We start from the raw sequence: 70,460 nt of genomic DNA on the forward strand, positions 1-70,460 counted from the left end.
AGGAGGAGGAGCGCGGCCCGGCCCGGGGCGGAGCTGGGGGCCAGCCGGGGCAGGGCGGAGGCGCGCGGGTTCCGCCCCGTGTGAGGGCCCGGCCGGAGACAGGCGGACGGGGCGGGCCCGGCCGGAGACAGGCGGACGGGGCGGGCCCGGCCGATCCCCTCCCCCGGGCGGGGTGCGCGAACCGCCCCTTAAGGCCGGCGGGGGCCGCCCCTCGGCGGACTGGCTTTAGTCCGGGGCTGACTTCGCCGCGTCTCCGGCCGCCAGGGCAGGCGCCACCCGGCCACGAGGGTCCCCGCCGAGCGCCGCCCCGCTCCGCGCCGAGAGCCGGCGCCCAGCCGGGCACCCCCCGCCCCGGCCGGCCGGCCGGCATGGAGCCGAGCTGGCTGCTGGGGGGCGCAGCCCTGCTGCTGCTCCTGCTGCTGCCCGCGCTCCTGGCGCTCAGCCCCGCCGCCCACTTCCAGCTCAAGATCGGCTTCTACTGCGTCCTGTGCGTGGCGGCCTCGGCGCTGGCCGTCCCGCTCTGCCTGCTGCGGCACGGCGGCCGCACCGTGCGCAACATGAGGCGAGTGCGGCGGGAGAGGGGCCCGAGCCCCGCCCCGAGCCGGCTTGGGAAGCCCCCCGCGCGGTCTCCGGTGGGGGGCGGGGGGGATAAACCTGCTGAGCGGCGGGGACCTTGGTTGTGCCCTGCGGGGTGCTGCTCACTCGTGTGCCCCCCTGGGGACCCTGCCCCGCTGACCTGCTCTGGGGGGAGCCCAGCGGTTTAAAGGGGGGGGCCTGTTTGCCAGCTGGGTGTGACCGGGCCCTCGCTGGGCCGCTTGTTGAAACTCCTCCCTGCCGCCTGGCCTGCTACCAGCCTGTCTGCTTGTCTGGCTTAGCAGCTGGTGAAAGGCTCCACACCCTCTCTGCACCCCAAAACTAGCCTTGTGTTGTAACCCTGGCGTTGTCCTCTTTCTAGACCGACTGTACTCGCCCTTCCTTCAGCGAGGTGCCCCATCCAGTAGTCAGGGTGCTGCAATCCTTTGCTGTCAGAGCAACAGCTGGGTCACGAATCCTGTCTTGTGACAGCTCGGAATGACTTGAGCAAGAGGCGGCTAATACAGGTGGCTTACAAGCCTTGGTAGCAGGCAACGCTTGGAGGAGGAAAAGCTAGGATGCTAATGCTTCCCCCCGCCCCCCAAAACAACACGCTTCCTTTAGAGGCTTACAACCAAAACACTGATGGCTTTTAACTCTGGTCGTTACCTACTGTCAGCTACTGAACTGTGGCCCGCTTACCACGGGTAGCTTGCCAAGGGATGTCAGGCCACAGGGTGCTGGCTCTCTTCCTTTCCAGCTATTAAACTGCATTAGAAGGTGCGGTGGCTAAAAATACATTAAATACTTTCCTAACCTTTGTTTGTCCCTGTAACCAATTGCTGTTGCAACCCCAAGGATGTTAAAGCTATTGCAAATTGGCAGGGAGGTGACCTGTGTGGTTATGAAGGAGAGGTCTCCATGAAGTTTCTATTAAGATGTGATCTGCCCGGTAAACATACTGGGAATCTTTCTTTATTATTCGAATGTCCTCGTTTCTGCTTCTTACATGTGTAGTAGTTTTGTTTTGAAGTGTGTGTGGATTTTCTGTAGGTTTAATGCACTCAGTTGCTAGTTGGAGAACATGTATTAGTTGGACAGAGGTTTTTTAAACACTGTACTCCTCAAGCCGTTTTAATCTGTTCAGTTTTTTATCCACCTCGTTGCCTAGAGTCAAACACAACAGCCTGAGTGGGGTGATCTGTTAGATTGAGTAACTCCTCACTTACTTACGCAATAGTGCACCTGATGATTGAAAGCACTAAAGGAGGGTGTGAAAGCTGGGAAGTCACTTAATGTATTTTTTTTCTCATTTACTCCAGTCTCTAAAGAAAGCTAGTGAGCTGTATTCAGGCCTAGGTAACCTGTGCCAGTTGGTGCCCTGACTTGTTTTGCCTCTGTTTAAAAATCTGTCTCAACCTGCATGTAGCTCAGATACTCCGCTTCCTTGTCCAGACCTGAAGAAGAGCTCTGTGTCGCTCAAAAGCTTGTACTTCATTGGACCAACTTCTGTTGGTGGAAAAGATAAGACTTCTGTTTGCATTGCTGCACCTGTGCTACACTTAGAGGTTATGTGGCTCTGATTCTGACAGTGTTCAGCCCTGCTTGGGGTGAGGATCTTTGGGAAAAGGCTTAGTCACAGGCTTTTGAGAACACTTGGGACTTTCACAGCTGTAGTATCTTGATCATGTTCACTCTGGCACTGCTGAAAGTGGTGTTGTATAGAGTCCAAGCTGAAGATGGCTGTAGAATTTCCTATCACTGTCCTGATTTACTAGAGAGAGAGAGAGAGAGAGATTCTCTGACTAAACAAGTATCTTGGTGGAACGGGGGGGAGAAGCAGGGAGGGCAACTGAAAAGAGACTCTCTGTTACCATTTCCTGTTACAGGCGCACATGTGCCCTGACCGCTTCCCAGAAATCTACAAATGTGAAATATCCATCGTGGTAGCAGGGAGCTAGGGTTCAGGTGTGATGGATTTAGAGCAGGGATAGTCAATTATTTTTATTTTTTCTCTGAACAAAAAATAAGTAAATATTTTTGAGGTCTGTTCAAAAGCATCTGGCTGTCCAGATTTAGTGCTAGTTTGCCTATTGACTAACCCTGATTTAGAGTGGCTGTGCGATAATGAATGAATACTGTATGTTGCCTGGGTTACTGAGATGCTTACATGATTGTATTGGTTTAGTTTAATGGAGGGCTGGGGTAGGGAGAAAATGTCTCAAGACAAGCCACTTCTCAGCAAACACTTGAGAATTAGAAGATGATGCCAGGACAGGAAAGGGCCTGGGAATACAGGCCACCAGAAGAATTTACAAACACTGTTGGTGATGGGGTGTATTTTGGCAAGCCAAACTGGGATGCAGGAACCTGCTAAGGTGTCTGTATTAGCTAGGCCTGCCTAGGTTACCACCAGGGGATCTTTAGGTAAGATAGACATGCTGGTAGACTTTTGAAATCTCAATGCTTTGTTCCTACTTAAAACCAAGTATTGTTTATATTGCAGAAGGCTGTTTTGTCACTGTAGAATCTATAAACTATTGGTCATACACCTTCAGAATCCAGCCAAACACAGTCAACTCTGCAGGATCAGAATGGCTGATCCTAGGTAAGGATACCTGGCCCCTAGGTAAGAGTGGGAGAATTGTGGCATTCCACCCCAGGAGAGGTAAGGGCAGGAGGCCTAAGGCATGAGAGGTGCACTCAGACCAGTAAGTGTTCAGAGGTGTGGCTAGTCCTGTAACTGACAGTACTGTATTGAACTGGAGCAGGGCCACAGAGCCTCTCCCTCAACAGGGAAATGCTGTTGTAGAAATTTCCCTACCGTTGCTAACCCCATGCTGACTTCACTGGGCTGTATTGGGAGCCTTGCTGTCAAAGGGCTGTTGGCTTTTTAAACAATCCTTGGGATACCTGCTCAGAGCAAGGTTAAATATTCTTATTCCCCAAATATGTCCATCTACAGTTATAGCTGTTGCTTTGGAAAGAAGTGTCTCTCTTTGCTCTTGTCTGTATGTTGGAGCATGGCGACCAGATTCTGCTTCTGTTATCTCTATGGCAGCTTCATGTGGCAGCTTCATTTTTACGTCAGCTGCCATAGTCATCTTTCCCTATGCCTCCCCACTCCTCATCAACTAGTTTAACCCATAATTGCTGCTGTTTCACTTTAGTGTGAGGGTGCTTCTGCATTGCGGTCATATGAGTTTAATTATAATCTTGTGAGCAACCAAAGGGGTTTTCAAAGAGCAAACACAGATCTATCCTGATGCTTACAACTGTCATTTTTGTCTGTTAACTCTCTAAAGTATGTAGCTGGAAGTGCTGTCTTCTGAATAAGGTGTGAAAACATGAGGCTGACGGGTAGGTGTCTAAGCTGACCCTCTTCTGAAGTATCAGAGGGGTAGCCATGTTAGTCTGGTTCTGTAAAAGCAGCAAAGAATCCTGTGGCACCTTATAGACTAACAAACGTTTTGCAGCATGAGCTTTCGTGGGTGAATACCCACTTCTTGCATCTGAAGAAGTGGGTATTCACCCACGAAAGCTCATGCTGCAAAACGTCTGTTAGTCTATAAGGTGCCACAGGATTCTTTGCTCCTCTTCTGAAGTGTAGGGATGTTAACCTTTTGGAGTCCTAGCCAAATTCCAGTAGGTACATGATGTAATCTGGGATGCAGCAGCAAGCTACTCTGTGTTGATCTTGCATATGAGCAAAATGAATTGATTCAGAATGGTCTTTTCCCTGCATGCTTCACATCTATATTTTAAATGCAAAGTTGTAGCTGTCAAAGCAGTACCCTGATAACCACTGTGTACCTTTTGACAGCAGTGGCCTGCCATGGCCAGAGATAGGAATAGTCCACCTAGTGTTCCCTTGAGCTGCACATAACAATCCCTGCATCTTTTGTGTGCACCTCTTAAGCCATTCATAGTGCACAACAACAGATACTGGTCTCACAAAACCCAGGAACCGCACTGCATGTTGTCTACTGGCACCTGACTTATCTATTGGCTGTTTACATATGCAGCTGTCTCTTACAGAACACTAGTCTAACAGGAACCAGTATTATTTTGCTAAAGAATATTTCTGCAAAAGTATATACAAAATACTTTAGCTGAGGATACAGAAGGGCTTGTAGGAACCTCCACAAAACTGAAAGACATTTCAATCTATTGAGAATATACAACTGTCCTTTCAAAGCAGGTTGAAAGTGTGCTTGATACAAAAGTACTTTTTATAAAAGCAAAAACTTCTTCTCCTGGGCTCTTGCTGTTAATCTTGCTACCGTGACCTCTCTTTAGATCTGGAGGAAGGAAGAAAAAACTAATTGTACTTCATTTGACTTCCAAGGCAGTGTTCTAGTGTTGTCAAAGCAACCGCTGTACTTGAAGGGAAAGTCACGCTACAATTAGATGTTTAAAAATTTCCTTGGGTCATTGACTGAGAACTCTGAATCTTTCACCACTCTCCCATGTGTATGTTTCTTGAGATCCTGGCTTCTGTGTGGCCTGTCCAGTCTTTTTGTTTTGTTGATCTGTCTCTCCGAAGTTCTGTTGCCTTGATAAACAGCCAAAAGGGTTCTGTAGCCGTAGGTAAAAAATATCAGCATGTTGGGGAAATGGTCTTTATGCTATCCTAGCATTTGTAGTTACAACACTTGGTCTGAAGACATCACTATTCAAGGGCTTTCCCTTCTCCAGCAAGCATTCTTTGGAGAGCTGACTGACTTAGACAGCAGTGCCAAACAAGGACGTCTGTCAGTATACTGCCCGCCACCCAAACATCTCAATTACTCTGGTCTCATTCCCCTTGCCTACATGTGTGAAGGGGAGGGGTGGGACAGGGAAGCAAAATTGCAGTGCAAGTTTGGTGGGAGGGTCAAGAGCCTGCACTTCTTCCGATCACTGGAGTGATGGGCTTGCCCCCCCCGGGTGAGGGATGGGTCTGAAGGATTTTTTCACCTGGGTGGGTGGGGAGTTGAGACCAGCGAGAATAGTGACTTGCAGAGCAGGAGTGCAGGCAAGAGAGTGAGCAGAGGACAGAAGTAGCACATGGGGAAACTGAAGACAAGAAGTAACTATTACGATATCCAAGTATTGTGCTTCCTCTAACTGTGTTTAGGATGGGGAATGCGGTGATTCAATGCATGTAAATGTATACAAATAAGCTGCCGTCCTCCACTTCCTGGGATATTGCCAGCATGGCCCTGTGTGCTGCAAAGGCTACACACAACGGACCTAACACAGTTCTGCGGTTACAAATGCCCCTGAGAAATGATCCAAGTAGAACTGTCTTTCATGGAGTTAAAAGCCCAGTGGAAGTGATTCCATTAAGATTTGGAGGGTTATAGAACTGTCTCTCTCTTGGTGTTAAACTACACAACGGTGCCCCTTTAACTGTAAATTATCCGGGGGTAGCTGTATTAGTCTGTATCCACAAATGACAAGGAGTCTGGTGGCACCTTAAAGACTAACAAATCTGCCCAAATAAATCTGTTAGCCTTTAAGGTGCCACCGGACTCCTTGTTTAACTGTAAATGTGTGTTACACAAGCAGCATGCTGGTGCAAGCAACTGCTGCACTAGCTGCCTAGTGGTGGTCCTACATCCTGGCAGGCGTATGATGACTTGCTTTGCAGTCTATGAACTCTGAATGTATTGTGCCATGTTTGCAGGATACTTCCCTCTGAGACGTGCCAATACCCTGGCCCTCTGATTGTGCATGATAGTAATTCTCATCATTGTGCTTTCTATAGATGTGGGGCGTGAAGGCATAGAGGCTCTCAGGACTGCGTAGGGTATGTCTGCACTGCAGTTAAAAACTTCAGCTGGCCCGGGCTCTGGGGCTGTTTAATTGTGGTTTGGGCCGTTGCCTAAGCTCTGGGACCCTCCCACCTCACAGGCTCCTAGAGCCTGGAAATCTGCACTGCAATTAAACAGGACGGCAGCCTGAACCCTGTGAGCCAGAGTCAGCTGGCCCATAATGGGCCAGCCCTGGGCACCCAAAAAGAGTTATTGTCAAGTGTGGGAGTGGAGCCTAGGAACTCGGACTCCTGCTGTCCGCCAGACAACACTGCCATCTTTGTCTAACTTGCATATGATGCCTTCTTTTAGTAGGGACCCCCTCTGCCATAATGCTACATCTAGAGGCAGGGCTGGTTCTGGGCTCCAATTATTGGGGGGGGGGGGGGGTAGGGGAGATAAGTGGGTATTTTGGGGCCCCTGGGTATCACTAGTTAAATAAACAACCTTCCAGGAGTCCTGGGGCCAGTTAGACCCCAGGGGTGGCAGGTAGTGCTGGGCCTGCCTAGAGGCAAACTGCCTCCTGAGGAAAGCTGGGGGCAGGGGACAACTCATGGCTTCAACTTGTTCTGGTTAGAACAAAGGTCAGGTTATTTTGAAGTCCAGCTCCACTGAGGCAGGATTGCACATGCTGAATGATGGACTTTCTGGCATAGCAGCTTCCTGGATTATATGTGAGCCAAGTCCCCTGCTGGGAGGGGGAGAGTATCCATGTTGTGTCTCCTGTTTGGTGCCGAATACGCTATTGCTGTAGATAAGGGGTTGCGCTGACCTGGCCTTTCTGGGAAAGGCAGGGGGCCAGGCTTTACAGCAGAGCTGGCAGTTAGCTTTTGGGGCTGGTGTTTTGAGCACAGCTGAACGTGTGTGTGTGTGTGTACACGTGAAATAGTTCTGTGCCCTGGAATTCCTGGAAGCAGTTAGTACCTAATTGAGCTCTGTGTTTAAGCCCTGATCCAGATGAACTGAAGAAGTGTGGTCTGTGCACTCACAGAAGATCTGGATTAAAATTTTGGATTATGGGACCCAAATGTTTGAGTTAATTCTGTACTCAGGTGCCAGTGATTCCCCAACTGCTGTCTTCAGGTAGCACCACTGAAGTCAGTGCAGTTTCTTCTCAGTCTCCACAGGTGGTAGGAAAGGTAGTGGGGTGGGTGTTTGTGTGTGTGCACGCGCATGCACACATGTATGGGAGGGTGGAGGGGTCACAGTATGGGGAGTAAGTGTGTAGATTTTGGCTTTTAACCTTTAGCACCAGTCTCCTGGCATGTCCCCCTGGCCCCAGGGGCGGCTCTAGCAATTTCGCTGCCCCAAGCATGGCGGCACGCCATGGGGGGGGCGCTCTGGCGGTCGCCGGTCCCGCGGCTCCGGTGGACCACCTGCGGAGGGTCCACCGGAGCCGCCTGGCGACCGGCAGAGCGCCCCCCGCGGCATGCTGCCCCAAGCACGTGCTTGGCGTGCTGGGGCCTGGAGCCAGCCCTGCCTGGCCCCGTTCTCTAGTCTCTGCACCTAGACTAATGGATTAAGGTTTAACCTGCACTGATGAAAGTTGACTAAATAAATGAATGATGTTTGCAGCTCAGAGATTGTACCAGGCCATAAAGCCTGCCATGGCTGAGATCCTTGCCCCTGCCGCTGATTCAGCTCCTGGCTCCATAATGCCAAACCCAACATGACCAAGAAGAGGTCACTATATGCCAGTGTGGGGCTCAGATGTCACTTGTTACACAGCCGATTGTGAAATCTCATTAAAGCTGCCAACATGTAGCCTGCCCCATGAAATGCATCCTGCATTGACGATATATTTTGGTGCACTGCAGTTAGCCACCCGCAGTTGGCCTGTGCCAGCTGACACGGGCGCATGGGGTTCAGGCTACGGGGCTGTTTTAATTGTGGCGTGGAAGGTCTGCACCAGAGCATCTGGTTTGGGCTGCAGCCAGAGCGCTGGGACCCTCCCACCCCACAGGGTCCTGGAGTCCGAGCAGCAGCATTTACGCTGCAATTAAACAGCCCCACAACCTGAGCTCTGTGAGCCCGAGTCCGATGGCACAGGCCAGCTGCGGGGGCTTTAACTGCCGTGTCGACATGCCCTTGGAAATACGTTCTTAGGTCTCTGATAACATGTTGGCTGATTAACTAGACTTAATGTTTTAGTTTCACAGTCAAGTATGATTGTTGAGGCCTGTGAAATCCAGTCTGGTGGTCAGGAAGCTTTCCCAGGTGAGTGCCTGTGACTTGTGCAGAATGTAAGCGTCTCTTTTTAAAGTAAGAACTTGGCCTCTGGCATGTAGTGTTGGAAAGAACCTTACAAACCTGAAGCGAGCACAGCTGATCCAGTGCAGTTTACACACACACATAGCAGAGGCCCTGGAGTGACATCCGGGATCTGGGGAAGCTGCAGCAGGTTGGCTGCTCTTGCTAACCCTTTGGGCAGCCATGAAAACTGTCAGGTCAGTTTAGTCCAGCTGCTACTCCATACAACTGAGCAGCGGCAGGGTCAGGAACTGGAGGAAGACACAGGATTTATCTATACTACAAAGCCTGGACCGTGTAGCTATGCTGGGTGACTAGGGGTCTCTGCCCACCTGAGGAGTAACCAGGGAGGTGAAGGAATGCTGTTTCCTCCTATCCCCTGCAGCCGTCGCTCAATAGCAGGAGGCTTATGACCTTTGTAATGCTGTCACCACACATACTGGAGGAGCTCCTAGCGGCAATGCCCCTCCTCTTGCCCAATGAGTGTAGCTGAATGAGTGCTCTGGCTCTGCTCCAGATCAGTACGTCACCCCTTGTGGTCTGAGCAGTTTTAGGACAACCCCCTCACATGTTGTGCAACCTGGACCTTTCTCTTACCACATCAAGCCACCCCCTCATTCTTTTCAGTATGTGCCCTTAGGTAATGTGTAACCAGCTCCTGCTGCTGCTTTCTGCAGAGCCCTGGTTTCCAGAGCAGTGACCTCTCCTCTGGTTTGGAGATGGAAGGGAGGTGGGGTTGGAAATTGGGTCATTCTCATGGCTAGGATACTGGTGATCCTTGTGCTGACTGCCTCATGTTGCCTCTCGTAACCTCACTACACAATCCTTTTGACTGTGTCTGGAGTGAGACAAATGGGTTGGACTAGATGATCTCTTGAGGTCCCTTCCAACCCTAAGAGTCTAAATGGGCTAAACCTCTGCCTCTGATTTCTGCAAAGAACTAGTGGGTGTGTGTTTGTGCACGCTCGGTCTGAGCAATTGCCAGTCTCCTGTTCGTTACTCTTAGTAGTAAAATGATCTGTCCAGAGGCAGACTTGAATGCAGCCTGGGTTGGTAATCACTGGAGGTTTCTGTTTGAGTAAATGGAGCACTATCTCATTCGGACACCCTGAGAACCAGAAAAAAGGAAACCTACTTTATTTGTAGTTTACCGGACCGGCACCGTTAGCTTCATCCTGGAGGCCAGTTGGTGTCCTGCAGGCCAGTCCATGGGCTGTGATTTGCTGTGGGTCGGTGTCCCTGGTGCAAACCACTCCTGCAGCTGGCAGGAAGTGGGGCGTTCTCCCAAGTCTTGGCATAGACACTGTGCAGGGTAGGCCACGGGCATCAGGACTGACCGGCCCTGCTGCGTTGGGATCAGTGCTATGCAGAGGTGCTCATGTTGCATTTCCTGAGCTGTGTCTGGTAGATCGAGGACTTGAGTCTCCTAGCACCAGTCCTGCCAGTATCGAACCACGTCTGGTGTTCTGCTGACCTGACTGGTCTGGGGAGTGAGTGCTGTCCTGTCAGGGACTCTTGCTGCCTTCCTCGGCATCTCTCTAGTAACCCCAAATCAATAGGATTTAGTAGTAATGCAGGAGGAAAAGTTGCCCTCTCCTGACCTTGCTTCTGTCTAGGAAAACAAGTAGCTGCTGAGTCGGGCTAGGCAGACGCTTCGATCAGCTTTAATAGAAAATCGTATTTTGACAAAACAAGAATCTTTGTGGAAAGCTGCTGCTTTTCTCACTCTCTCGTTTTTTGTTTTGTCAGAAACAGCTTTGCCTGAATCTGGTGTTTTGACCAGTTGGACTCTTCCTATGGGAAAACTTGAACGTGAAAAATTGTCAATTTTTTTTCACTTTCTGCAGGGGAAGAACCCATCCTGACCAGCTCTAGTGCTGGCACAGTGTCCCATGTAGTCTCCCTCGAGTTGTCTGCTTCCGGTGTCCCACTCAGCTGGTTGTAAAAGCCCCAGTCTGTCCAGTCCAAACCAAAACGACTTGCAGAGTTATCTGCGATCTAGTTGGACTCTGAATGAGACTGTACTTTCCTGAGGGTGCAGGGCCTGGGAGGAACAGAGTGGTCCCCTCTCAGAAGCCATGCTGTAATGAAGAGAATCCAGGTAGAGAGGGAGAAGTGCGTGGAGGGGTGTCCTAGCGGATAGAGGATGTGGACTTGGGAGAACTGGGTTCTGTTCCTGGCTCTGTCTCTGCTCTGCTGGGCCTGAGCCTCAGTTTCCATATCTGTAAAATAAGGATAACACTGACCTATATAACATGTTCTGAGGTCTGCAGATGAAAAGTGCCATATAAGAGCTAGGTGGAGGTGATAGGGAGGAGAGAACCCTAATGTGTAGCATGGACAAGGGTGCTTGTGACCATCTGCAGGCATGGCTTGTGTGGCTAAAACTCTGCTAGTAACCATGGCAACTCACCATGTCTGGCCCCTAACAGAGGTCTAGCTTGGGACATGGATGCATGGTCCTATGTTTTGTTTCCTAGTTTATAATCTGCTTTAGCCAGCCTTTCTGGGCATCCCGGAGCATGCTGCTCTGTGTGAATGCTCCATGGCTGTGTGAGCTAGAAGGCATTCAGCCAAGGTAGGCCAGGAGATGGGCGCGGCTGCACAAACAGTTGTGCTGGCAGAAGCTGCTGTATGGGTGCAAATGAAACTGCAACCTTTGCCCGGTCTGGCTACAGAATTGCTGCTTCGTGCCGATGGCAGCCAGCAGGCGCTTCGGAAATGGCGCTCTCTGTTGCCAGGGGTGCTTACTGGAGAGTGAAAATGCCCAACCCACGCAGTCTCAAGCCAGATGTGCAGGGGAGGTGGGGGGGGGGAACTTCAGTCTCTGCAAGGGGGGGAAGCAGTTGCTGCTGTCCATGGTGTGAGATGGTCTGGTTAGGGTGTTAGCTCCTGGTGCCCCCAAGCCGAGAGCCACAAGGCACCCCTCCCTCTCCTTCCCCTGCCAGCATTAGGGGAGCATGAAATAGGCTCATCCCAGGTTCCACACATGCTGTCACACCTTCATCTTCCTCTCTAGGTGGCAGTACCCCCACGCCCCACCTGAAACAGCCAGTATGCGCTGGCCAGCTGATCTCTGGGCTCCACACTCCAATTCTGAGCTCGGGGAACCCTGTCCCGCCTCTTTGGCTTCTAAGCACAGATCCAAACACACACTCTTAAGCGGCATACGCGTGACAGTGTGAGATTCTCCAGCACTTAAACACAGAAAACAAAATCAGCCCACGTTCAACACACACACATATCTCTCTCTCTCTCTCATTCCCTACATCTGCTGAGGGAGGCTGTTAGCTTCCAGCATGCTCCCAGCAGAGATGCTTGCTTCCTCTGTCTCTCTGATGGGGTGCCTACTGACTGCCCCATCCCCTGCCCCCCATAACTGTTATCATGCAGGAGGTGTAGGGCTGAGCATTGGAGCAGGGAAATGGGGGGGTTATCCACCACAGCAGGCTCTTTGCGTAGGTCCTAGCACTGTTTGTTTGGGCAGCTCATCTCTGTGGTAGCTGCTGAATGCCCCCAGCCCTGTGTCCTTCTGTTCGTCCCAGCCCCGTGGCATGCCAGGAAGAGGGATGGGAGGCTGGCAGTTGGAAGTTCTGGCTTTTACCTGCTAACCTTAATTTAAATGAAACTCTGGCGTGGCACTTAATTCCATAAGGGCTCTTTAAGCTCCACCCGGCTGTGTGGGTGGTAGGAGCAGCACTCTAATCTCTGCTCGCTGGCAGGGAGCTAGCGTGTGTCCTTGTACGGGGTGGGGTCTTGGTTCTTGAGTGTGCACGAGTCGCCTGTCTCTTCCCCATGGAACTCGCTCAGCAAACAGCCAAACTCTCACTTCCTTTACTAGAAACCAATCCACCTGTTTCCAGATTGAAACCAAGGGAGCCAATTTACAGCAGTGACTGCTCATGCTGTAGGGTGCTCAGCCCAGTCTCTTGTCACTGGGTGCTGAGCTCTCCTGGAAACATGACTCCCGCCCTAAAGTGCCCGCAGTCTAAAGCAATAGGCAAGACGGAGTGTGTTGGGGAAACCCAACGGTGGGGCTACCATGGCCCATCTCCAGCAGGTTCAGGAAACCACTTTTCTCTTGCCAGAACTTCTGAAGCAGCTCCGCCCAGTGCAGCAATGGGGTCTGCATGGCTGGACCCCTGTACCTGTGTGGGGAAGACAGTGGTGCTCCCTACAGATAGGGAGCTCTCCTTGGGGTCAGGAGCAGCACCAGGGTTTTTGGCACCCTAGGCGCAGGGCCGGCTCTACCCATTTCGCCGCTCATCCTGCGGCTCCGGTGGACCTGCCGCAGGCATCCCTGCAGAGGGTCTGCTGGTCCCGCGGCTCTGGTGGACCTGCCGCAGGCATCCCTGCAGATGCTCCACTGGAGCCGCGGGACCAGCGGACCCTCCGCAGGAACGCCTGTGGCAGGTCCACTGGAGCCGCCTGCCGCCCTCCCGGCAAAATGCCGCCCCCCCCCAAATCCTGGCACCCTAGGCGACTGCCTAGGTCGCCTAAATGGAAGCGCCGGCCCTGCGTGGGGTTCATTGCAGGATTGGACCCTTGCTTCTTTGTAAGGAATCGCTGGCCAAGAAGGATCCCAAGCTGCTCTATGGCTTCCCACAAAGCTCCTTGGAGTGAACATCTCTCCAAATCAGTTGCATTAGGCAGATATTTCAAACAGCATTACATAAGGGCTGATGCACCATGGCTAGTCATCATGCATGCTGGAAGGTGGCAGGTGGTGAATCTACTGAACAAGTTCCTTAATGGGCTGTTTCGCTAGAGAAAGCTTTCGCCCTGCAGATGGCAGCGTCTTACAATGATGGTACAGATAGAGGTGGAGAGAAATAAACAGATATGACTTTCAGGGTGAGCTCTACAAAATCCTGTCATTTGTGTGTTTGATCATTGAACTCCGTAGATAACTTGTTTGCCTTTCACTTACATGGGCCTTTCAGTGATGTAGCTTGGACTGAGAAAGTCAGAGCAATTTCCCAGACTAGGGAAGAATGTCTCACTTTTTTTGGAGTGCAGCAGGCCTGCGGCAGAGTGCTGGTGTCAGTGGGAGAGCAAAGGGTAGATTGACTGACTTGCCTTGGCACTAAAGTGTCCTATGAGGGGTTCACTGCTTCTCTGCACACCTCTGATGTGAGAGGGCAACTGTTCTGCAGTGCTGTGTGCTGTACTGCTGGGGGGGAGCCGCTCCAAGTACCTTTGCTTAAGACCTTGTGGGGGGAGGCTGTTGATGAGGGTGGGGTTATGTGACAACTGTTTGGAACAGGAATTGAAGGACATTACATGTTCCTGCCCCTCCTAATAAACTACAGGGCTAATTAGGCAGCTTCTAGCTCATGCAGGGACATCTCAGGACATGTGTGAGGGCAGGTAAATGAGGGAAGTATTGACACCTTTTTTGGTCCTTAGGCCTGTTCCTCTGGCTTAACAGATTCTTTCTGCTGCGTCTTCCACACGGTAATGCAGACACTATCAACTCCATGAGACCTGCTGGCCTCTGACTTCTCTTCTCTGCTCTATGCAGAATCATCGCAAATATGGTTAAGACCTTCAAGTATATTTATGGCCTGAGGTTTGAGGCGACAGGACTGGAGAACTTCCAGATCGAGGGGCCATGTGTCATCGTGTCAAACCATCAGAGCATCCTGGACATGATGGGTGAGTTGCTTGGGTTGGAAAAGAAGCTGTCCCGTCTGAAAGTGAACTGTTGGGTACACCTAGCTTTGCTGTTTGGGAAATCCTGTGCTTGTCCCAGATTTGGGGAGTCTTCAAGCCTTGTAGGCTCCAGGAGACTTGCCTGTATGTCACAAAGTGCGTCGGCCAGTTCTGCCTACAGGAATTGCCATGTACGGCGTTGAAAGCTACAGCAGTGTCTTGAGGGGAGAGATGCACAGTGTAATGGGGTATTGGGTGAGCAGGGAGGAGTATACTTGCGGTTCAGGCGCTCTCAACAGAGCAGAGGAAGAGCCTGGTACATAGCAATCTAGGTATTGCCAGACTGGATCAGACCCAAGGTCCACCTAGTCTAGTGTCTGGTCCATGACGGTGATCACTGCCAAATGCTTCAGAGGCAGATGTAAGAACAGCTGTGGGATAATCAAACACAGGCACACATTGTGCCAGGTGCTGTACAAACACAGCTAGGAAGGAAGAGATGATCCAAAGATGGTGATGTCGTAGCCCCATCTTACAGATGTGGGAGTAAGCAGGGTGGGTCTAAGGCAAAGTGAGGAGTGATGGCAGAGTCTTCTCCATCACAGCTCCTTGCTCCAGCCATTGACTCCTGCTGCCACCCTGTAAGTGCATGTATAAAAAATTACCTTTCTGGGCTGCAGCCCCTGTTAGAGAGGCAAAGGCTCCCCTAGCCGTGGCAAGCACATGAGTCCCTTCTGCCATGCTCCTGCTGCAGAACCAAGGAGGCCCCTGAGGCAGAGCGGTGGAACAGGTGGCTGTTTTACAGTGTCTCCTTCCCCTCCTGCCCACGCCCCAGTCTCATTCCATCCTCTTACGACTAAGTCTCTTCAGTGTCCAATACCTGAAAGCTGCTGAAAGACACGTGGTGGTTTGCGAGCCAGCGATGCCTCTGAATCAGCAAGGGATCATCTCTGCAAAGCTCCCTGGCTCCTGCTGCCTTTCCTGTACATGCAGCCTGTTGCACCTATTTGCTCCGGGTGCTTGTCTGCAAGCCTGGGTTGGGCCGCTTGTACGCTGCCGATCTGGTTTGTGGGTGGAGAGAAGGGTGTTCTTGTTGTCACATATCAGAGGGGGAGCCGTGTTAGTCTGGTTCTGTAGAAGCAGCAAAGAATCCTGTGGCACCTTATAGACTAACAGACGTTTTGCAGCATGAGCTTTCGTGGGTGAATACCCACTTCTTCGGATGCAAGCAGTGCATCTGAAGAAGTGGGTATTCACCCACGAAAGCTCATGCTGCAAAACGTCTGTTAGTCTATAAGGTGCCACAGGATTCTTTGCTGCTGCTTGTTGTCACAGCTTATTGTGGGTGAGATTCTTACACTCTCCCTTCGCCCCGGGCTTAGGGTTGATGGAAATCCTCCCAGATAACTGTGTTCAGATCGGCAAGAAGGAGCTGCTGTACACTGGCCCTGTGGGCCTGATAATGTACCTGGGTGGCGTCATCTTCATTAACAGGAAGAGTACGAGCAATGCCAAGACGGTGATGTCCGGGGTTGCCCAGACCATGTTGGATGAGAACGTGAGTACAGTACATGCCAATGGGTTCTGTGAGTGCTGGGCACTGCTTGCAACTGTTGGAATAGAGGGCTGCTTGTGCTGGAACATTATTCAGCTGCTGGATTAAGGATGGGGGAGGGTGGAATCCTATGAGAACTATTGTCTGACCTCTAGTACCTGGTGGCTAGTGTAGACTTCAAATGCCAGTCCTGGCTGTAGCTGTATCCCGCAGCAAAATCTTCTGAGGGGTTCCAAACAACTAGGAACAGAGACATGCAATCTATGATCTGCCCTAGCACTAGAGAGGTTATGTGGGTTAATTCTACAGCTAACTTCTGCTGTGCCAACAAATGGAATTCATGGTTTATCTCCCCGTCTTACAGGTGAAGGTGTGGATATACCCGGAGGGCACGAGGAACGGGAATGGTGACTTGTTACCATTCAAGAAAGGAGCTTTTCATCTCGCTGTACAGGCACAGGTAACGCTTGTTGGCTTCTTTCACGGGCCAAAGCACTAAACAGGCCTTCCAGTGAAAGGTCTACCTATGGTGACCAGATACTGGCAACGTGGGATTCTTTAGCAGTCCAAAATGTGAGCATGATAAATGGCACCCGGGCCCTTCAACATGAACACTGTCTTCAGAGCACCCAAGATAGTAAGCTGCAGAGAGAGGCAGCTTTCTCACCGGGCTCCCAGAAGTATGCAAGTCTCCTTGGAAAATGGCACCTGAAACTTTTCAGATAAATGGGCTTGAGGGGACATGGGTGGGGACCAGAGGGATTATAAAGGACTGCCCTCCTAGGTGCATGGGGAGGAGATGATGGCCAGCCAATACCATGGTGTAGATAGCATTCTTCTCCAGGACAACCCCCTGGAGATGATCAAATTCTGGCTAACTTGGCTCCTTCTACTACTGACTTGCATTATAGCTTCTAAAGTCATAATTCTGAGCCACTCATCTAGCCTGCAATAACATGGGTTAGAACCCACCTTTGTCAGTTAGATCCCTCCTTTAGCCAACTGAATCACTTCCTCAGTGTTGCCTGCACGACAGTGCATGGTGACCCGGTAGGTGCTGTGGTGTCTGTTGTTTAGCACAGTGCAGGTGGGGACTGATTGATTAGTGCCGTGTCTTGGAAGAAGCAAGATTAAAATGTGGTTCAATACATACAAATGCTGCACAACTTATACAGCCTGTGGTCTGGATAGTTTAATTTCCATCTCCGTAGTGGTAGGTTAGATGAGTTTAATAAAAACTGCAACATGGTATGTTCTACAACTGAAGATCAACTTGTCTGTCTTCTAAAGTAGCCATATTTTGTGACCATTGTTCTGTGACCATTTTTTCCTCTTTTAAAAGAGAGAGAATTGGGTAAAGGCAACTTAGTCGCCAGCGTACTGGAAGGGGATAATGCTTGCACTGGTGCAGTGGCCTGCTGAGCAGATACATGGGAGATTCTAGTTTCCCGGGCCACTAATTTAGAACTTTACTAAGTTCACTTGAAGTGGAATAGCCAGGATTTTCTCCTGGATTTCTTCAGGCTTAGGAAGTCCTACCAGACTCTGAAAACCAAACACTGCTGCATATCTCATGTCCATTCTATGTTTGTGGAGGGCATGATGTTTGTATGCAAACAAGCTTTAATATACCAGGAGCAGAAGGGACCATAACAAACAGTGAAGCAGAAAATATTAAGTTTGTAGCTCTTAACCTATTTCCTGTATACTTGTCTCACCCTCCTTGATCTCTGTCTGGAGCCTGTGATTTAAGAAGCCAATTCCAGCTAAAGGCCACAAATCAATGTATAAATTAGCCACCCAATAACAAGTAATTAAAGATGAATTTCTAGAGACTGGGCTAAGGACAACATCTGAAGTGGTGGCTGGCTTCATTTACATTCTCAGCAAGTCGCCAACAGTAGATCTTCCATATTATGCCAGATTAAAAATAGCTGCCTCTTCTCCATCTTTCTCTGTCAGAGGCATTGCCTTGCTCATAAATGTTTGCAAACAGTGATTCCTGTTCCTAAATGTGTAACCAGCACCTGCCCCCTCTTGTGTGCTTAGAGGCATTTGCAGTGAATGTTTGAGCTGCTTATCAGCCTAGGGAATTGCAGGATTAAACATGCTGAGGAGGATGGTGGCGTCAGGCTTTGACTTGGGAGAGTAACTGTGTGCTTAGAGCACTGGTCTGAGACCTCAGGCCAATTCCCAACACTGCTGCAAGCTCCCGCGACCTTAGGAAAGTCACTTGGGCCCCACTCCTCAAAGGTGTGCAGGTGCCTAATTTCCATTGATTTCAATGGGAGTTAAGCTCCTAATACCTGTTTGAAGATCTGGGCCTTAGTCTTTGACTCCATTTTACATATGGGAATGGAGAGAGTAACTTTCTTCTACCCTCTGTATTCGTTAATGAGCCTACAGTCCAAAGCCAGAGTTAGGACTTGTTCTGTATTTGTAGACAACCTAGCACAATGGGGGCCCAGTGTTGGCTGCTGCCATGCTACTGTAATACAGATTTAACTGCCCGGTGTTCTCTTTCCCCTCCGAGGTTCCGATTATTCCTGTGGTGTATTCCTCGTTCTCTTCGTTTTACAATCCAGCCAAGAAGCTATTTATATCAGGTACTGTACTGCTCTGAACCCTCTTGTTTATGGGCGGACTCCGTGTTTCTGGTCTCCCCGCAGAAGACCCCTGGGCCTTTGGTAGAAATATCTCTACACAAGTGGGGGCATAGGGAGAGATGTAAGCCCCCTACTGCACTAGATCGTGGGCTGAGGCCTGGTTCAGTTAACTCTCATCTGGCCCATACTGGCAGTAGATAATGGGCAAAAAAGGAATGCGTGAACAAAGCACCTGACACTATTGGGTCATGCACAGCAGGCAACGTCCTGTTCTGTCATAATCAGCAGATGTTTCCTGTGTTCCAGCCTGCTTCCTCAGCACATGCAGGCTAGGTCACTGGATTGGCTTTTTGGCTGACTCGTTATCTCAAGAGTATCAAAATGCACCTGGCCCTGTAAGAGAGAGCACCTGAAGGGCTCCTGCTGCCTCGTAAACACTCTTGGGAGGTGAGGCTGGAGTTTCTTTAATTGCTCACTCAGGAGCTTTTGGCTTCAAAGGAATGAATTGTAATTCTCTCCCCCAAAGGACTTCCTGAGTGTTGTCCTAGCTGGGTTCCGAGGCACCTGCTCTGCCTGATGGATGTACCCAGCCTTTGTGACGGTAAAGGGCACCCTGAGAACTGAGGAACTAGGAACTTCTGAAAGAAGTCACTATTGTTACTTTTCTTGAGTGGGTGCTTAGCAGCCCTGTTGAGTCCCCGAAATGCCATTGTACGCCACAGTGGTTCCTGCTGCTGCAGAAGAGGAGCTGGGGGTATGTGGCTTGCTTGTTGCAACAGCAGGGTCTCTTGGTTTAATTAACCGAAAATAAAATAAACTTGCTCCACACAGCAAAAAACACCTCCAGAGAACTGTACTGCTGGTCATCCATGTGGAGGGTTGCTGGCACTTCTTACTGTCTGGGGAAAACCAAACAAGACTGCATGGTTTCCACATGAATGTGTGCCCCCATGGGTGGGAGGGTTACGAGGTACATATCACCTAGCCAAATCAAAGATGTGATGACTTCAACTCTGAGAGCCAAGTGGCCTGGCCTCAAGTGAAGCACCTTGGCTTGATTGTGGCTTTCAATGACCGGGACCTGAGCAGATTATTAAATTACACACCCTCTGGCCTACTTAAAGGAGCAGAAGTAGTTGACTTGCAGAAGCAAAGCTTTAAAGATGAAGTCAAAATATCTTGTTTCAAACTATACTCTTATTGTGTACATATTAACTCACCCCTATGACCCCACCAAATACCTGCAAGGATCTAAAGGTTCTCAGAGAGTAAGATCTTATTTCAGGTGGTTCAATTCACTCCCTAAGAGAGAGACTTGGGTATTGCATGTAGAAATGCAAAACCCTGGGTGTCATGTGCCATGTATGTTGCATAACATTGACGTTCATGACACGTGTCCAAGGAAGTTGGCTCTGTTGAATGCTAATCGCTACTTGGTTGTGCACATGAGTTGGTTGTGCTGTCACAATCCTCTCTAGTGAATTCTTTGTTAGTAACAGCTACAAAAATTACCCGGCTTTCTAAAAATGTCACACTGGTGACCTTTTGCAATGGACTCTGCCACTAGCCTGGTGGGGACAGGGCAAGGAGTCGCAAGTTCTGCCAGAATAGCATTTCCTGCAATAGGAAGCCATAAATGCTTGAGGTCTGGGTGCCTGCTGCCAGGAACTCCTTGTACGCAGCCTTGTGACACAGATGGAAACGAGCTGTCCCCACTAATGGCCGTTACAGCGAATGTAATGGTGCATTTAGACTGGATCCTGGTAACTAGCACCTGCAAGCTCTGCTATGCTGTCTATGGCCATGTGTCCCGGGCTCCCGGGGTTGTGAAGGTGGGGATTATGACTGGTACTTTAGCCATTCTCCACCCTCCCTATGACTATCTAATGGCCAAATGCAGAAAACTTGAGTTTCTTCTCTTGTTCCTAGGTAAAATCCGGGTTGAGGTGCTCCAGCCAATTGAGACCAAGGGCCTGAAGGCCGAGGATGTCGCGGACCTCACGGAGCGATGCTACTGCACCATGAGGGAGACCTTTTTCAGATTATCTGGCATGACGAGTGAGGTGAACGGCTCAATGCAGGGCCCTCAACAATAGTATTCCCAAACAGCAAGGACTGAAAGGACCTATTTCCATTGCCAAAATATCCAAGGGGTTTCTCCTTCCTTTGCAGCAGGTTTGGGCAAATCCTAAGCCTCTGCTTAGGGTGACCTTAGTTGACACACCATTTGTTGGGCCAGTTCTACGGTTCGGTGAATCTCTTTTGTGGGTTATCTCCCATGGGGAAGTGTCTCCTGCACTCAGTTTATCAAACACCCTACAAGTGCTAGTGATGGGCTCTAGTCCTGATGGCCAGTGCAGTGACCATTCTGAACTCTTCTGCGAGCTCCTGCTACGCTCAGGTAGCTGGGACACTAGGTGTTGCAGAACACCATGTTAAGGTCCTGGCACTGAGCACTGCAAGCCTGGCACTTGCCACAGCCAATCCATTGGATGCCGAAGACCGTGTAAGGTACATCTTTGCAGCCTCCAAATGATTAAAACTCGCTTTCATCCTGTCCCTAGCTGTTGGCGCTTGAGGAGGCGAGGGTGGGATCAGTTCAGATGGCGCTCTTCATGCGGCTGTGCATTCCCAACGCTTACTGGCAGGGACTCATGCCCTAGTTGAAATCTTGCTCACAGCTGAAATTCAGCTTCTGAAGTCTCTGCCCAGCGCTCAGTTTCATTCTTCCCAGCCTCGAGTCTCACCTTAGACACAATTTGGTTTTTGCCAAATCAACCTGTTGGGGTTTGTTTTCTTTTTTTAAAGACACTAAGCACCTGTGATTCTGCTCAGAGACAAAGATGGGAGACCAACCACTCACCCCTTCCTGATGGAATGGCCAAGTCGTAGCACGTAGCAGGGAACTGAAATGTGCAGGACGCTCTTACCAGAAGTCCTGGGGCAAGCTTTGTACAGATGTCAGTCCCTTGCTCGCTCTTCAGACAGAGTGAGTTCCCCAGCAGTACTTCTAGCCATCTTGCAGCCTAAGGCTTTCTTTAGGTGGGCCTCTAAACATGCTTCCTTCGGGTTCTCTGGGCAGGACAGGTGGGCCTTATGGGGCCAGCTACTCTTGATGCTGTCCCTTAATGAAGTCAAGTTTCCGTGTCCACTGAGTGGACAAGCTCCATGTGGACTCATTTAGGGATGGTATAGGAGGGGTAAACGTGGAGACCTAAGACACCCAACCAAACCCGTGGTATAGTGTCTTGGTAGGTTTTTATCCAAACACTTAGCATCCCCATAGAGGTTTGCATTATGGCAGCCATCAGGCTCTCTCTAAACACAATCCCTGGGGTTTGTAAGTGATGCATTAACATGCCAAGAGCTAAACTAAAAGGATGAGACAAACCCCCAAAGAGAGAGGGACTCTTCTCTGCTCATCCCCATTGTTTTGCATTACAGCCAGCATCCCTGACTTAGTATATACTCTTGTACTCCACCTGATGGCTCGCTTTTAGGATAGAGCCAGGTATGACGGGCTGAGGGAAGGGTAGATGTGGCACTTCCTTGGTATTTGTTGCAATGCTTTCAGTGCTCAAATGTTTTGTTTAAAGTTGATTTTAATCTAGGTTTGGTACCTAGACTCTTTGCTGCTGCTCTTGCTTCCTAAGGGCTACAGTGTGCTGTTCGACACACTGCACATCGACCAAAAGACAGTGCCTGCCATACAAACATGTCTCAGAACGTTAGCCTTACTAGGACCATCAGTGTTAGGCGAAAGCCATGGTGCTGGAGATGTAAAACGTGCTGGATTGTGTTATGGCCCTGAATCAATGTTTCCTTCATTCTGAATTTGCCAGCTGGAAATAACAGCTAGAGGGATTCCTGGTAACTGAGTTTGACTGTCCTCACCCAGCAGTAGAAATGTAGAGCTCCTCAAAGGGTAACAGCAGAGACGTTTATGCTCCCTGGGGGAGCAGGCCTTGGCCATGAAAACTCCCAGGGATTTGCTTAGAGGCCTTGTGGGAATGTTGTCTCGAGCTGACAAAGGCAGTGCATCTCTTCATGTAAAGTAATCTTGTGCAATGCATCATCCCCAAGCCTCCTGCTTAGTGGGTGGCATTGGAGACGATGCTGTCTCAATCACAGAATTCCTGTTTTTTCTATAAAGGATACCAAATCAAATGCTTAAAAAGCACTAATGCAGAACTGGGAGAAACCAAATAGAGGATGCTGGGAGTAGGTAGCTCGACATGGTTCAGAGCTGCAACTAGAGCTGTGATTACAAATGAATATTCGAGCATCCATCTGGTGAAATCTGATTTCAGTACAGAACCAGTGGAAGACACAGCAATCCTCCTGCTCTTCAGTTCTGAAATCCAAAGCAGCACTTTCTTTTTTCCTTCCATAAGAATGGCAGACAAAGTGGCTATGTAATTGAGGCAAACATCCAAATTCTTGGGGAGATTTCATACCCTCCTGCCCCACAGCTCCAGTCTAGGGTGAGCAGTTGGGATGGTAGGGTGGTTGTAACGGGTGGATATTTTTCTTTGGCCAAAGATGACTCTGTATCAGATGTATAAATCTAAGTCTGTCTGTTTATGACTGAAGTGGGAAAAGAGATTGAGTGTGCACAAAGGCAGTTGTCTGCTGTTCTGTTTTTTAGTCGTTTAAACAATGTATGTTTGATCAAATGTACATTCTTATAAAGCAGTTATTTAAGTAGAAAGTCTTGTGTGGAGTTTATTAGAACCCAGGTTGGGTTGAACTTACTGCCTGGAGGAGCTTTCACTGTGGGTGGAGAGTGTACCCGATATTGTCCGTTTCCCCTTTGGTATTTGAGAATCTGTCGCTAGCTACATTTGCCCCATGAGCATGGTGAGGTAACGGGCGAAGAGAGCCTTGTCTGGACCAAATCTGTAGGCAGTTTCTGCTGCTCCCACTCTCAAATGCATCGCTATTTACTATATGGATACATGTTAGTTTGTGCACAATAAATGTCAAAGATTGCATGGCTGTAAGGATCACTGCAGAGATCCTGCCTGATTACCAATTTTGTAGAAAATCTTTAGTGTTCTCATAAGCAAGCACTGAAAGCTGGGGGGAGGTTGGCCAAGTGAGCTTCCTGCTGCTAATGAGCTGGACTGAATGACTCCTGTATAAGGGAGTAAACGGTGGCTTTTGTCCAAGCTTCTACAGTGAGGACTTGTTTACACAGTGTGGTGTGTAGAGCCCTACACCAATACAGATTTTGGATTCACATCCCATCGGCCAGCTGCACATGTCTGGATATAAAGTGGATCTCTACAGACTGGTGGGACTCCATGAACGTGCGATATGGTAACATCCTGTGTGCACACGGCTACAGTGTGTGAGCCTGAGGACTGCCTGGCATACAAGACTTTCAAACCCAGGTGTGGCTGAAGCTCGGGGTGAGGACAGCCTCGGCTCCTGTCCTCCCAACCCTAAGGTAAGTACCCTCGCCTCCCTGTAAAAACACTGGCAGGAGAGAGGAGCAGAAAAGCTTTGCTAGTCTTGAGTCGCTTCCTTTACCAGCCATTCCCTTCTGCTCCCCTATTTCCCCAGGGCAGAGGAACAGGCTGTAGGCACAGCTGGCAGCAGGCCCTCCACTAGGCGCGAGCAGAGCTGGTGCCTGCCCTAAAGGGTGCCATAACTTCAGGGCTTCTAGCGTCCATGTTCCCATGTATGGGTGGAGGGGCTGGACATGTTCCTTACACAGTTGTTTGTACCCTCAGCTTCCCGCTGGACCCTGTTGCCCCCTTCAGGCAGAGAAGAAGAGATGCTACGGCAACCCTTCCCCAGGGCTACCATGACTATTCCCCTTGCCATAGGCAAGACCAGGAGGTGGGGGGGAAATGCAGACATCTCTACCTGCAGCTTCCTACCTGGCGTGTGCATTTACATCCAGTTGCACCTTGGCTGCAAGCAAAAGGAAGCTGCTATCCTCCCCAGCCCGCCTCTGCTCCAGCAGGAAGTGTGGCCTTCAGCTCCCATGTCATGACATAGGGTAGAATAACGCCCCAAAACAACTGGATTTCACTAGGGCTCCTTCATGACTCCACATCTTGACCAACCAATGACAAGCCCATACCCGGGAGCGGTACAGGACATAACTTTAATACAAAAACTGCACCACCCTACACAGTGCTTGGCTAATAGACCTCAAGTCTCTGGCTGTTTACAGGTAGGAAAGCATTGTACCATAGACTCACTAGTTCTCTAGAAACATTAGGATCCTTCCTCTAGCAGCCTTAAGCTAACCATGCAAAGAGGCATGAGCACTGCAGGCTTTGCCCACAGCAACCTGGCAATGTGCATCTGTTCCTACTTTAAATACAGCTGTTCTGCCACTCCTAGTTCCAGTCTGAGCCAAGCCTGGCTTAACCGGCAAAACTAGCTGGTTATCTCGTCACATAGACAAGCAAGTGGGCCAGGCTTCAGGGTGTAAATGAAGCCAATTTTTAAGAAGCAAAGGGATTATCTCTCTCCTCTTCCCACCCCTTCTAGCATTTCAAATGGAGAATGTATACTAGTTCCCTCTGGGGACAGGCTTTAGTGACCAGATTTGACTTGGTCAATTTTGAATCTGTTTGAATTTCAGGCATGTGTAAAAAGGAGTTGGTGGGAAAAGCCTAGGAGCAGAATCCAGCCCTCCTGTTTCCTCCCTGCTCTAATAGTGAAGCAATGTGAGGTTAGGCAAAACTTTCCCCTGGGTGTTAGCAAGAGCAAAGTCTCGCTGTATAGTTCTCTAAGAACGTAGGCTTGTAAGCTAAACAAGCTGCTGCTTGCACAGCTCATCTCATGCTGCTGTACCACACGATTAATTGTTGGCCCAGGATTTCACCTCGCTTACAGTCAAACAAATTAAGCACCACATGGTTTTGCTTCTAACAAGTCTCTTGTATAGCACTGGCTGATGCTGTGCCAGCTGGCCAAGTGCTTGGAAGAAAGTGTTATAACCCTGAGCATCTCATACAACTTTGCCATCAGGGCAAAACCTAAGTCCAATTTAAAATCAGTCTCCAAGCAGCTTAATTCTTAGAAAAACACACTAGGGCCCTTCGTATCAAAATAAGCTCTTTATGGCTCCATCCCACGTCGTGCGGAAGGCATCGTGGCCTCTTTCGGCAGGCTGGGTCAAGGGGTGCTGAGATAGGAAATCCAGGGTTACCAATTCACTCTGCTCCCACCGTGAAGTGCTGCTCCTCTCGTTATTAGCGTTCATTCTTACATGAACCTGAAATCAGACCATTCCAGAGCTAGTGTTAGTCAGGGCCAGTCTTGGTGCCAGTGGTTTTTGTACTAGTATAACTGCCTGGGTGTGACTGGACTTTTATTTTTTAAATTGGCTGAGCTTGTGACCCTTTACATGCAATCTGAGGGTGTTTGGCTGTAAAAGGGGTAACTTTTGACCAGCACAGCTGATCAAGTCCCAGATTTCAGGGAAGATCCTAGGTATTTATGGGTAGAACCCTTACACAGTCAGTCTGGGAATGAATTTTAAACCCAAACTACTTATAACATCAAATGCGAAACTATTAAACCATAGCCCAAAAAAACCCCTCCAAACCACCTAAAACCCTCCAGCTTCAACTAACATTAAGGGCCTTGTAAAAAGCAACAGAGTCCTGCGGCACCTTATAGACTAACAGGTGTATTGGAGCATGAGCTTTCCTGGGTGAATCCCCACGTCATCAGACCCACGAAAGCTCATGCTCCTATACGTCTGTTAGTCTTTAAGGTGCCACAGGACACTCTGCTGCTTTTTACAGATCCAGACTAACGCAGGGTCATCAAGCTATGATAGGCCTGATTCTAAACCACGAACAGCTACATTTTTCTAGCTGTGGCTGCTGATTGCTCACCATGTAGACAGCCAAGTACCCCGTACATAGAGCAGTGCAGAAGCAAAACTGTGCCTGCAACTGAAGCCTTTAGACACCCCTTTTTTAAAAACTGGAGTCTGGCTGAGGATGGAGGGAAGGGAATTCCAGCTACCTTTCTAAGCCCTGTGCAGTGGCAGGATTTGCACTATCAATACTATTTAATTTAGTGTGACAGGTCTTAGTTCCCATCTTTAATTTTTCAACGTTCTTGTTTTAAAAGGGGGGGTGGGAATCCATCTGGCAGGATGTGGCCTGGCACAAATTAGTTAAAGTTGTGAACTTTAAGCAACATCATAAGGTAAGGTGGAAATATTCCAGTTCACAGCTCCACATTCCGGTATTGTACTGGTGATAAGGATGTGTCCTTAAAAGACAGTGAGCCTGTTTCAAAAAATGTCACTACAGAGCAGCCCCTGTAACGTTTCCCCTCCCACCACCACCACCCACACATATATGGTGGGTTTTTTTTAAAGCAAATAACGTAAAAAGTTTTACCCCTTTATAACAGGACCCAGCTGAAAATTGACTTTGTCTTGTAGGGCCTGTGTTCTTTCGCACATAAGCAACTATATTGGAACTAGGTAGACTGTAGGACGTTTAGAGGCAGGGTAGCTAATCAGGAATTAAGCTGTATTGTTGCTGCACACCAATTCCTGAGTGGACAAATGAGTGGGTTTCTCAGCAAGTTTGATCAAAAGCATTTAAAGGAAAACAAAAGGCTTTCAAATGCAAAAGTTGTAAGTGGCTGGCAAATTGCATACTAAAACAAAGCACTTCAAAATTGTAATGGAGAATAAAACCTCATACTATCCCAAGGAGCAGTGCTCCACTAACGGCTCTGTACTTTGAAACTAATGCAGCTGTGTGAAAACACAAACCTCTACAAGGCTGTATGCTGAAATTAACAGCAAACATTATGTTGATACTTATTTCACCAAGCTGGGTTAATTTCCATGACCCACACATTAGCTAGATAACTACAGCTGATGGGAACATCTTGGTGGGAAACTAAGCCCCATGCCTGGTCTTTATTCAGCTAGTTATACTTTTTTCAGAAGCGAAGGTTTTCATCAAATGCTTTGAACAAAAGTTGTGGTGCAATTTTGCCTTTTCTAAACAGCACTGATTTGCTGCACTGCAGGAAAAAAATGGCTTGTAGAATTCTAGGAGCAACTTTCCCCAATATTCCCTGTACTCATGATTTGGACTAGTTCTGTACTCACCAAACTCACGTGGACTGTTAACTTTTGTATTGAGTTTCACTAAGGATTGAGTTCTGACACTGCCCCCACAAACCCTAGACTCTGAGGCAGTTTCTGATGTAGCTGCTTATGGCCCTGAACAGCAGTGGCATGAAAAGGAGCTGAGATAATATGTATCCTCGCCACTGCCCAAAACTGTGATCTCCATGCAGCTGTTTATTATCTTTGGATGCTGCGTGAAGGGATCAGATTCAGCACAAACAGCTCTGAAATGAAACTCCGGCTGTTTGCGACCATCTTTTATTAATTACAAGCTGATGGTTTTGGAGTTGGCAGAGAAGTAGATTAACTGGGGTATAGACAAAACCGATCCAGTTGGTCTGCACGTGTGTGGTATGTCTGCCGTTCTACTGCTTAGATCTGCTTTACAAGAGGGAAGCAATCTGGCATTTGTACTTTAAATGGCCTGTTTTTTGTGCATTCTAATGGGTAAATCAGAGCACGTCACTGTTCCACCTGCTCCCCTCAAGTGAGGGACGTGGCTCTTTGAAGTGTAACCCTAACGCAGTGGTAGTACTGGGATTAGAATTAAGCAGCAGGACCGTGTCTGCCTTACAGAGCCGGTGTCTATGGCAGTGTCATTGTAATAGCAAATGGTGCAGGGGGAGAAGAGAACACACTGGTACAACGTCTAGCAATAACCAGAATCGAGGCCCTTCTCCTGGCTGAGCACTGCCCAACTACCCTCGTTACTTACATGTCTCCAGTCGCTCCTCCAGGAAGGAGATCTGCTCACTCAGGGACTCGATTCTATCCAGCTGCCGCAGGGAGTAGAACAGCTGGCTGATGGGGTCTGTGCTGACGTCATCTGCTGCCGATGGCATGAGGTTATGGAATGGAGCCAACAATAATTGGAGTTTCTTTTGAGAGAGGAGAGGAGCTGTTAGTTTCCATCCCTCTCTATTACACTATCAGACCACCCAGCGTGACCTGCCGCCAGCTGATACGGCCGGCTCAGCCATCTCCCAGGCTGGCAGAGCTGGTTAGGGGTAGTTGATTAGTGCTTACAGGGCTCCTGGGGGGGAGAATTGTCACAGCGTTTGCTGCAATCAGTGGCCAATGCAGAGGGCAATGCTGATGCCAGAAACCAAGACTAGATTAGGTGGCAAAATTAAAAATAGAGCAGGCGAAGGGCAAAAATTCCAGATGTGAACAGCTGTGCCATGAGTCACTGGAGCCAAATACTCTGACTCTGAATTAAAAGCACATCGAAAAAAGGCTGAAGTACAAGCGCCTGCATCTCTGTCTGCACTCGCTGGCGAGAGCTCACCTGCTCCAGCACTTCCACCCGGCTCCGGAGGCCTTGCATTTCTTCCTTCATTTCACTGGAGGCGCCTGCCATGAGCAAAACACCACAGGAATTAATAAAATTCCTTAATGTGAACTGTATCAGAGGGGTAGCCGGGTTAGTCTGGAGCTGTAAAAAGCGACAGAGTCCTGGGGCACCTTATAGGCTAACAGACGTATTGGAGCCTGAGCTTTCGTGGGTGACATGCATCTGACGAAGTGGATATTCACCCACAAAAGCTCAGGCTCCAATACGTCTGTTAGCCTATAAGGTGCCCCAGGACGCTGTCGCTTTTTAAAGTGAACTGTCATCCTCAAAACCGGGCTGTGACGGCGGACACCTCTCAGGTGCAAAAAAACCCAGGAGCCCCCTAACAGGGTGGAGTTGGCGGTGTGTACTGAGCCCCCGGGCGGATTTCCCAGCCAGCCTGGGAAAACCTGGCCAGGTGCCACTGCCAACCCTCGGGGGAGCAGCAGCCAAAGGGTTAACCCGGAGGTCTGCCTGACAGCGAGGGAATGAGCTGGCTGTTCTCTGCTACCCTACATGCCACACGCTGACATGCTTGTTGAGACCAGGGGTCTCCCTTAGCGGTTCATTGAGCAGCTGCAGGAATGAAAACAAGCGACAGCTCAGGCGTCCCCCCTATCAGTCTATGTACTAGCTAGAAATCCCTGCTGAGAGTTTACCAGCAGCCCCCCACTCCCTCAACTAATCCAGGAACTAGGGAAAGGGGCTTGCGCACTAATGACCAGCCAGGACACCAGTGGCTGATTGAAAACACACAGCTGCCCTCAGCTGAGCCACTGAGGAGCGCCAGTGACTGACCCCTGTGAGCTAATTAATCTGCCCTTATTCCAGTGGTCCCCAACCCTTTTGTGACCAGTAGCACATTCATGTTTTCAGAAGAGTGGGGTGGGCACCAACAATTTTTCAAGGCTTATTTTGTATTTGTACATGAAATAATACAAAAAAACCATATTTAATATTACATAATATAGGAATCCAGCGCGAAGAGAGAAGCCGGAGAAAAGCCCCAAGGACAGAGAACACCGGTGCCCGCAGCCCTGGAGTACTCTGTCCCCAGCCGGCGCGGGGCCCCAGATTCTCTCCCCTGCTGGGCACTAGGCGGGCCCCACACCGGCCGGGAACAGGGAACACCGCGCCCGCCGCCTGAGTTCTCTGTCCCCGGCAGGTCCCCTGCTGGGCACTAGGGGGGCGCACATAAATGCCCCGGCGGGCACCACGTTGGGGCCCACTGCCTTAGTCTGAAAGCCTTCTGCCCTGGGACGTGAAGAGCTCTGCACCATGTGTTCGCAGAGCCTCGGCTTTCGGGATTCTTACTTCTGGAAGGGCTTAGCTGTGGGGTGGGCTGCAAGGCAAGGTCTCAGTGCCTTCTGCATGCTTGGCCCCTCGACGCGCCTGAAAGTGGGTTTCTTGTACAGGGGACCGGGGGGAACCTACTCTCATCTTATGACTTCTCTGGGGTTGTGCAGTTGGGTTGTGCAAAGGGTTGGCCCTTTGATTATTATTTTTTTCCAGAGATTCACCAGTCTGGATCGTCCACCTGCTGAGGATCTGGCCTAAACCAGGCAACCAAGCTACTAATATAGTCAAGCAATGCCGGTTCTTACTGAAGAACGTGGTCTTTGCAGTGCAGCAAAGCACAAGGCATAGGAACACAGAAAGCTGGCCAAGCCCCAGCCTCTGACCCTAATCCTGATGGGCACATTACCCCACAAACTACAACCAGCCTTTGCTCTTCAGGCTGAGACCAGTTCACCTTTTCCCCTCACAGGGTAGCACAGCCTGGGTCCAAAATGTGTGTGTGTTTGGGGGTGGGAGGGGAATTACCTTTGTTCTGAACAGGAACGAGATGAATGTTTAGAATTATTGTCTGGCTGTAACTAAGCTAGCCCTGGAGTAACCTCCTGTGTTTCCACCAAAGGGTATTAAGAGATGGCTGTCAGCCACTGCCACTTTTCCTTGGAGATGCTCAGGTGCCAAAGAGATTTCAGAAGTGATTTGTTTTCATTCCTTGGCTTTGGCAGGATTTCAAAGGGCAGTTTGGGGTCTGCGCTCCACAGGGCCCCAGAGCTGCACTCCTCCAGCAAAGCAGGCATGGTCTGACACCCGGCACACAACAGTGGGCTGCAGCCAGGTGCCGTTAGCAAGGGGAGGCCTCATTACCCCGGCTAGCAATCGTCCTTGTGCAGGGCTCTGCTTTCACTTAATGAGCTCGCTGGAGCCTTCTCCCCGTCCGCAAAGCCCAAACAACTGGCCACTGATGGTCTGCTGAAGGGAGCAGGTGTTGCTAGGCTGGGCTGTGGTATATGCACGGTGTGTCCTACCCTTCCCTGGGCTTGGATGACAGCAACACCGGGGTTGGCTCCACCATGGAGGCGAACCGGCATAGCTCCACTGACTTCAGTGGGGCTGCATTGACCCACGCGAAGAGGAAAATGGCACCTGCACCCTGCCTAGAGCACCGCCCTCCGCGCTGCTGCTGTCCTCAGGCCCGGGCAGCTGGCGTAGCAAAGAATTTGCTCAAGAGGGCGGGACTCTGTCCCATTCAGCCCTCTGCCTCCTGCATGGCTCTAGAGAGAAACCGGGGCAGGGGGTGGAACTGTGCACCTCGTACCACGGCAGAGTCAGTGAGAAATAAGGCTACGGTGTTGTCACGGAGCTCACGGCAGCCACAGATTCCGTGACTTCTTCGGCTTCAGCACCCCTGCCCTGCAGCTGGGACCCGGCCCACGCGCTCCCCTGCCCCGGAGCTGGAACTGGGCGTGTGGGCCCCTGCCCCACGGCTTCCACCGGGGGCTGCAACTGGGGCCGTGTTCCCCGTCCTGCAGCTTCTACCAGGGACCAGGGCCGTGCGCCCCCCTCGCGGCTTCCCAGGGCCGTTACACCCCCCCTCCCGCCCCGTGGCTGTGCGCCTGTGGCTGGACGTGGGACTGTGTGCCCCTGCCCCCCCCCCCCCGGCTGCCACCAGCTCCAGAGCCAGGGCTGTGCGCCCCTCCCCCCACATGGCTACCCCCATGGCTGCCGCCGCTGGATCCAGGGCTGTGCGCCCCCCCCACACACACACAGGGCAGTGGGGCTTAGACTATCAGCCCCCCCCTCCCCATCCCCCAAGACTCCAGCTGCCATTCCTCCCCCTACCTAGCCCTGTCCCCTGGTTATTTTTAGTAAAGTCACAAACAGGTCACGGGCGCCCGTGCATTTTTGTTTACTGCCCGTGACCCATGCGTCACTTTTACTAAAAATAACCATGACAGACTCTTAGCCGTATTGCGAAACATGCTGCAACAGCCCAGGAGGAGATTGCAGGGATGGCCCCGACACGGGAAAGGGGCTTGGGGGAGGAGAAAGCAGAGGGGGCAGGCCGTGGGGATCACGTCCATGGCCGTACATGCCGGCGCAGCCCTTCCGCCCGCTGTCTGTCGCCAGGGCTGGCCGCAGCGCATTATTACTCACGGTACGAGTTTGAAGTGTCACAGCGCGTACCAAAAGTAATAATGGGCCGGCACCAGCGTCGCTGCCACGCCCGTCCTCGCGGCTCTGGAGTCACGCGCAGAGAAACGATGACGTTGGGCTCACCCAGTTGTCTCCCCGCTGGCCACTGTGTCTCCGGCCCGGCCAGTCGCTGGCTTCCAAAGCCCCTAACGTCCTGCCAGCTGGGGGGGGTCTGGCCCAGTAATCAGTTAAACCTCACAGCAACCCATTATCCCCATTTTACAGCCAAGCCACAGAGTCACACGTCAGAATGGAACCCAGGAATCCTGGCCCCCAGACCCCCTGCTCCAGCGCCTCGAGCCCCCTACTGCCTTGCACCCTTTGGGGCAGGCTCTGCAATTACCATTCAGCAACATGCCCCAGGACTAGCTCCAGCCCATGCTGTGCTACCTGAGCGGTTGAGGGCAGGGGAGGCCTCCGTCTCAGTGGGTGGGTCCGAAGCCTGGCATGACTTCCCATCGGCAGAGAGCCTTTGCCCAGCCCGACAGGCACAGCCGTAGCTCCCAGGCGTGTTGGCACAATGCTGGCTGCAGCCGTGGCTCGGGCCAGCGCATTCATCCACGTCTGAAAGCAGAGGGGTAAAGTCACAGGGGCTCGGGCCGGGGGCGGGCCATCAGGGAGCAGCCCTTGTGAAGCCAGGGTTAGCACAGAGCGCGGAAGATTGACACCACCAAGCCAGACATGGGCCCCCTCACCAAGAGCATATCTGGGACAGCTAGGACGGGAGAGCCGTCAGCCACCCCTTGTGGGACAGCTTAACGCAGGCCCCAAGCTGGAGAGACCTGTGCTGTGATGGCAGGCTGGATTAGAGAGAACCCCACAGCGTCTGGCCGTACCCAGCTGCCCGAGTAAAGAATCTCCTTTGCTGTCAATGCAGCCAGCTCGGGTCTTGCTTCTAGCAGGAGCTAAACTTCATGGCCGTGATTCGTCACTGTTACTCCTGTTTAGGGTACCAGACAGCAAGTGTGAAAAATCGGGATGGGGATGGGGGGGTAATAGGCGCCTATATAAAAAAAAAGACCCAAAAATCGGGACTGGCCCTATAAAATCGGGACATCTGGTCACCCTACTCCTGTTTTACGCCACTGATGCTACACCAGGTAAAACGGGAGGAGCCACGTGACGCATCAGGCCCAGGACGTCTAGAAAGGGCAAAAACAAAGCCCCTGATCTGAATGCTTCCTATTTCTGGGGCTGGAGCCAAACGCTCCCTGATTGGGTGAGCGCTATGCGGGGGGCGTGTGTGTGTGTGTGTGTGTGTGTGTGTGTGTGTGTGTGTGTGTGTGTGTGTGTGTGTGTGTGTGTGTGTGTGTGTGTGTGTGTGTGTGTGTGTGTGTGTGTGTGTGTGTGTGTGTGTGTGTGTGTAGCCACACGCACCAGCCCATCCCCGGTGAGGTGCTATCAGCCTTTCGAGTGTGTGTGTGTAAAGCCCAACCACCTCGCCTCGCACAGCGGGGTATTAACGCCACGCCCACAAAGTGACATGCACGACAGCCTCCTGTGCCTGAGTGAGTCTGTCCTAGGCACCAGGAAAACCTCTTCAGCCCTCTGAGCTGGGCCTGGGATCCAAGCTGTCACTACAGCCTGCCCGTGAGTCGTGCCTACGCCAGTGTTTCAACCCCACACACATGCACTGGGATCACAAATGCGCCAGCTCCTCAGCTGGTGGAAATCAGCGCTGCTTCACCGGCCTCCAGAGAGCTGATTTATACCCGTCGGCATCTGCCTCCAACCACGTACTGGACTTACTGGGCTCTGCGTTAGCCTGGGACAGGTTTTACACCATTCGAATCCATAGTTACTCCTGGAGAGCCCCAGAAAGGCTGCGACAGGCCTGAATGGCTGGGTTGGGCTGGGCAGACCTATGCATGCTCCCCAGGGGTGTAACATGAAGCCCCCAAAATGAGGCCGTTGGCTGGCTCTGGCCCACCACCTGCCTGCTGCTCGGTGGGAGCTGTGGGCATAAACAGCGCTCCCCACACCCCCACCCCTCCAGCCCTTGGCTGTCAGTGAGGAGGTCAGTGACCTGCCCCAAGCCACCCAGTGCCAGAGCCCAGCTCCGCGAGCCAGTCCCTCCCCGAGCGCTGCCCATGAACGACAATGCCCCGCCCCGGGAGGGCAGCCCTTGTTCCACAGGACGGGGCTCACCGACCAGCAAGCAGGGAGGCTCTTTTGCACAAGCACCTGCCCTGACCACTGGTGAAGGCACAAGGGCAAGGGCAGCACGAAGATGGCCCATTACACGCGTTGGGTGCAAAGCTGACGCCCTGCGGAGGCAGCGCCCACGTATCTCAGGGGCTGACCCAGAGCATGGAATGGAGGCACCACGCAGCTGGTCTCACGGGTTGGGTAAACGCGCTGGGTCCCTGTAAAGACTCGCTGACAGCTAACAGAGCATGGAGTTACTCGCTCAGCCCACGGGCCTGGCACTCTGCCGGTGCACGGCTCACGTTCACGCCCTGCTGAGAACCAACAGAGGAAACCATTCGGCCTGGGTGCGCTTCATGGTGCCACTGGCCTATCCAGGAGATTGTTGTCAGCTACTGCACATCATCTTCTTCAGGTCACCTGCTTTATCCCGCCATCCCCCACCCCGCTCCCATCGCCCCGGCAAAGGGAAGCCCAGGGGAGACACTGAAATACAAAACGGGAACCAGAGCTGTTACCTGTCTGGCAGGATTTCCCCATCCATCCTGGGGGGCAGGTGCATCTGTCTGGGGCTGAACAGCTCCCGCCGTTTTGACAAGGCAACCTGCAAATGGCTGTAAAGCAATAACACACGGTCACAATGTTTTCGAGGCAAAAGTCTGGGCCTCCCGCCACACGCAGACGCGCACGTGCTCCCACCATTGCAGATTCCTGTTGTCGGGGAGATTTTTATTACACATGCAGGCGCCTTCTGAGCGCCTGTCCAGGCCTTTGTGCCAAGCACAGCTACAGAATGTTCCTGGCCGCCAGCAGAATTCGGGCGAACGTTAAAGGGGAGCGAAAACGTGGGGCCGGAGCCTCAGCTGGTGTCAATGCCCATAGCTCCATTAATGTCAGCGTAGCGCGGCCCCTTGCCACCAGCCGAGGACCCCACCCCGGGAATGCAACAGCCTCCATGACTCAGCTCTGTGTTACGCTCAGCATGTGGCACTCCCAGTGAGGCTGACGGGCGCTCTGCGTGAGACAAGCGGTAGAATACCCCCCAGTGACTCACAGAGGGCAAAGGCTGTGAACGCCTCGCTCCCATGGGCCAGCAACGAGACGACGTGTGCAAACAGCTGATCCCAGTGGAAGTAAGAGGTTCACAATCTGGCCCAGAGTTCATCAGAGATCCCTGAGCAGATCAGAAAGGAGGATTCGGCACCAGAAACTCAGCATTTTCAAGTATCAGAGGGGTAGCCGTGTTAGTCTGGTTCTGTAAAAGCAGCAAAGAATCCTGTGGCACCTTATAGACTAACATACGTTTTGCAGCATGAGCTTTCGTGGGTGAATACGAAAGCATCCGAAGAAGTGGGTATTCACCCACGAAAGCTCAGGATTCTTTGCTGCCTCAGCATTTTCATACAGCCTTCTAGTAACTCTGGGAGCTCATCAAATGAAGCAACAGATCTAGGATGGTGTCTTGAATGGCCCTGAGCTGATGCCTGGAAAGCCTCTCCACTGGTGTTCGCTAGCGCAATAAACACTTTCATTTGTAACTTAACCCATTTCAGTCCTGGAAAGAGGAAGACGTCCTCAGAGTCTGTGTAGGGCGTAGGAGGGGTGTAGAGGGGGACGGCAGCAGCTCTCAATCAGCGACAGGCTCTGGGAAGCGTTAGTATATTGCAGTCTGGTTTGAGCTGGTAAGAGATTAGCCTCTGATGGGCTTGGCATTCCTTTTGTGCTGCACATCACTAGTTCCCCCTAAAAGCAGAGCTGTGCCATTACTGCTGATTTATGCGGCAAGGGTTTACTAATTTCTCCTCTGGTATAAGCCAAGCTAATAAAGCGACATACGCAAGGCAAGCAAAGCCAGGCTATAAATGAATGGCTAATTGAAACTGATTTGTTCTCACAGGCGGGTGCTGGAAGGATAAGTGCCGGCTTAGTACAAGAGAGAATTACACGAATTTCAGACAGATCTGGTAACAAGGGCAGTGGCTTTTGAGGCACACAGAGGTCGTGATCAGAGAGGTGCTGAGAGCCCTTTGCCGGGTGTTAACAACCCCTGTCTGCGCTGTATTTCCTTCTCTCCAGCATTCTGCACTAGGAGAGCCCCTCCCACCAGCAGGATGCTAATACTTTTCATTCAGCGATCTCAAAGCACAAAGCTTTTTGCCAACGTGGGCGTAGTAATTACAATCCCTGTGTTACGGATGGGTGCGCTGAGACGCCACGAGGGTGTGATTTGCCCAGAGCCCCTGCCAAAGTCAGGAACAGAATCCCTATCTCTTGACTCCCAGGTCAGTGCTCAAGCCAGGCGGCAGCTGTCTCTCTCAAGGCTATGGGACTGATTCTGCTCTCGTTTACACCAGGGTAGATCAGGCAGAACGCCACCGCTGTCAATGAAAAAAGACTGGTATAAAACAAAGTGGAAGGGGAGCAGGACCAAGGCGCCAAAGGGGAGAGGCTGCAATCTCATCACAATCCATATTCTTCTCTCTCTGGCACTCATTTACCTTTGCTGCATCCGACTGCGTGGCCGTTTGCCCGTCTCCATCCAGGGCAGCACATATAGATGGGCTGGGAAAATCTCCTGTAGGCCAGGCGATAGGCAACCTTGTATGTGGTTCTGCGATAAGGTTCAGGAAAGTGTTAGGGACTGAGCCTGTACGGGGTGCGGAAAGAGCCGACTGCTTCGCCCTGGGGAGAGCCACCATCCTTCCCCCACCGAGCTCCTAGGGTTGGGGAGTAAACCAGCTCATCCCTTTGCCGCTTACTTCCCCTGTTGTGCCAGCCTGCCTCTGCCCACTCCCTATCCCTCCCTGCCCACATGCTCCCAGGAGTAGGGGCCATGCCCACACCAAGTATGGCTGTCTCTCCCAACAGGGGAATGGGGGAATGGTCTTCCTCCCTGCAGTGTGCAGGGTGATCGCTCCTTGTACACCTCTGAACAAACCCTTTGCTAAGCACCCCAGGGAGATGCTGTGTCTCTGGGCGAATCCTCAGCTTCCCCGGACACTGTAATCAAACCCTGGAGCGGACGGGCTATTCCAGATGCCATCTGTCTGCAGCAATGGCGCCCGTCATTCCCTGAAGCAGGCTGCTCTCCTCACCTGTACGTACTGCAGAGCCGGTGTCCCTGGCACGTTGTGAGGTAGGGCTGGTAGACAGGCTGCACGTGGGACTCCACATACGACGCGGCTCTGTTCTGCATCTCTGCAGAGCACACCCTGCGGCTAGACAAAAGGCATCGTGTCTCACTCGAAGCGAAAGCGGCAGGCATAGAGCAACGGGGATCAGGCCCGGAATGCAGGTAAGGAATGTGATGTGAAAACCCCTCCATGGGGCAAACGCAGCTCCAGTGCAAGAGGATGCAACGCCACTGCCTTCTGTGCAACTGTGCCCTCTTACTCCATGGCTGCATTTGGCCTATGGGGGACCTGATTCCCAGCTAGCGTCAATGGCCCCATGCCTCCAATGGAACTGTGCCAAGTTCCACTAGCAGAGACTCTGGCCACAAACCTCACAGAGGGTCGGTTAAGATGCAATTGCTAAGGCTCCCTTACTTCCGGGATGCTGGGTGGCTGTCATGCAAAGTCCCCGAACAGAGTCCTCCGAAGGCTGCTGTAAAATTACTGTGCAAAGGCGAGGAATCCAAATCCATTAGTGGGGGAATCATTTCCCCCTGAACAGCAGATTAAAGGGGACATGTCAACGCGGTAAGAAAAATCATTTGCTTTTTAGCTGGCCTTTGATTTGTTTTTGCTCCGAGACTGTGGCAGCACTGAAAGACAACACCTAGGCAATGACCAAAAATCCACCGCAAGGACCAGATTCTGCTCAGTGGGGTAAAATCCCTTCCACTGAAGTAGCTCTAAAGTAGCTCTGGATCTCCCCACCCCGCCCACCCGCAAAGTAAAAGTTTCACAAAATTCACATCCAAAGCGTTCTTGGTTAAAGATTTTTGCACCGTTTTGCCTTTTGCCAGCTTGAGAAGTTCTGTTCAGCTGGATGTTGTGTGACACCGATCTTAGGCGCTGGAGTAGAAGCCCATTAAGAAACCCGATTAGTTGTGTCAGCTTCCAAGACAAATTAGAAACTTGAACTAAAGTGCTGAAAATTAACACTGACATCAGATGCCTTCCATTAACTTAGGATAACTCATTTCACCCTGCTGGATTAATGGTATGAAAGAGGCAGTTTTGCTGACATTATTATATAGATCTATCTACTCTGGGTGTGTGTATATATATATCAGCAGCCAGCTGGGGGTGTGTGTGTGTGTGAGTGTGAGAGAGAGAGATTCAGCTTGTGTGTGTGTGAGAGAGAGAGAGAGAGAGAGAGATTCAGTGTGTGTGTGTGTGAGAGAGAGAGAGCAAGAGAGAGCGAGAGATTCAGCTTGTGTGTGAGAGAGAGAGAGAGAGAGATTCAGTGTGTGTGTGTGTGAGAGAGAGAGAGCAAGAGAGAGAGAGAGATTCAGCTTGTGTGTGTGTGTGTGTGTGTGTGTGTGTGAGAGAGAGAGAGAGAGAGAGATTCAGCTTGTGTGTGTGAGAGAGAGAGAGAGATTCAGCTTGTGTGTGTGTGTGAGAGAGAGAGAGAGAGAGATTCAGCTTGTGGTGGTGGTGTGTGTGTGTGTGTGTGTGTGTGTGTGTGTGTGTGTGTGTGTGTGTGTGTGAGAGAGAGAGAGAGAGAGAGATTCAGCTTGTGGTGTGTGTGTGTGTGTGTGTGTGTGTGTGTGTGTGTGTGTGTGTGTGTGTGTGTGTGTGTGTGTGTGAGAGAGAGAGAGAGAGATTCAGTGTGTGTGTGAGAGAGAGAGAGAGAGAGAGAGATTCCGCTTGTAGACTTCAGGACTGCAAAAGATTCAATACTGTAGTAAGGGCTGGGCCACTCTGTAAAACCAAACAAGATAGGTCAGAACTACAAACCTGGGTCCAGAGATCACTATTTCCAAAGTTAGTGGGAAATGAGTTTACTGGGGCGGGAGGGGGAGAAGTCAAATCCAGACTTCCCTAAATTTTAACATGACAGTCAAAGGGGAAGTTTTGCTTTGGAGCTGGGATGCTGTTTTGACCCATTACAGAGCTGAGAGCTCGTTGCCCAGCTTATATCCAAATCTGAATTTCCCCCCAGTTCAAAGTGTGTTTGGATCAAACCCATCTCTAAGAACAATAATAATAGCAGTTATGCATGATCAGATAGGGGTCATCAAATCCCATGCTTCAGGGCACAAATTGATTGACACTGTGGTCAGGAAGGAATTGTTCCATCATCTACAGCATTGCCGATTTAGGGGTGTGAGATTTTGCCATAGTCTGATGCATCTCATATTGGCTGCTACTAGTGGCAAAATACTGAACGTGGTGAACAGTCATTTGTGTGTGTGTGTGCATATACACATGTGTACGGGGGGGCGCATCTGGAGTGTGTCCGTGTATGTGGGTGGGTGTGTTGGTTGTGGGTGTGCAGTTATGCTTGAGGGAGGGGGTATGCATGCAGGGATGTGCACTAAAGACACAATAAGAAATCATGAGCAGCGTACGCTCTATTTAGCTTTTTGACTCCCCAAGTCAACTGGCAAAGATACTCTCTGTGCGTGTGCTGCATGGAACTAGCCTGATACACTTGAATGTATTTGGGTGGCTTTCTGCTTTACAGACGCAGCAAACAAATAGCACAAAAGCTTGCCAAGACCTACACTACCCCAGGAAGAATCTGCAAGGTTGTCTCTTGCCTGGCCCCACACCTCGAAAGCCGCTCATCCACGTGCAGCAGACTTCTGAATGTGGCCTTTCATGTCTCCTTGAGCCTAGCCTCCACAATCAATCCTTACTGTGGCTTGCGGAGAAGCCCAGCGGGATGCCTGCGGCAAGCCAGACTTCTGAAGGATGGACAAAGAAGAGGCTTACCCTGACCGGGCAAAACGCTCAGCGCTGGTCACACCAAGGATTAAGACAAATCCCGTGAGGAGGCAGCTGATTCTCTGCATTTCCTGCCCTCTGCCGGCTCTTTCTTTCCTGCTGTGCGATATTGTGTGGCATGAAGGGGTGTCGCTCTTTGATGGGAAGCACTGGCTCTTACTGCATGTGTCTCTTCAGTGGGGAACCCTGGAACCAAAAGAATAATGACCTTACCATGCCGCGTCCTTTCTGGGACGGTGACATTCCAATGGCCCCCTTTGGGCCTATTGAAAAAGGAGCGCAGGGGAGCAAGGTGTGGTGCTGCTTTCACGCTAAGCGACTGGGCATTTCCCTGCTGTGCACGAGCAAAGCAATGCGGGATATGCTCTTACAATAACGCAGCGGGACCGAAGTAGGTTTTAAAAGTGCAGTGGCAACAACAATAATTTCATGGTGACATTTCTGGCTTGGGACTCAGGAGATTTGGGTTCAATTCCCGGCTCAGCCAAAATCTCTCTGTGTGACCTGGGGCAAATTACGTAAGTCAGTGGTTCTCAAAGCCGGTCCGCCGCTTGTTCAGGGAAAGCCCCTGGCGGGCCGGGCCGGGCCGGTGTGTTTACCTGCCCCGTCCACAGGTTTGGCCGAGCGTGGCTCCCACGGGCTGCGGTTCGCCGCTCCAGGCCAATGGGGGCTGCGGGAAGGGCAGCCAGCACATCCCTCGGCCCATGCCGCTTCCTGCAGCCCCCATTGGCCTGGAGCGGCGAATCAGCCAGTGGGAACCGCCATCGGCCAAACCTGTGAACGCGGCAGGTAAACACACTGGCCCGGCCCGCCAGGGGTTTTCCCTAAACAAGCAGCGGACCAGCTTTGAGAACCACAGACTTAAGTTCTTAGGTGCCCCGTCTGGCAATGAGGATAATAATAGTTCCTTTGTCTCGTAAGACCCTAAGCATTTTGGGGCAGGGACTGGCATTTCTCATTTGTCTGTACAGCATCTGGCACAGCCTCATTATTACTGCACAATTGGTGATATTAGGATAGCAGTGCCAATGATGGGTTTTAAAATAAACCAACGTCACTAATGCCAGCCACCCACTGCTCATGAGTCACCCTACAGTGACAGTGGAGCATGTGCAGCCCAGCCCTCACAAGCGAGTCGCCCTGTAATAACAAACCAGTATGTCTGGCCAACCCTACAATAACAAAGCACCCGTGCAACCTGCAGCTCTCAAGTCACTCTATACAACCCAGCATGCACAACAGCCTTCCGATACCAAACCATTGTGCATGTACCAGCAAGGATAAGAAAAGAAGGGAACAGAGCTGAGCCTAAAGGGTGTTCCCTGTAAAAGTGCTTAAAAAAAATTAGAGAGGGTCATTGTTATTTCGCATCTGAGTCACATTAAATACTTCTGGGTCAAATCTTCTGTTGGCATAAATACCCACATCACACCAATGAAGCCAGTGGAGTTATGCTGATTTACACCCTCTGAAGATCTGGCCCCACAAGTTTAAGATTTTCTTTTTCCAGGAATAGAGTAAATGGCTTGTTGAGCTGAAATATGCCACTAGTGCCAGACAGGGAGGCCAGTACAAAGGTCTGCAATATATATGGCATCATAAAGCCGCATGTTTCTCGCCAAAGGAAATAGTGAAATCGGGTCTCCTTCCCTCTTAAACACAAGGGTCCTCTCCAGTGCTTTAGAAGGCTGGATGCTTTCTCTGCAAAGCCAATACTAACCAAGTTGGGAATAAAGAGGCATTGATTCTGCTAGCAGAGGCAAATATACGAGGCAGAGTTCTAGCGGGTCAATAATGACATCTAATATAAACAATCCATTGACCTCCAGGTGATGGAAGTTAAAGGGAGAAAAAACCAAATCAAATACATGACAATGAAAGAGGGTTCGCCTTTCTGACTGCACCCTCTGAAACAAACCACTTTTATTGGGAGACACAAGCTTAATAAGAAACGACCCCATGGAAATGGCGAATTATCACACTGATATAGCAAAAAGCTTGTAAAAGGGGAAATCAAGGCTGGAAATAGAATTGGAATGGTCCAGGCTCGTGTCATGGCATTTCTTCAGACGAATTTCCAGCTTTCCAGATCTCCAGCTGGTGTCAAGTGCTATAGCTCCACTGAAACCCAGTGCAACACCAGCTGAGCGTCCGGTTCAAAGCAGAGGCACAAACCAACTCCTCATGAATTGGATCCTATGTCCGGGGGTACCATGGAAGAGGTCAGAAGCAGCGAGGAAGGTTTGGAGCAGAGGGGGAAGCGAGATTCAGAACAGAGGAGGAAGAGCTATAGAAAAGATAACACAGGCCCTCGCTCCAAACGCTCTTGCTCAAGGAGCAGCTGGATTAGCTCAGCTACAGCCAATGAGGGGACTCATATTAGCAGGCAGGTTGTATCCCTGAAGAGGACAAGTGCAGTGATGCCCAGGCACTGGATTGGGCTCCTGGAGAATCTGACGGAAACAGCCCACAGAAGCAATTGAGAAAGAGACGGTTGGCTTGAAGCTGGTTAAAATCCTGAGCTCAGTTTCACCCCTGACGCTCTATGGACTAGATCCATACATTTGAAGTCACCTGGCCCCAAAAAGCACAGCAGACTCCATCAGAAGGCTGACGAGCAAACCTCCCTCTTCTTGTAAAGGCACAGAGGCTGCCATCGCATCACCCTATTTTGTCTGATTAATCCTAAATAGTTTGTATTTCGGATCACTGATACTCTGGGCTGCCTCCCATGCACCCCCTTGTGGCCAGGGGCGAGCTGTGCAGTGCCCTGCCTCTATTTTCCCCTTCTTCAGGGTTCCTTAAACAACCAACTGTCCAAAGAAAATGAAAACACTCCCCACCTGGGAGCTCCGTGTATGTATTCACTCCTTAAACACACTCTGACCCAACCCCAGTACAATTCAATGCCTTCCCAACAGCTGCTTCTTCAAGCCAGCTGCAGCTCCTTCGGCTTCTGGTTCCCAAGGAATCCCCACACCTCACTGCAACCACCTGCTGCTCTTTATAGGGAATGACTTGATCCCACTCAGGTGGGGCTCATCCTGTATTCAGGGCTGGCCTATCCCCAGGCTCTCCAGCCCATGGGGCAAGCCACCCCGTTACTGGTGCCAAATCACCGCCCCTTTTGGGTGGGGGGAAGGGAAGAGGCAAAAAATCTTTTCCACCCTGGGTGACAAACACCAGCTCAGATGCTGCACAGACCTTGCGCTGGCTGTCTACACCGAATTTCACCCTCTGGTTAGTTATTTGTGGTGCCGGCCTCCACAAGAAATCAAGCTTCGGTTCATTTACAGAAATAAGAACGTCAACAACCAATGGAAAGGAAAGAAAACTCTTTTGCACACCTCAACGCACATGGAGGCATCTTAGAACATCTTGGGTGGTCTGATGACCCTCCTAATTCCCTCCGACCTCACCTCAGCTAGAGTACGGTGCAAATTCTCAGTGAAATCATAATCCTCCGTCCCAATGGTATTTCTTCAATGAGACTGAATTCCACGTTCTAAATCAAACCCTCAAGATCATCTCAGACCTTCGACCAAACTCCACTGACAGAGGTAGGAGTTTTGCCTGCATGGGGATGGCAAAGGATTAGAGGCCTGGGTCCCGAAGGACAATTTGTTTTGTTCTGTTTTTAAAAATCAAAGAGTCTAAAACAGAATTGTTTCCCCCCCCACACACACCCGTCAGAATGTATCTCCACCTCCATGTGTGTTAAAATCAGGGTTGTTCCGTGTCAGATAAAGATCCGATCTTGATCAAATTAGAGCTGTTCCACACGTGTTTAATGCACATAGGAAGCCAGGACCCCCGAGAGCTGCAGAAAACGCCTAATGCTTCTTTGTCAAATTGTAATTTAGCGTTGTCTTTTCTCTGATCTCTTTTCTAAAATGACTGGCAGCGGTAACAATGCTTCTTCTGTTGATGTACCAGAAAAATCTTTGTGTGATAAGAACAAAAAAAAAACAAAAAACCAACGCAATACAAGTGTGTCTCAAGTTTTATAATGTAAAATATGTTGTTGCTCTGTTCATACAAAGCTACTGTATGTAGCGCTATGCTCCTGAAATGCTAGGAGGCATCAAAGCCTTGTAATATGAGCATCTGTCGCCAAATATGATTCCAGTGGTTGCATCTGACTTCTATCCAAAACTATATGCTAAAATTCTGGCCCTCAGAGCTGTTGCCTAAACTACTGCGGGACCCAACAGAAAACATTATCACATGTTGTGTGTCAACTCTGCTACTATCTCCAGCAATGTAGCTGAAACCCAAGCACCAGCTACAGTCTATTATTGAATCATTGTGTCGGGGGCTATTTTCTAAGTGGCGCAAAAGGATTCAGCTCTGCAGCTCCCATTCACCTCCGGGAGTGAAAACGTTCCTGACGGATCCATTCTGACATTCATCATGTGGGACTTCTGGGGGTCATGTTCCCATCACGAGAGTGCCCCGATTCTACCCGGGGATGAGTAACTCAAACTCTTCTGGACCTGAGCAAGGGACAGAGCAACTTTCTCAGGGACCCACCCGCAAACTACTCACAGCAATTCTTCCTCCAGACTGCCAGGATGGGCGCTGGGGTTCATTAGTATTCCACAGGCAGCTGTGGTAGGATGCTGTGTAGCTGAAATGTCATATTCACTAAGCATATTATGACTAGATCCTGCAATCAGTGGTGCTAAAGATTAGATAGATAGACAACAATTTCAGATGAGCCCAGCTCAGATCCAAACTTTGCCAAACTTTGGGGTGTCTGGTTAAGAGTTTGAATGGATCTTTTTTTAAAATTAACCATTTTTTTTTAAATAGAGATGAATCCAAAGTCTGCCCTTGTGGCGTACAGGGAAGATGTGTCTCCTTCTGCACGCGCAATGGGACTCTGCTAAGATTGTCAACCCTGAAGGTCAATCACCCACTTAAGACAACTTTCAACAACCATCGACTTCCTGAACCACAGAGTTGCCCGTGTCGTGTCTCTCGCCGCCTCCCCTCCTCTGGGCACTGCAGTCTCAGAGCCGCTAGAGGGGGCCCTTTCCTAAGGGTCAAACAGACCCCGGGAGCCATTCTGAGCTCCCCTGCAAAAGACCAGCCAGGTGTTGCAGCCAGGGGTGGGCGCGCGCTGCTGTCCCAGTAACCCAGGGGAACCCTGCTGGGGGGAACCCCATGTCACGGGGCTACACCGGGCCAGGCCACGCCGCCAGCTCCGCTGTCAGTTTCTTTCCGACTGATCCAGCCACCGCGCGCCTGGGCTGACCGGGTGCAGCGGCATCTGGGATGCTGCTACCTTGCATCTCCGCAAACTCCCCACCTGGCCCCGTAGGATCGCCCCTTTCGGGGCTGAGCCTGCAGCTTTGGGAACCGCTCCCGCAGAAGCGCGCCAGGTTTTGCAAATAACCCAGTGCATCCATCTCCCCCCCCCCCCCCCACCGCCACTGCAAGGAGGGCCCCCCCCCCCCCCCCCACATACAGACCCAGCGACAGCGCCTGCAAAGGAATCCGACTTGCAAAGCTGGGGGGAGGGTGGGGACCTCAACGCACGTGAGTCCAAACTTTCCAGCCCCCTGGTCCGAGCGGTTTGCAAAGCCGGGGTCCAGCCATGAAGTTACAAGCTCCGATTTCCAGCCTACTTACTTGTCCTGCCGGTCCTAGGAAGGGGGATTTGCAGAGAGCGGGAGACCTCCCCGGAGCTCGCCTGCCCCGCAGTAGCGGCGCACACGCAGGAGCTCCTGCCCCCAGCTTTTGCCTCCTTGATGGAGCAGCCAGCGGTGTGTAGCCCCTTTGCATTTCCTCCCCGCCCCGCTCCATTGCCGCGTCCCTCTCTCAGTCCAATGAGCTCATGGGAAGGATCAGAGCCGAGCCCTGCACCGCGGGACTGAAACCCACAAAGCAGCTCAGGGGACCGAGGAAACACGCAACCTGCGGCTGGAAACACCCCCACCGGGGAGGGCACCTGCAGCGCCCCCCCCCCCCCGAGAGGGGGAAATCCTCCCTGGCCCTTGCACCTGCGCCTGACATTCACCTCCGGGCTCACCTCTGGGTCCGGAATCCGGATCGTGTCCTGGGGTGACTGCTCACCCATTGCACCGGGGCGGGGCCGTGCAAAGAGGAGCAGCGCGAAGGGGGATCCCAGCGGGGTGCCCCGTGGTACCCTGAACCGGTTTCTAACCCACCCCCCCCCCCTTCCCAGGAAAGCAACGCGCGCTCCGATCCAGCCAGCGCCCCCCAGCTGCGGATTGCCCGCGGGTGGCGACTGAGTCTGAGTTCTAGGCTAGTGACTCCTCTGTCAACGCTCAGCCTGGCGAGGGTCCCTTCAGTGCAGCTGCCAGTGCACCCAGCCGCCCCCCAAAGACACGGGTCATGTGGCTCAAGGATTCGCTCTCTAGGCTACCATTAGCCAAACCCAAACTGCTCACCTGCCTGTCGGGCTCGCTGGGGGCGCCAAGCCAATCCCCCATCTCAAACCCAACTGCAATTTGAAAGCTCTTGGGGTTAGTTTTTCCCCACTTCTGTTTCTTTGGGTGCTGAAATTGCTCTCCCTCCACACCACCATCCAACCAGCCCAAGCCGCCTGCTTTGTAGACTGCGAGAAGAGCTCATTCCACCGTGGGGTGGGGGGTTTGGTTTAACATGTGCCCAGCAGAATGAAAAACTAAACCATCTGAACCTTAACAGCGCAGATGTTTTCCACATTTGTTTTAAATGCACTTTAGAGCAATTTTTACCCCCTACTTCATGGAAATAGTGGGGCGGGGTGGTTTTGTTTGTTTTGTTTTGTGTGGTGAGCGGGGGTTAATTCTGCCTTTTATTTCCAAGTGGTCCCAGTCATTGTGATTAAAGGGTTGGGCGTTTTTTTTTCAGTCTAACTTGCAAACTCTCTTTCCAGACGTTTATAACTCAGTTCAATGTAGGCTGAGACTCAATACACAAGGAGTTAGCTCAGAAGCCAATTTGTTTCTCTTTGCAAAACTTTAGAAAACTCCTTCTAGTGGTTTTTGAGCTACGCAAGAGCAGCAGTGAAGGTCTGGATATCCCAGGTGCATGACTGAGGAATGATATTATTTATCGGAGCATCTTGTACGCTAACAATGAGTTACGGTGAATTTGAATTCTTGTCTGTGAGTCAGTGAAATATCCTTCAGAACTCTCCAAGTTAGCAAAACATCGAAGGGTGTGTCTACAGGGCAGCCACGATGGCAGCACGCGGTGCTGCAACTGGGCCACTGTAGTGCCATAGTGTAGGGAGGGGTTTTTCCACTTCCATGGTTAATCCACCTCTACGAGCCACAGTAACTAAGTCAATGCTAGAATTCTTCCTTCAGCTTAGCCATGCCTACAAAGGGGCAACTTAGCTATGTCGCACAGGGCGCAACATTTTTCACAGCCCTGAGCAGCGTAGCTAGGTCGATCTAATTTTTCAATATAAATCTGACCTAACAAATCCTTTGACACTCCAAGAGCCAGGCATCAAAGCTCAGGGGCATAGGGCCCAGTTCTAGCAAAGATAATGGTGCTCAGCCATTCGCAGGATCGGCTCCTTACACATTACATCACACAGCAGAGTAAGATGAAAGCGTAAATGCTAGGGCCCAAATGTGTCCCTGATGCGTTTTCATTTCCTCTAACCCAGTTTCACTACAAGGAACACATCAAGCCCAATGGTCCAGCTGCCCACAGACTTCCTCGGCTTGCATGGTACTTTGTTAGAAGCCTTGGCCAACTATCAAAGAAAATGGTTCAGTCCCTTTGTGCAAACTGGGATTTCCTTTGTCTCCATCTTCCCTCGTAAAGGAATTAGAGCAAAGTAGCGCTATTGTTCCTAAAACAACTTAGCACAGTCTCCTGTCACCTGGCCGTGCACAGAACTTGCCCCAAAGTCAGCAGGAGTTGGTGTGTGAAGGAAGGTCAGGGTATGGGCCATATGGGAATATTTGTTACCCTCTAGCTTGGGTTGTTTGGTTGTTTTTAGCACATGTAGGGGAAATAGTTAGCAGATAGACAACAGCAGCTCAGAAATCGCTGGCGCCTCTGTCTGGGAGTTGTGCAGCTGCTGATTTAAGCCCAGCTGCCCCCTGTCCATAGTCACATCAGCTGAAGGTTGGTGCTACAGCCCCAACGCAAGGTCATGATGCACTGGGGCTGATTCTCCACTGCTGTGCATTCATTTACACCCGTGCAAAGTGAGCGTGAAACACAACGAGCCAGATCCTCAGCTAGCGCCCGAGCTCCATCAGCCGAGGCACTCGCCCTGCCGTTGTGTCTTGATAGCACGTTATCCCCCCTTTGCCCTGGGTGTAAATGACAGGGAGCAGGGGAGTGGAGAATGAGATGCCGTGCGTGTGATGAGATGGAGTGAGCACGTGCAAGGAGTCCGGATCCCTAGAGTCAGAGATGATAACCAAACCCATCAAAGGAAAAGGTTATTGGCTCTGATTGAAAAGGCAGTTCCCCTTTGTGTAGCATCTTGCATTACGTAAGCACGAAACAGGAATTGTTTTATTCCTCCGTCTGGATCCATCTACCCCTGGGGAATTATTGAAACTCATTTAATCTCATAAACTCAAAGCACGGACAGCCCTTCCCAAGAGCCTCACAGGGACAGTAATAATCTTAATGCACAGTCTATTATTGCAGCCCTAGTGCCTGGGGGAAAAGAACAGTGCCCGCTATGGAACTCTGCTTCCGAGTATATTTCTATTAGCCAAGTGAAAAGCTTGTCCATAAAGGTGTTGGATTTCATTTCACTGCTGTGCCACTCACCTGATCTGTTGAAATCAGTCATTTGTCATGAACGGAGGATGCTTCCTTTAAACGGCACCATGATTTCTTACTGTTGGAACAAATAAAACCACGGTTATGCACTGCCATTCTCCTGACATATGATTTCCTTGATTCAGATCTTGATCATTCTGGGCCTGCCTTCGGCTTCCTTTTGCACCCAACTCTCCCTCCGGACTATTTGGGTGAGGCAGCAGGAGTACAGGATCAGGCCCAATCTCAATGCACACTTTTAGCAAATATTTATAATGAAACCACACTACAAAAATACAAGCATATGTTGGTGGGGAATGGATGGGAAGAAGTGACTGGCGCTATTGTAGGACAGCGTCCATCCTTCGGATGGTACATTTTTTTCCTGTGCAACACAAGTCCAGGAGGACAAATTTTCACTGTGGGGTTTGCATGAGCATGATCCTTTACACTGGTATAAATTGGGAGTATCCCCCTCAAAGTCAGTGGAGTTCCACTGATTTAAATCTGGCACAAGAGGAAAATCAGGGCCTGTGTGACTTTAGATTATTCCAAAGTGCAGTTATAAAATAGGCAGGAAAATGAACATGTTTCTAAAGGACGTCAGGTGGGACCATCTAACTCAGAGCTGGTACTCATCCCCCAAGCAATATGTTGTGTGTATCCAATATTCATTCCAAAGCAATGCATGAGGCTGAATTAGCTGCTTAATTCCCAGTGAATTCTGATGGGCTTTGAACATCCACCTTCCTTCGGCTCATCTGAAGATCCCAGTTTTAAACCATCAGGACACAGCCCCAAGCCGTGTGTTATCCCATCCCAAGCACTCCTCCCGGGGAGGAATATCCTGGATTAGCTACTCTACACTAGAGCTCCATGTGGATGCTCTTATTCTGCAATGCCTTTGGGCAGTTTAGCTTAATCCACTTTGGAAGCAAAAAGGCTCCCTGAGTGGAATAAGAGCACCCCCTAGCTTATTTCACAATCGCTTCCCCAGGCAGCGGGGTATGCCATTCGCAGTGCTGCACCCCTAGGAGTATGCTATGCCAGCCCCAAACCGAGTGTGATCCCATCCCTAATACTCAGCCTCGAGCAATGTTATACCATACTCAGCACTTTCAGCCACGTGTTCTAAATCTGCCAACAAATACAGAAACACAACTCCATGGACAAGTAGTTCAGTTCTCTTTGAATTCCTAGTGCGTATAATGCTCTATCAACACTGCACAATGAATCCTCATCTCATCCCTTGGCGGGAGGTCAGCGATATTATCCCCACTCTACTGATGGGGAAAGGGAGGCAGAGCAGTTATGTGACTCACCAAAGACCACAGAAAGAGTTAGTGTCAGAGCTAGGCATAGAATTCAGGAATTGCTGGTGTCCCGGCCTGTGCTGCACCCACTACACTACACCACCCTTTGCCAAACTACATGTGAATTTAAGGTGAAACATTTGACTGGAAAATTTGGGGCCCAATTCTGTAAGGTTCCAAGCACCCTCAGCTTCAAGTCAATGAGTGGCAGATGCTCAGTTTTGCAGGCTCATTCCTTAGTTATGTAACGGAAGCGTAAAATCATACTCAGATACCAATGTGTGACTGCAGGTGGATTAATTCACTCCTAACTGCATTCACGACACACAGCTTTTAGCTTCACCTCTAACAACAACACACTAGGAAAGAATAAATACACCATAATTCAAGCTCTCTGTTATTTTATTGCTTAATTATTTCTGACGTGCATTGCAGCAATTTATAATTTTGCAATTATTTTAGTTGCTAAAATGTTTGAATTTTGGCTCCTTTTTCTAGAACAAATCTTTATTCAGGCAAACTCTCACTGACATCAGTGTCACCTAGGTAAGGACTGAGGATAAACTGATAAAAGTCTATTTGATCCCCTGTGTGTAGGGAAGCATTCAGTGCCTGGGACTATAATATTCATTTCACTGGGCCAACGCCCAGATCTTCAAAGTTATTTAAATACCGCTGAGTATCTGGGCACAAATCCTCAATTGGTGTAAATTGGGATCACTCCCATAATTTAAATGACGCTGTGATAATTTACACCACTGGAGATCTGTCCTATTGCTCTGTTAATGCTAATGCTATAGGATTTCTGAAAAGAACGTTCAGGTCTTTTAGTTCTTCAGTTTAAGTCTATCTGGATTTGATACCATCCCTAAACTGATATTCTGGATGGTTCACCCACAGTGCACCCTGCCAGGCCTTAAAAATGGACTCCTGCTACGTCTAATATTATTGTTTGTCTCAAGACCAAGAAAGAAACGTTCCTGCATAATCACTTCTTATTTGTAAAAAAGTTGAAATCTATCTGCCAATGCAGAGTCTTGTAACAGCAACGCTGCTTTCCCCACAGACGAAAATGTAAATTATTACACACTCCAAAATGCTTTACAGGCTCAGTTCTAAATTAAAAGCCAGGTTAAATTTTAAGGGTAAAATTCTTCTCTCACATCCTCACCCTCATGTCACCTGCAGTGCAGATTCTTATAGCATATGCTGCAGACATGGTAGGCGCACAGCTCTGGTGATGTCAGTGGGTTTATGTAAGGCAGACATGAGATCCTAGGCACTGAAGGCTGACTGTGGGACAAAGATGTGATCCTGGATTCCTTGCACACCTGGTTCCCAGTGACATCAGAGTTTTGGTGTGCAGCAAATGCTGCAGTAGGGCCCTGAGGGAGGAGTACAGGGGAGTTGTGGCTCTGAAAGAAAATGGTACCCTGCATATATGAAAAATGGATATGAATGACTATAGGAGACTCAGCACCAAGGCCTCGATTCAGGAAACTATTCCTATTCAGGAAGGCTTGTACATAAGAGAATAAGAACTGCCATACTGGAGTCAGACCGATGGTCCATGTAGTCCGGTATCCTGTCTTCCAACAGTGGCTGTTGCCAGATGCTTCAGAGGGAATGAACAGAACAGGGCAATTTATCAAATGATCCATCCCCGATCATCCAGTCCCAGCAAAGTCAATGGGACTTAAACATGTGCTTAAGTGCTTTCCTGAACTGGGAGGCAGTAATGGGCAAGAAAGAAAGAAAGAAAGAAAGATGCAAATTCTTAAAACATATTTGCAATAATTTTGCTACAAAATCAGACCTGACCCAGTAGTCGTTCTACACAATGACCTCTCCTGGACTGCAGTGGGGGGATTGCATGCAGCATAGCTCCAGGAACAGATAGCTAAAGTAACAATGATTCTTTAATGCTTCTTTTTTAAGATACCAAGAATTTTATTTTTTGAGGGAAAACTTTTCCAATTGGAATGCTTGGGTCTTTTAAATTAAGGAAACAGAGGAGCAACTCCTATTCCACAAAGTTTGCTAGGAAAAAAAGAATTCCCACCATACTGTTCTCTATTGAACCTGCTGTGGATCAGACTCTGATCTCATTTACATGGTGTAAATCCAGAGTAGCTCCACTGAAGTCAGTGCAACTTAAAGCAAGTGAAATTGAGATAAGAACCTGGCCCATAGCCTTTAGTCTATCAGCTCACCTATCACCCAGTGCTGGGGGTACCTCTGATCCAAAGTCTACAGTCATTAATCAGGCAAATAGGTAAATGTTTTGCTGGTGTAAAGACAAACACTCAGTGAGGACCTCAGGACTGGCCTCTTATAATTAAATACTATGGCAGTAATTCACTGAAGTCTAATTTTCTCCACCATAAAGCAAATGTATGAGCAACATTAAAATCTTTTATTATTTAGCCAGGTTTATTATATATTATTACTTATGCTCTCATATTATTTGCACAACATTTAGATGAGACAGTGATGGTTACTGTATAAAAGTCAAGAGAGAGAAACTTACAAAACATGGGTCTCTGTTGCACCTGGATCAATCAAGAGTCACTCCATTAACTTCAGTGGAATTACGCTGGTTTAAAATTGGTGTAAGTCAGGAGAGAAATCAGCCCCCATGTTTTTTCCTGTACAGTCACCCAGCAAAATTACTCCCTAAGGAAATATATTGCCCTCAATCCATTGTGGGAATCGATCTGAGTTGCATGCATGGATTAAATTGGTCCTTAAATCACACCTCTGCCAACAAATAGTTGCTTCAAGCAGAAATCGTTTTAAAATAGATCATTTTGCTCTTATGATCCTTTGATTCTAAGAAGCTGTTTCTGGTTCAAAAGTGATTGCACATAAGCATGCGCTAAATGGACCAAAGTAGAGCTTTCCTAGCTTATCGGCTTTACAAGAAGCAGATCAGCTAGGAATACAGGGATTCCCATCACTGTAGGGCGGGTATTGTAGTGGGAGAGGAGGGCAGAGAGAGATTGAATATGGGAACATCTTAATTTCTCCAGTTTGTTTTTTCTGCCATCTGTTCTCTCCCCCTACCCCCGCATTCCCTTTTTTTGTTCTTTTGTGTCTATTTTGAAGGCAGACATTAAACCTGCCCCCTTATGCTCCGAATTGACTTACTGTCGCATCGCCCATGTATATTGATTGAGACTTAGATTTCTTTATAATATAGATTCTGTGGAGGGGCAGTAGATTTACAAATTGCAGCAAAATAAATCTGTCAAAATGAGCAAGCTTCTGAGATTCAATTTCTCTTCATTAGCTGGGGGGGAACCCACCGGAGTTGAGCCTCAGATATTATTGAGGGGTGCAACTTGAGATCCCAGAATTAGACTGTGGATCACAGGGAATAATGTTTAAAAAGTCAAACAAATACACACTCTGGGTACAGTCACTGTTTTCTTACCCCACTGCTAATTCCGCTGGGATCCACAGTAGATCCAGATTTAATGATGGGAGACAGGGTCTGAGTCCAGCCACTATATCTGTGTTGCTGACTCATGCAGTCAGCTTCCCATGGCCGATGAAGAGAGTGTCAAAAGCTTGCCCATCAGCTCATCACCTACAATTCCTTGTTCTTTTATTCTTTGCTTATTGAATTCATCCCACCACCATGGCTGCACCCCGCAGAGAAATACTCAAAATTGTCTTTTCACTTAGAAAAAAAACCCAAGGAGAAAGCATTCCCTAGCATTATACTTCTGTATATCCTCTATCTCCAGTGCCAGGCATGTTTTGGGTATTACAGTAACTGACACCCAAAGTACCCTCCAAACTAAGGACAAATATTGTCCCCAAACCACAGACCGACCGCCCACCCACACTGTGTTCTGCCATGGATCAAGGGCAGTATATGGCTATACACACACTGTAGAGATATAACATCACCTACCCCTGAAATGCAGCCTCTGGGGTGAAATGAGACAGCTCTTTAGCAGCACACAGAACTCCACAGGATGCAAATCAGCCAGCTACACAGCTGTAACTTCAGATGATCTTTGACTTCTTGCTTGCCAGAATCAGATAATTCTCAGCAAATAGAAGCACACTAAATATCCAGGATATGCTGCCCCTATTTGAGATTTCTGGGCTCTTCCCAGCCCCTGGGGATCATTCAGCGCTGTATTTTGCCTAATGACTTTTTTAGTATTGGCAATTGAAAACAACTGGATCTGATTAGTAATAAGCTTTGTCCCTTGGGGGGTGAAGGGAGGAGAGAGTGGTGCATATTTGCACTGTATAGCTATGGACCAAAATGCATGTATCATACACAATACCTATAGCCCTCTTAATCATGGTACCAGTATGGGGTGTGGGGAAAGTGAAAGAAAGTAACTTTATGGAAACAAATGAGCACTAGCTGTATAGTTCTTGCCACTGCGTCTGTTTGCTCCCAGCCTTAAACCCCAGTCTTTGACCTGTACATGGACAGAACATAAATTAAACTGCTTATATTTGACCTCCACCGCTCTTCTTTTGAAGACAAACAGCCTGAGTGGCGGTGAAGTGAAATTAAAAATTTGGGCTGGATTCTGCCCTCAGAAATACTGAAGACAAAGGAATTCCTCCGGATTTGCCCCAGTGTAACGGAGAGCAGAGTTGGCCCTACGTGAGCACACTCTGCTCTTCTCGAACGAAGCCAATAATTGCTTTAAAAAAACCCTCTTTGCTGTAAGAATAATTTTTTATTGTTCTTTATTGAGCCAGACCCTGAGGTTCTTAGTCACTTTCTCTGATGTTCAAAGTCCTAGTGAAGCCACTGGATACAGACCTCAGGAACTGGCCTGTTGCTACTGGGATAATGTAGGCTCCGATTGGCATCTCTTTTAACCCTCATGCGCTGGCTTTCCTACCCATCCCCAGCACCCTGCAGCCCTTGGGCACGACGCCCATTCTGGTATACGGTACCTGCTACGTCCTCTCCTCCTCTCTGCGTCCCTCTGCAGCGGCCATGTGAAACAGGCCACCTTCTCCTGCTCCAAGCAACTCTCCACAACCCAGCGGCCACCTCCTCTGCTGTTTGCCCGCCGCTGCTGCATGGCCAAGGCCTCTCCTCCCCAGCTGGCTGCATCTGCTTCTCTCCGGTGCCTCCCCAGCGTGGCTGGTCACTGGTGCTGCAGGCAGGCAGGAGGTCCCTTTAGAGGTGGAAGGGAGGCTTTTTATGCTTTTCTTCCTGTATAAATCAGGACTGGAATGGACAATCCCAGACAGGACTTCCTGTGTGTGTTGCTCACTGATAACGAGCTCAGAGAGCAGAACAAACACAGCGGACAGCTCACAGTGGGCCGAGAGAGGGAGAGGGCCTCGGGACAAGGCAGACCCAGCAGCCCTCGTGGGCTCCCCCGTGACACCCCCTTCACAGCGAGGGGGGGCTAAGAGCTTCTCCAGGCCACTTCCAAGCAGTGTGGTGCTGGGACCTGCAGACTGACAGAACACAGACAGCCCCAAGTGGCTGCAGGGAGAGCCCCTCTCTGGGGCTCCCCAAGCTACGCTGAGGGTCACCCCCAGACCGGGCAGATGGATGGGGGGAGCTTTTCAGAGACACTGGCACATCTTAGCTTTTAGCAATGAACCTGGCTGCCCCTCCGGCTCTGTGTTAAACCCAGAGCCGCTGCCTAAAAACCAAGGTCCCCTGCCACCCGGCTTTGGGATTGGTGCTGGCGCTGGGTGGGAGAGCTGGGCAGCTGAGTGGAACTGACCCGCCCCCGCCCTCCATCCCGGAGCACACCCCGATGCTTTCCATGGACGGTCTGGCTGCACTCGGGCCAAGACCAAGTAGGACTCTTTCTAGACGTGTTAAACCCCTCCCGGAACATAGCATCCCTTTCACTCCCTCCGCACTGAATCTGCTTATATACTGGAGATATTTAAACACACGGGCTCTCAAGTGGCTGATGGGTGAAGAAAACCTACCCAACCCCCAACACCTGGTGAGCCAGAAAATCCTGGCCAAGCTACAACTGCGTCGGGCAGAAGACAATGAGCCTTTCCTATCTGCTTCATCGCTTGGAACTCATCCCAGGGCAGCAGTGACTGAAAGCCAGTAGCATCTGCTGGGTGTCCGGCTGCCTACACAAAATGAGTCTCAGTCAAGTTCCCAAGGGGGGGCATGCATGTCCCCAGCTGGTGGCTTGCTGGAAGCCAGTGCTCTCACATGGCTCTCTAGGTTCAGTTCAGGGCACACTGGTGGGAGAAGCTTGCACAGTCTATGCTGTGCCTGGATTTGGATTAACATCTAATTATATCATTCATTACTGTAGCTATTCATGTCTAAGTATGGAATTATACATCACAATCATTACAGGATTTTTTTTTGTAATTCTCACAATACCCCTTGGGGGGTAGAGACATGTTACTCCCATTTTACAGATGGGGAACTGAGCTAGAATAAGTGACTTGTCCCAGATCACACAGGAAGTCTATAGTCAAGCTGGGAACTGAACCTAATGGGTCATCCTTCCTCCCTTAGTATTTACCTAGCGATTGCCACCTGGCTCTCAGCATCCGCGCTACATTCACTGGGAAACAGAAGAGGAAAATATTGGCATGCATAATATTACAGCCCATCGGAACATGGGAATATTGTCCCCAGGCCAACCCGCCAATATTTTCATCAACATTTTGTGAGGATTTCAAAATTCCCCACAATTCAAGGTTCAACCAGTTGTAGCCTGTCAAAGATTGGGTGAGGGGGGTAGAAATTCATGTATTTTTCTCTTTTTAAAAATATTGAAATTTGCAATTTGGATTAAAATAAATCACATTTTGAAAAACGTGCTATGCCTTGTAAAATATTTGAAATTTGCTAATTTTACCTAATCCACCTGAAAGGAAATAGTCTGAAAACACAGCACACGTCTTTACAGCTGCACTACCTCAGTTTCTCTATGCTGCTAGGGGTGAGATCTTTATTTATACCTGTGCTCATTTACACCCTGACTCAGTTACACACTTCAGCATGTCTGGACATCCCCATTCAGCACAGCATTTACTCCTGTGAACAGGCTCATTGAAATCACAGCAACTCCACACGTCTAAAGTTATGTGCAGACTTAAGTGTTTTAAGGTCTCGAGATAGCAAAACACTTTAGCATGTGCTTAACTTTAAGCACACAAGTGATCCCATCCCTATTCAACAAAGCACTTAAACATGAACTTAACCTTAGCTGAATCAGTTGAATATTTATTTCCCATATTTACTTATTTTCCTGAGTGGAAGCCTTTTCATTGTTATTTTTACTACCATCATTTTAATTTGATATTTTTAACAATATGTAATTTCAAATTGTGTACAATTCATTATTATTGTTAGCACTGTTTTCAGAAGCATTTCTGTGTCGCCCATCACCATGGTACCTGGGTGCCTATTGGGTGGTGCCTGTTGTACTGAATAGTGCATTTAGGGCCTTTTCCAAAGTCCATGGAATGACTTCCATTGATGGGAGTGGCCTTTGGATCAGGCTAAGGCAGATGCATTATACACTGAAAGCAATAAGCACTCTAACTAACCAGAGCTAGGAGGACAGCACAACCTCAGATCGGCGACCCCGCACACTGGGAAGTTCAGATCCAGAGTCGATCTAATGCTCTATAACGTGCAGTCATGGATTCAGTTCTGCAAGGTGCTGAGCACTGATGTGAAGTGCTGAGCAATCTCATGTCTCAAGATCCCCAGGTCACCAAACTCAACCCCGCTGAGTTTTGGGAAAGATCCAATGCAGGCTCAGTTATCAGCTCCAGCGATGCCTCTAGCTCTTTCCCATATCTTCTTGCCTATTCATAGCAACAGGTCACAAGCCATTGTTGAGAGCATATCAGCCACCCACCCAGCAACAGCTCACACGGAGACAAGTGGAGCACTCGTCTTCTGACCTCTTCGTTCAAGTCAACGGGAGTGAAAATGTGATGTGTGGAAAACATTTCCTGTTTACTGAAATGTACCGGTCACGTTAGCTGGTGAGGTGGGAAATGGTCACAAGAGGCCTCAACATTGTGTATTTTTAAATTCAAAATAATGACACCTCATCTCCAAGAGATTTGTTATCCTTTTGTGGAGGTCAGGACGTCTGGTAAAAACGGTTTGAGTGGGATGGGGGGGAGGTGCACGCGCGTGTGGGAGTGTACACATTCAAAGTGCTGTACTGACTTGTAGATAGTACTGCAATCCGTGTGTGTGTGTATGTCCAAAGTGATGTGTGGGTGTGTGTACATTCAAGGTGGTGTGTTGACTTGTAGATAGTACTGCAATCCGTGTGTGTGTGTGTGTGTGTGTGTATGTGTGTACAATCAAAGTGGTGTGTGTGTGTACATTCAAAGTGCTGTACTGACTTGTAGATACTCGGTACTGCAATCCACGTGTGTGTGGTGCCGTGCTGAGCTGTAGGCAGCTACTGCCTGGGAGGTGCTCCTCGGTGTGAATGGAGGCGGATGCTATCCGTGCAACAAGGGGCAGCACAGTGCAAGCTGAGCGAATGCAGCGGCAGAGAAGGGCTCCTGTCAGAGGTGCTCAGGCTAGGGCACTTGTGGGAAATAATGAAGGCTGAAGAAAATGAAGACGACAAACAAGCAGGCCTTCCTAGCCCATGGGAAGGACAACGAGCAAACTGCTGTGTGCCAACCTGGGCCATTTCATCTGCCTTGAGCAGGGCGTACGGCATTTAGGAAGATGAACCTTTAGGATTATTTAGCCTGCTCTCCCCAGGCACCCCGCCCCCTTTTGGGACAATTTGGCCCCCGGGGCACATACAGGGGCAGTCCTTATACCCGGCACCCAAGGGTTTCCATGTGGCCCCCTATGAAAGCCCACTAGGCACTGGCCTGGAGATAGGGTGACCAGACAGCAAATGTTAAAAATTGGGACGGGGGGTGGGAGGTAATAGGAGCCTATATAAGAAAAAGACCCAAAAATCGGGACTGTCCCTATAAAATCAGGACATCTGGTCGCCCTACCTGGAGATCAAATCTATCAGCTCAGCACTCCTGTACTATGCCGATGGGCACTACAGAAAAACCCTGAGAGAGAGAGAGAGAGAGAGAGAGAGAAGCCAGGACATTTATTTTCAAAGCAGGGGACCTTGATCCTGGGGTTGTGGTCTGTCTCAGCGACGTTCCATGGGCCTGATCATTTGTCTCTGATGGCAGTTGAAGTAGAAGAACCACTAGCTAATTCGTTGCGTTATTGTCCCACTACAGGAGATCCATTTGCTCATAAACGTTTATTCCCCCTGACTCCAAAGTCTCATCTCTTTTGCAGCGAAGCTGGATTCTGCCTAGTTTGAACTTTTCTATTTTGGAAGCTATTGGCATGAATTCAGCTGGTTCCCAGTATGCTATTCTTGCTGCGATATTCTGTTTGCTCGCATTTTAGTCAACAACGTGAATGATTTTCGTGGGGAAATATTATTCCATAAAAAGGTGTGACATTTTAATTAACATCTGTAATGTAGTATTAAAACAGGGGGTCTCAAACTGGGGGTCGGGACCCCTCAGGGGGTCACAAAGTTATTACATGGGGGGCCATGAGCTGTCAGCCTCCACATTTGTTTTAGGCACCTGTGTGGGACCACATCCTCAGTTGGTGTAAATCAGCATAGCTCCATTGGCTTCACTAGCGCCATGCTGACTTCCACCAGCTGAGGATCTGGCTTGTGATTCTTTAGCGTTGAACTTTGCTAGGTTTATAGAAACCTTGCCAGTGAATTAAACAGTAGGTAGGGTGCAGTGTAAATCCTTTACAGGAGTCTAGGGCAACACGTTGAATTTGGGAGTATTAGCTAGTGACTGGGCTTGGGCCCCAGGTCTCCTGCGTTCTAGTCCCAGTGACTTCTTGTGTGATCTTGGGAACGGTATTTAATCTCTCGTGCCTCCATTTTCTCACCCAGGGAAAATAAAACCTACAGTGCTATCACAGGGGGGTTGTGATGCTTAATCAAGTGAAGTCTGTCAAGCTTTTTTTAGACTGATGCATGAAATGTGCTACGTAAGCGTGACTCCTTTTATTCCAGATGAGATGGAACCTCACTGGCTTTCTTTCCCGTGTTAGAAAAAGAAATCAGATGCTTACCGGAGCTGGGAAAGGTGTCTGGAAACGGGATTTTAAACCTGAAACTCTTTGGGGGCCCTGGGAAAAAACAAACCCTTTCAGTGCTGGGCCTCCATTGCACCTGGCTAGCGGCTTTCACTCATCCTTTCATGCCTCATTGATTTGCTAGAAGTGGGGGGGCGCATCCGTCAGTCAGCAGCACAGCAGGTGTTTGTCACCTAGGCGGACCTGGAGTGAATAGAAATCGCTGACATGAATTCTGGGCTCCAAAATGCCCATGTTGCTCCCATTAAATTCATAGCCCCACATGCACATCCAAGAACATGGCCCCAATGCATCACACAAAACTTCCCCCCGGAGTACATCCTGGTTCTTATACATGCTACTTGCCCTGAGTTGAACTGCAGCTGTTTCTTATCTTTGTCTTTTCTTTAATAGGCTATAGCCAGGGATGCACTGGTGGGTTAAGATTAAAGCCACCTCTGGGATTTCTATGCACACCGCTCAATAACTGCACAGGGGAATGAGCTTTGGGAATCCCAGCGACATTCCTTCTGACAATCACGGTGGAACAAACAAGGCAGAGACTGAGAATCCATCCCAGATTTTCCAATGAATCTAGCACATGCTAGGCCAGAGCTTCGGGCGTTTAGGCAGCGCTGGGTAAGTACCCATGCGGTGCAGGGTGCAGATATGGTTAACAGAACGCTTTGAGGAAAGGCGCTACCACAGAGAACCCGGTGCCCCACAGTACAACTGGTCAAAAAATGGGGGGGAGACTGGCAAAACTTGTGGACAAAAATGGAAAAGATTTTGCCAACTTTTCTCATCAGAAGTTTTGGGGATTTCACAGAAAATCTGAAAACTGCAACAACAAAAACAAACAAACAAAAAGGAACTAACAACTGGCTTCGAAAACAAAAAGAGTAATTGACATCAGACATTTCCCATGGCAATTTGTTTAGATGAAACAGCAACGTTTTGTTAAGAAAACAACAGAATAATATCAAACAAAATGAAACAACAAACAAAAAATATTTCAATGAAGACTTTCAGCCAGGTCTGAACAGCACTCCCCAGCTTTTCTCCGTAGCGAACCACATAATGCACTCGGGTACTAAGGTGATGGGGAACGGAGGGCATATCAACTCCTCAGATAGATTAGACAGATTAATTGACAACATGGTCAAGAGCGTCAAAATGGCTAATGATTTGGGTTACCTCAGCCTGCGGGTGTTTCAACTCAGGGCACAGGAGGTATTTCACATTGGGAACCCAAAAAATGGAAGGACCAAAATGAGATGTTGCTTTTGGACTACTTGGCTGCATGCCATTGGCATTTGCAGCGGGTTTGTTTGTTTGTTTGTTTGTTTGTTTTTAATGCTCTTATTTTAAAGAGTTGATCTCAAACAAACTTTTTAAAAATAAACATTTTGGAAACTGTTCACTTCAAGTCTTTCCCATATTGTTTCAACTTGCCTGATGCTTGTTATCAATTCATATTTCACAGTATGTGCTTCTGAGCTGTCTGAAGATATGAATTAGGAAGGGTTTCTAGGTTCCAGGATCAAAGCTGCACCTTTACATACCAAAGGGAATAGCTAGAAATATCAAATTCTACCCCCATCTCATTTTGAAATGCCAGGGTTCTACGATCAGAAATTATTCAAGAGACTCTCAGCTCTAGTCCCCAAAACTGAATTCAAGTTTAGCACTTCTTGGGGCAGGAACCATCTCTCATTTGTTGACAGCACCGAGGAAAATGGGGTCCTGACCCCTATCTGGGCCATCTAGACGCTAGCCGAATATAAATAAAGAAATGATTCGTTAATAGCCCGCTCCAGCTGCACTGAAATCAGTGTGAGTCTTTCCATTTGGATCAGGCCTTTTATTGCTACTTCCCCTAACTTTACAGCATGAGCTCATCATTATTGATTCAGGATTTAAAACATTAAACTCCCTGGGCCCAGTCTCACATGGGAAGTGAGAAGGGTTTTGACCAACGACCGCCCGAAGATCTGATCCTAGCAGCGCTGACTTGCGTGAGCGAATGGTCCCATTGACTTTAGCGGAATGACTTGCTCGGCTGAGGACTACTTGTGTGGCTAAGAGTTCACAGAGCCAGGATTTAAGGCCCCTATTCAGGAAAATATCTCTGTTGTGGAAACACTTGAGCACGTGCTTAAAATTAAATATGTGCTCATGCGCTGTCTTGAAAAGGGAGGGGCTGGAGCACATGCTAATGGGCTTTTCTGACTTGTGACCCAGGGGAGAACTATAGCACATGGTCTGGGTGATTATGCCAGGTTATCGGAGCATCACTGCTCAGCCTACTCAGCACTGAGGTGCTAGCGGTTGTTTGGCTTATGTGCCCCACGCACCAGCCGTGGAAAATGCCCGACTGCGTTCTCCCTGCTGACACAGGGAGAAATTGTACAGCAGCCTTCTCTGCACCGACAATGCCGCTCCCTCGAGCCAGGCTCTGAGTAGCTAATGTATTAAGTTCAAGGTGGCCGTCGCCGAATCAGACCCCACGTGATATTAACCTTGCCTCTTGCTTCCGGTATGTTGCTGATCTCAAATGAGAGTTCCAGGGAAACCAGATACAAGAGGGAGGGAAGGATCCTAAAGAGCATTGCAAAGTAATGTCTTTCTCGACGGCTGGGAAATCTGGTCTAGCAACAAAGCAGGGCAGAGTGAGTTATCAGACTAACACGGCTACCACTCTGAAACCTGAGTTATCAGAGAAACTGTGGCTGAGATCTTTAATGCTGCCTGGGAGATTCAGATCCTTAATTCCCATTCATTTTAGCAGGAAATAGGTGCCCAAATCCCTTTGGCAGCATAGAAATGATCATCCTTTATTTGAACTTTCTAATATCATGCATTCTCCAAAATGTCTGTAAGATGGAGAGAAATGTCACGAATGTAACTAAGGAAGCAGCACTGATGCTTCAGCTGATACATATTTGATGAAGTGGTTGGGAAGGGAATGAACTCATCTTCAAGCTATATTCTAGGTGGTCAGCCCTTTCATAGTGTGAGAGGGGCTGGGATGGAAAGGAGAAAATCCGTGGCAGTAATTTCACAGCCTCTCTTTAGCCAAGCTGACTCAATAAAAGTTTCCTGGTGGTTCTCTTAGTGTGGAATAATGGTTCATGTTTGTCTTGCCAGAAAGAGTTTTCCCTTATCTCAAAGGTATCTCCTTGTTGGAGCTAGGGGTTGCTCACAAAATATTTGTGCAAGTCGATGACTCTGTGAAGCCACAGAGAAAGGAAAGAAACAGAAGGTGGGACAAATCACATTTGTGGTTTCAGATGTTTCTCTTTGTACAGCTGGGCACTAATGGGCTGTGTTCAGAAGAGGCATGATACACATCAGGGTAAATTGCTTTTTTCCAGGGCTCAGCATCTTGCAGGATTGGGCTCTGATGACCTAACCTAGGTCTCATCTTTCGCTGAAGTCCATGATAAAAAGGACTACCAAAGACTGAACAAGAACCTGCGTATTTGGTCCCAAATGATTTACATTTGCCAATTTACATTGGTTAGAAGATAGGAGAGTGTTTTTGTATTATACACCTATTCTTTGAATGTAAAAAGATTAGATCCCTGGATTTACCAGCACCTGATCCAAAACCCAGAGACGTTAAACTCTCATTGACTTCAGTGGGCTTTGGATAAGGTCTGTAGTGAGGGACTTTTACATTATAAAAACATGCATAAATCCAGTCATTAATTTCACGCAGTTAGTTTCATTTCCATTAGAAGGATCTGTACAAACAGTTAACCATGACTTTCACAATCACCTCACTTACATTTTTGGAAGCAAATAGACCTTAATGTTTGTCTCTTTCATTTTTTCATTTCCCCTTAGTTTTATATCAGCACAGGATAACTCAGAATATGTCAACATGTCATTACCTAACGGTTGATATCTGCTGCATGCTGTCTTGAATTACATGCATCATAATTCTTTTTTTTCTTCTTTTTTTTTTCTTTTTTACTAACCACTTGCCAACAAAGTGTAACTCCTAAAAGCAGAGCTCCTCTTTCAGCAAACAAATAAAATATACATGTGGAATGTTCTGTAATAAATGACATTAAATGAGTATAAATAAATACATCAATCCCAGACACTCCCTACACTGTATGAATGCAGCAAAGAAACATTTCCCACCCTGTTTCCAACCTTAATGATCTGCTTGTCTAGTGTATGAACAATTTTAGGAGTAAATCAAGTTTAAATGTTTAAAAATCAATGTGTTGCCATTGCTTCTCATATAGGGAACCTGATTATGCAGGTTTATGAAAGCCTTCTTCTGCCGTTGACTTCAATGATTTAAAATATCTTTCAAGGTTGGGCCTCTATGTAGCACCGTGAGGTATGGCTCCAAAAAGGAGATGGGTCATCGAAAAAGCGTACAGAGAATGAAATTCATCCCTGTGCAGCATAAAGCCTCTGCACCATTTAAGTTCCACACCAGCCCATAGAACAAGTCGGCTGAGTAAGTGGGATTTAAATGATACAAAGGGATTACTCCCTGTAGGCTGAAGTAGGCCTTAACTGGTACGTTTGTGTTGGCCCTCTGCAGAGAGGTGGATTTGACTTGACTGGATTTACCCCAACGTAGCAGAGAAGCACCTCCTCGAAACAGAGCCCTTTTATGAATGGCACAAAAACGGGATTAGAATCCAGGAGGCTGTTTCTGTGTGACACATCCCCCAATCTCAGCAGTGAGAGCACGCACATCACTGAGCATCCGATTCCAAATATCTTAATAAAGATATAGAAAAAAATGCAAAAGAAAAGACAAATTCAGAAGCATCAAAGAAAGGACTAAACACCACAGATAGATAGAGGCTTGATATTCGATAATGATGTAGTCCTTATAAGTCAATGAGAAACGCTTTGCAGGATGAGATCTATTATTGATTAATAGAATAGTGCTGAGCAATGAAGAGTTTTCCTTATTGAAAACCTTGTCATGGTGAAAAATATATTCTAAGGACCTAACTCTGATCTTGGTTGCAGAGGTGTAAATCCAGATTCACTTTCCTTCTGGAGCAGTCCTATAGAATTTAATAGACACTAAATCAGTAGGGTTCCATAGACATGAACTAGAGAGCTCTAGATATTACTCGAAAACCTACAGAACTGAATGGAGCATGATCTTTTTCTATAGAATTGTTAAAGCAACCGGTAGCGTGGAATAGAGAATTATATCCCCATCCGCAAATTCTCTCCATTGCTTTAAAGACTCTATACAAAAGAGGTTCTCTGACTTGACTGGATTTACCCCAATGTAGCAGAGTAGCACAGTTCAGTCCCCAAAGTCACGCAGTGAATGCAGAAGTCCAAACTTAGGAAATAGGAAGAACAACAAAAAAGAACTGTTGATGTGTTTTTTCTTTGAGATTGGACGTGAATCGAAATGGCCACAGCCATGTATTTTGTTGAAGCACTTATCTCAACCAAAGGAAGAGGAAATTCCCAAGAATGTGTGTTCGTTAAAAATATTAACTAGATCTGATGATTATTTTTGGTAGCTAAAACTTCCTGGGCGGAGGGTTTTCTGCATGCACTGGGCTTTACCGAATATTTCAGTGCAAGTTTAATAAATACCCATTATGCTCAACTCACTACACAGTTTACAATGCAATTGATAGAGGGTGGAGATGTGTTTCTCTTTCTTTTGTTTTGTAAGCCACTGGTAAAGTGCACGGAGTTGCACTGAATTAATGTTTGGTTATTTTCTCGTATTCTCAAATAAAGGACGCTGGTTCACACAGTCAGAAATCTCTGTTTCCTCTCTGGCAGGAAACAGGAAGTGAATGCAAAGGGGAGATTTGGAGTTTGCTCCTAAGAACAATTAAACTCTCCTCCAGAGGGGAAAGGGATCTGCGTCAAAAGGAATTCACCTTTTTTTGGAAGGGAAGAGAGACTGACCTTTAGTTTAAAAGCCGGGAAGACTGAAAAGCCCAGGCATTTAGAGCTGCCTGCACAAATATAGTCATAAAGGCCTTTTCCTGATGAAACGATTCCAGCAGCCACCAGTGACTTTGTTCCAGTGGTTCATACTGGAGTGGTGGGTCCTTACTGAAAACGCCCTGACCTGCTATTCCAGGTGAAGGGTGTCGCCCAGACCTGCCGACTATCCCCGTTTCGGAGAGACAGTCCCTGATTTTTTTAGCAAAATATTTCCCAAATTTTACTGCATCCCTAACAAAAGCTCTCCCGGCCCAAGGCACTTCAATGGACTTTAGAGGACTGTCCTTATCTTCCTTCCCAAATATCCCTATTTATAGCTCTCCAGCGCCGGCAGGTAGGACTTCAGTACAATGGAACAGCCAATGCTGCTCTCTTTAAAGCCAACGACAAAACTCTCATTGACCTTCCTCAGTGCAGGATTGTGCCCTAATCCACCCCCCAGTGAAATTAATGAGAGTGTTTCTATCAGCTTCACTGGGTGCCTAAGGGAGCCCTTAATTAGCAAATGGGGTCCATTTTAAGAGACATCTATATGTTGGGTCAAGTTCTTATTCATTTTGTACCCAGTTCTTACTCAGACTTAAATAATGTCTGGAAATCATCAAAGTACAACATCCAAACCAAACTCAGGATTTATCAGCGCTGCGTACTTCCAACACTACCTTACAGTGCAGAATGCTGGGGACTGACAAAGTACGACCTGTCCAAACTGTCTTCATTCCATACAACCTGCCTCAGAAAAATCCTCCCAGGACAATCTCAAACCAAGACCTATTCACACACAGTGCAGCCAAGAGGATCTGAGCGCCATCCCTGCCAGGAGGCGCTGGAGACGGACTGGCCATGTGCTTCGGATGGACACTGATTCCATCACCAGAATAGCAATAAGATGGACACCTGAAGGGAAGCAAAAACGAGGCAACCTGAAAACAACATGGCGAAGAGCTGTGGAAGCTGAGCTGAAAAACCTGGGGCACAGTTGGGGAACCATTGAAAGACTTGTCAGAAATAGACAGGTGTGGAGGAGCTTTGCTGCTACCCTAAACCCCAGAGGCGTAATGGGCACCAACTAACTAACTTACTTACTCACTCAGGCGAGGTTCCCATTGGAGATGAAGCCAATGGAAGTTCTGACTGGGTGAGGCTGAGGGTACCAAGCCTCCTGAGTTTCCACTAAAGTCAATGCTCTGCTGCACTGGGCAGGATGAGCCCTTGTAACATGACTTCAGATCTTGGCCCAAGGTAACTGAACACAAGGAAATCGCACGTTTCACCTCCCTCTGGTGCCTTTCGCCTGGAGATCTCAAAGCACTTCACAAGTATTAATTAGACTTTACAATGGCCCCGTGAGGTAGGAACTGTTAAACTCGCTGTACAGACGGGACAGCTGAGGCACTGGCGAGTCAATGGCAAAGCCGAGAGTCCTGACTCCTGGCTACCCGCTCTAATTACTGGGCACCAGGGGTCAGATCCTCAGCTGGAGTAACTCAGTAGTGCACTGGCTGAGGACTGATGTTCCAGTTTTCAGCTCACTTTTGGCTGCCGCAGCTAGAGCATCGTTTTCCCTGTCACACGTGCCACACGTGTGGTAGGTAATTTATAGGGGATGGTTGATTGAGGGCCTTGGGGATGTTGCAAGAATCATTCCTCCCACATATTTAAACAAGCTAGTCCCGAGCAGGTTTCCTCTCCTCCAAGCAAAATATTTGTTCAGCCCATGAAACCACAGCTGGGCAATGTCAGCAGTGAATGTTGGTGAAGTGTCAGTGGAAGGAACAGAAACTAATTAGACAAAAGGGGCCAAATTCCTCCCTGGGAGAACGCTGCTGAAATCAATGCAGGCGCACCAGGAAACTGAATTTGGCCCAATAAGTAAATCCATGATTTTGTGCTCCCTTCCTACATGAACAGGCTTCACTCAGGCAGACAGTCCCATTAATCGCCATGCACGTATGAGTCTACAGAACCAGCTTCTTAATGCCCAATCCCATTCCAAATGACCGTAGTGAGATCTGAATTCGGCCCTACGACTATACGGATTTATTCAGTGTGATCTGTACTGGCTACCTAGCAAATACCAGGTTTTAAGGTTCTGGGGACAATGCTGGACTCACTGAAGTCAGTGGGCATTGACATAGGTTTTGGACCCTGGTCCTTGTTGTCTCTCAAGCCCTAAATAGGCTAGGGCCTTGCAACATGAAGCTGCACCCTTGTGAGATAGCTACATTCAAGGGGGAAGCTAAGGCTGGTAGAACCCAGATTCAAACTCTGAGGGAGAAGGTCCACATGGTGCTCAGCAATGGAGTCTCAGCCAAGGCATTCACAGCCAAGGCACCCGGACTGAGCCTACACTTTGCTACTTGTCAGCAGCACTGCTCTTTTTCTGCAAATCTTCTCTCCCGTATGTGCCTGGAGGGGCTGCCTGAGCTGCGGACTGTAGGGAATGTACCTCCTAGATCTGATTCCTCCTGCATGACAGCTTAAATCTGCCCATGGGGGGAGAGAGAATGCCTGCCACCTCTTAAAGTAATGATTGCTACGTCGGGTACATGTAATCGGTGCGCAAATACTACAGTGAGGAGTGTTTTTGAAAAGTACATAATAAAAACCTGGGTGAGAGAATATCTTTTATTGGATCAACTGGTGCGGTGAGAGACCAAACCCAGAGCTCTGGATAAGCTTGACAGCTTGTCTCTCTACCAACAGAAGATGGTCCAATCAAAGGTATTACCTCACCCACCTTGTCTCGCTAATCCAGAGACTGACTCCGCTGCAACAACGCTGCACAGAATAAAAAAACCCTACCAGTTGAACTCTGAGGAAATCAGCTCCTAATGCTAAAACTGCCATCCTCCAACCATGTCTTGGCAGGCATTCACATTCCTTGTCCTGAGGACCAGGATTCAATTTGAATGCAGCTGGAGTTGCATCACCATCCGTCCAGCGCTTAGAAACACAGGACCATAGATCATAAAGGATCTTAGTGAAAGATGTAATTGTTTGTGAATGGAGTGGGCATCACCTTTGTCAAGATTATGTGTCATCTGAGCCTTGTGCTGGACAAAGGTGCGTCTGGAAATGGCCTCTATTGTTATTAGTCATCGTATATCAGGAAATGGTGTCATTCTCTACGGCTGCTCTGTCTTCTGCAGTTTCATTGCCAGTGTTAACCTCTAGGCTGCTCGGAATTTACATCTTTTACCTTATTAGCTGATTAATTTCACCCAAGGTCTAACGAATGTAGCCAATCAACCTCCAGCAACCTGACAGAATTTATTAGAGTTCGAGGGTGAAATTCTCGCTCCCTTTAGGACAACGGCAAAACCCCCATTGACTTCAGTGGGGCCAGGATTTTTCCCCTAAACTCTCACCAAGTCATCGAGACTACAGAGCTTCACAATAACCTTGGCCCACTGTAAGAGAATGTGCAAATAACCTATCAGGAATGCAGCCTGTGGCATGAAGGGCTGGAGCAAAAAGGGAAAGACAGTGAGATGGATAAGGGGAGAGAGAGTTGGTGGACCACGCTGAGAAAGCGTTCATCGGCTGACACTTCAATGGAGAAAACACACACCTGAAAAATCAGCGCAGTCACCTGGGGTGTTCTATCATGGGGTTCTCTCCCATCATCTGAGATAGAGCTTTACCCGATGTATACAGCTAAATAGGAGGAGCCTGGGTTTATTCCTAGCTTGGGATTGTTGATATTTAAATTGTGTAGCACAGTGGTTTTCAACCTGAGTTCCACAGACTATGTCTAAGGGGTCCATGAAAGGTGGTTGTTACCTCCATGCAAAATTTTTTAGGGATCCACTAATGAAAAAAGGTTGAAAACCACTGGTGTAACATAACCACCAGCAAACAGCTCTTAGAAGGGCAAGGGACTGGCT

At 49.1% G+C, this 70,460-nt stretch overlaps 2 protein-coding genes across 6 annotated transcripts; one reads left to right on the forward strand and one right to left on the reverse strand.

The window, feature by feature from the left end:
• Window positions 1–222: 222 nt before the first annotated feature.
• Window positions 223–23,435, forward strand: AGPAT2 (1-acylglycerol-3-phosphate O-acyltransferase 2). Its single transcript, XM_044993053.1, has 6 exons — window positions 223–562; window positions 14,146–14,279; window positions 15,659–15,834; window positions 16,196–16,291; window positions 18,365–18,437; window positions 20,367–23,435. The coding sequence occupies exons 1-6, from the start codon at window positions 369–371 to the stop codon at window positions 20,531–20,533; spliced, it is 840 nt and encodes a 279-aa protein (XP_044848988.1). The 5' UTR covers window positions 223–368; the 3' UTR covers window positions 20,534–23,435.
• A 2,071-nt stretch (window positions 23,436–25,506) lies between these two features.
• Window positions 25,507–55,708, reverse strand: EGFL7 (EGF like domain multiple 7). 5 transcript variants are annotated; one of them, XM_044993055.1, is made up of 10 exons: window positions 55,446–55,708; window positions 49,204–49,273; window positions 40,429–40,626; window positions 37,636–37,758; window positions 37,039–37,151; window positions 35,059–35,154; window positions 32,783–32,956; window positions 28,859–28,923; window positions 28,286–28,448; window positions 25,507–25,677 (listed from the first exon to the last, which is right to left on the reverse strand). In XM_044993055.1, the coding sequence occupies exons 3-10, from the start codon at window positions 40,506–40,508 to the stop codon at window positions 25,655–25,657; spliced, it is 837 nt and encodes a 278-aa protein (XP_044848990.1). In that variant the 5' UTR covers window positions 40,509–40,626; window positions 49,204–49,273; window positions 55,446–55,708; the 3' UTR covers window positions 25,507–25,654. The 5 variants fall into 5 exon arrangements, with proteins under 5 accessions (XP_044848990.1, XP_044848993.1, XP_044848994.1 ...); XM_044993058.1 differs by lacking the exons at window positions 49,204–49,273; window positions 55,446–55,708 and adding an exon at window positions 46,478–46,608; XM_044993059.1 differs by lacking the exons at window positions 49,204–49,273; window positions 55,446–55,708 and adding an exon at window positions 46,078–46,181.
• Between the last annotated feature and the right edge of the window lie 14,752 nt (window positions 55,709–70,460).

The sequence above is a fragment of the Mauremys mutica genome, chromosome 18, assembly GCF_020497125.1.
Source record: "Mauremys mutica isolate MM-2020 ecotype Southern chromosome 18, ASM2049712v1, whole genome shotgun sequence".
NCBI lineage: Eukaryota > Metazoa > Chordata > Testudines > Geoemydidae > Mauremys > Mauremys mutica.

Coding starts and splice junctions, on each gene's coding strand:
- AGPAT2 (XM_044993053.1), top strand. CDS start 369: ATGGAGCCGAGCTGGCTGCTGGGGGGCGCAGCCCTGCTGCTGCTCCTG. Junction 15,835..16,195: donor AGACCATGTTGGATGAGAAC/GTGAGTACAGTA, acceptor CCCGTCTTACAG/GTGAAGGTGTGGATATACCC. Junction 18,438..20,366: donor CAAGAAGCTATTTATATCAG/GTACTGTACTGC, acceptor TCTTGTTCCTAG/GTAAAATCCGGGTTGAGGTG.
- EGFL7 (XM_044993055.1), bottom strand. CDS start 40,508: ATGCAGAGAATCAGCTGCCTCCTCACGGGATTTGTCTTAATCCTTGGT. Junction 28,924..32,782: donor CCCTGCCCTCAACCGCTCAG/GTAGCACAGCAT, acceptor TGCTCATGGCAG/GCGCCTCCAGTGAAATGAAG. Junction 25,678..28,285: donor GGAGGAGCGACTGGAGACAT/GTAAGTAACGAG, acceptor GTCTGATTTCAG/GTTCATGTAAGAATGAACGC.